At 46.1% G+C, this 71186-nt stretch overlaps 4 protein-coding genes across 4 annotated transcripts; 1 reads left to right on the forward strand and 3 right to left on the reverse strand.

The window, feature by feature from the left end:
* Positions 1-26717: 26717 nt before the first annotated feature.
* LOC147992853 (phospholipase A1-II 7-like) lies at positions 26718-30555 on the reverse strand. Its single transcript, XM_087532052.1, has 2 exons — positions 29811-30555; positions 26718-28182 (listed from the first exon to the last, which is right to left on the reverse strand). The coding sequence occupies exons 1-2, from the start codon at positions 30444-30446 to the stop codon at positions 27574-27576; spliced, it is 1245 nt and encodes a 414-aa protein (XP_087388178.1). The 5' UTR covers positions 30447-30555; the 3' UTR covers positions 26718-27573.
* A 6909-nt stretch (positions 30556-37464) lies between these two features.
* LOC147992854 (uncharacterized) lies at positions 37465-38576 on the forward strand. Its single transcript, XM_087539157.1, has 4 exons — positions 37465-37602; positions 37691-37985; positions 38064-38278; positions 38382-38576. The coding sequence occupies exons 1-4, from the start codon at positions 37465-37467 to the stop codon at positions 38574-38576; spliced, it is 843 nt and encodes a 280-aa protein (XP_087395283.1).
* Positions 38577-48984: 10408 nt separating this feature from the next.
* LOC125530156 (malate dehydrogenase 1, mitochondrial) lies at positions 48985-53520 on the reverse strand. The gene is made up of 7 exons (XM_048694563.2): positions 53138-53520; positions 52887-53060; positions 51502-51670; positions 51335-51396; positions 50883-51007; positions 49854-49971; positions 48985-49387 (listed from the first exon to the last, which is right to left on the reverse strand). The coding sequence occupies exons 1-7, from the start codon at positions 53372-53374 to the stop codon at positions 49247-49249; spliced, it is 1026 nt and encodes a 341-aa protein (XP_048550520.2). The 5' UTR covers positions 53375-53520; the 3' UTR covers positions 48985-49246.
* A 3835-nt stretch (positions 53521-57355) lies between these two features.
* On the reverse strand, positions 57356-59939 carry LOC125530162 (GTP-binding nuclear protein Ran-2). The gene is made up of 8 exons (XM_048694573.1): positions 59783-59939; positions 59624-59693; positions 58684-58740; positions 58487-58604; positions 58221-58310; positions 57951-58130; positions 57788-57865; positions 57356-57690 (listed from the first exon to the last, which is right to left on the reverse strand). The coding sequence occupies exons 1-8, from the start codon at positions 59783-59785 to the stop codon at positions 57621-57623; spliced, it is 666 nt and encodes a 221-aa protein (XP_048550530.1). The 5' UTR covers positions 59786-59939; the 3' UTR covers positions 57356-57620.
* Between the last annotated feature and the right edge of the window lie 11247 nt (positions 59940-71186).

Consider the following 71186-nt stretch of genomic DNA (forward strand, 5'->3'; position numbering starts at 1 on the left):
GCAATAACAACAAACTAAACGATCATCGTGCTAAGCTAACGGATGGGTTAAGTCAATCTCATCATTCTCTAATGATGTGATCCCGTTAATCAAACGACAACTCATGTCTATGGTTAAGAAACATAACAATCATTGATTCAACGAGCTAGTCAAGTAGAGGCAAACTAGTGACACTCTATTTGTCTATGTATTCACACATGTACTAAGTTTCCGGTTAATACAATTCTAGCATAAATAATAAACATTTATCATGATATAAGGAAATAAATAATAACTTTATTATTGCCTCTAGGACATATTTCCTTCAGTCTCCCACTTGCACTAGAGTCAATAATCTAGTTCACATCTTTATGTGATTAGTTCACATCTCCATGTGACTAATACCCAAAGGGTTTACTAGAGTCAATAATTTAGTTCACGTCGCTATGTGATTAAAACCCAAAGAGTGATCATGTTTTTCTTGTGAGAGAAGTTTAGTCTACGGGTCTGTAACATTCAGAACCGTATGTATTTCGCAAATTTCTATGTGTACAATGCTCTACACAGAGCTACTCTAGCTAATTGCTCCGACTTTCAATATGTATCCAGATCGAGACTTAGAGTCATCTAGATCGATGTAAAAAGCTTGCATCAACGTAACTCTTTACGGTGAACTCTTTTATCACCTCCATAACCGAGAAATATTTCATTAGTCCTCTAAGGATAATTTTGACCGCTGTTCAGTGATCTAATCCTAGATCACTATTGTACTCCCTTGCCAGAATCATGCTAAGGTATACAATAAGACTGGTAAACAGCATAGCATACTTTATAGAACCTATGATTGAGGCATAGGGAATGACTTTTCATTCTTTTTCTATTTTCTGTTGTGGTCGGGTTTTGAGTCTTTACTCAACTTCACACCTTGCAACACAGGCAAGAACTCCTTCTTTGACTGTTCCATTATGAACTACTTCAAAATCTTGTCAAGGTATGTACTCATTGAAAAAACTTATCAAGCGTCTTGATCTATCTCTACAGATTTTGATGCTCAATGTGTAAGCAGCTTCATCGAGGTCTTTCTTTGAAAAACACTTTTCAAACACTCCTTTATGCTTTCCAAAAAATTCTACAATGCTTCCGATCAACAATATGTCATTCACATATACTTATCAGAAATGTTGTAGTGCTCCCACTCACTTTCTTGTAAATACAGGCTTCACCGCAAGTCTGTGTAAAACCATATGCTTTGATCACTTTATCAAAGCATATATTCCAACTCTGAGATGCTTGCACCAGTCCATAGATGGATTGCTGGAGCTTGCTCACTTTGTTAGCACCTTTAGGATTGACAAAACCTTCTGGTTGCATCATATACAACTCTTCTTTAAGAAATCCATTAAGGAATGCAGTTTTGACATCCATTTGCCAGATTTCATAAAATGCAGCAACTGCTAACATGATTCGGATAGACTTTTAAGCATCGATACGAGTGAGAAAATCTTATCGTAGTCAACACCTTGAACTTGTCGAAAAGATTTTGCAACAATTCGAGCTTTGTAGATAGTAACACTACTATCAGCGTCCATCTTCCTCCTAAAGATCCATTTATTCTTAATGACTCACCGATCATCGGGCAAGTCAATCAAAGTCCATACTTTGTTCTCATATATGGATCCTATCTCAGATTTCATGGCCTCAAGCCATTTCACGGAATCTGGGCTCATCATCGCTTCCTCATAGTTCATAGGTTCGTCATGGTCTAGTAACATGACTTCTAGAAAGGATTATCGTACCACTCTAGTGCGGACCATACTTTGGTGGTCCTACGAGGTTTGGTAGTAACTTGATCTGAAGTTTCATGATCATCATCATTAGCTTCCTCACTAATTGGTGTAGAGATCACTAAAACTAATTTCTGTGATGAACTACTTTCCAATTCGGGAGAAGGTACAATTACCTCATCAAGTTCTACATTCCTCCCACTCACTTCTTTTGAGAGAAACTTCTTCTCTAGAAAGGATCCACTCTTAGCAACAAAGATATTGTTTTTGGATCTGTGATAGAAGGTGTACCCAACAGTTTCTTTTGGGTATCCTATGAAGGCGCACTTTTCCGATTTAGGTTTGTGCTTATCAGGCTGAAACTTTTTCACATAAGCATCACAACCCCAAACTTTAAGAAACGAAATCTTAGGTTTATAGCCAAACCATAGTTCATACTGTGTCATCTCAATGGATTAGACGGTGCCCTACTTAACGTGAATGCAGCTGTCTCTAATGCATAACCCCAAAACGATAGTGGTAAATCGGTAAGAGACATCATAGATCGCACCATATCCAATAAAGTACGATTATAATGTTCGGACACACCATTATGTTGTGGTGTTCCAGGTGGCGTGAGTTGCAAAAATATTCCGCATTGTTTCAAATGAAGACCAAACTCATAACTCAAATATTCTCCTCCACGATTAGATCGCAGAAACTTTGTTTTCTTGTTATGATGATTTTCCACTTCACTCTGAAATTCTTTGAACTTTTCAAATGTTTCAGACTTATGTTTCATCAAGTAGATATACCCATATCTGCTCAAATCATCTGTGAAGATCAGAAAATAACGATACCCGCCGCGAGCCTCAACACTCATCGGATTGCATACATCAGTATGTATTATTTCCAATAAGTCAGTTGCTTGCTCCATTGTTCCGGAGAACGGAGTTTTAGTCATCTTGCCCACGAGGCATGGTTCGCAAGCATCAAATGATTCATAATCAAGTGATTCCAAAAGCCCATCAACATGGAGTTTCTTCATGCGCTTTATACCAATATGACCTAAACGGCAGTGCCACATATAAGTTGCACTATCATTATTAACTTTGCATATTTTGGCATCAATATTATGAATATGTGTATCACGACAATCGAGATTGAATAAACCATTCACCTTGGGTGTATGACCACAGAAGGTTTTACTCATGTAAACAGAATAACAATTATTCTTTGACTTAAATGAATAACCGTATTGCAATAAACATGATCCAATCATATTATGCTCAACGCAAACACCAAATAACATTTATTTTAGGTTCAACACTAATCCCGAAGGTAAAGGGAGTGTGCGATGGTGATCTTATCAACCTTGGAATCACTTCCAACACACATCATCACATCGCCCTTAACTAGTCTCTGTTTATTATGCAACTCTCGTTTCGAGTTACTACTTGCTACGTCTTGAGCTTGCGTTGGTTTTCCCCGAAGAGGAAGGGATGATGCAGCAGAGTAGTGTAAGTATTTCCCTCAGTTTTTGAGAACCAAGGTATCAATCCAGTAGGAGCCCACGCTCAAGTCCCTCGTACCTGCACAAAGCGATAGCTACTCGCAACCAACGCGATTAGGGGTTGTCAAGCCCTTCACGGTCACTTACGAGAGTGAGATCTGATAGATAGAATATTTTTGGTATTTTTGATATAAGGATGCAAAGTAAAAAGTAAAAGCAAAGTAAATGGCAAAACAATATAAAAGTGTGGAGATTGATATGATGAGAATAGACCTGGGGGCCATAGGTTTCACTAGTGGCTTCTCTCAAGAGCATAAGTATTCTACAGTGGGTGAACAAATTACTGTTGAGAAATTGATAGAATTGTGCATAATTATGAGAATATCTAGGCATGATCATGTATATAGGAATCACGTCCGTGACAAGTAGATCGAACGATTCTGCATTTACTACTATTACTCCACTCATCGACCGCTATCCAGCATGCATCTAGAGTATTAAGTTAAAAACAGAGTAACGCCTTAAGCAAGATGACATGATGTAGAGAGATAAATTCATGCAATATGAAATAAACCCCATCTTGTTATCCTCGATGGCAACGATACAATACATGCCTTGCTGCCCCTTCTGTCACTGGGTAAGGACACCGCAAGATCGAACCCAAAGCTGAACACTTCTCCCATGGCAAGAACTACCAATCTAGTTGGCCAAACCAAACGGATAATTCGAAGAGACTTGCAAAGATAACCAATCATGCATAAAAGAATTCAGAGAAGATTTAAATATTATTCATAGATAGGCTTGATCATAAACCCACAATTCATCGGTCTCAACAAACACACCGCAAAAAGAAGATTACATCGAATAGATCTCCACAAGAGAGGGGGAGAACTTTGTATTGAGACTCAAAGAGAGAGAAGAAGCCATCTAGCTACTAACTATGGACCCGAAGGTCTGACGTAAACTACTCACACTTCATCGGAGGGGCTAGGATGATGTAGAAGCCCTCCGTGATGACGGCCCTCTTCCGGCGGAGCTCCGGAACAGGCCCCAAGATGGGATCTCGTGGATATAGAAAGTTGCGGCGGTGGAATTAGGGTTTTGGCTCTTGTTCTGATCGTTTGGGGGTACGTGTGTATATATAGGAGGAAGGAGTACGTCGGTGGAGCACCGAGGGGCCCACGAGGAAGGGGGCGTGCCCTAGGGGAGGGGGGCACCCCCCCCCCACCCTCGTGACCACCTCTTTGATCCCTTGTAGTAGGGTCGAAGTCTCCTGGATCACGTTCGGTGAGAAAATCACGTTTCCGAAGATTTTATTCCGTTTGGACTCCGTTTGATATTCGGTTTATCCGAAACACTGAAATAGGCAAAAAAAAACAGCAATTCTGGGTTGGGCCTCCGGTTAATAGGTTAGTCCCAAAAATAATATAAAAGTGGAAAATAAAGCCCAATATAGTCCAAAACAGTAGATAATATAGCATGGAGCAATCAAAAATTATAGATACGTTGGAGACGTATCAGGCATCCCCAAGCTTAATTCCTGCTCGTCCTCGAGTAGGTAAATAATAAAAAGAGAATTTTTGATGCGGAGTGCTACTTGGCATAATTTCAATGCAAATCTTCTTAATTATGGTATGAATATTCAGATTAGAAAGATTCAAGCCAAAAGTTTATATTGACATAGAAAATAATAATACTTCAAGCATACTAACAAAGTCATTATGTCTTCTCAAAATAACATGGCCAAAGAAAGTTATCCCTACAAAATCATATAGTCTGGCTATGCTCCATCTTCCCCACACAAAGTATTTAAATCATGCACAACCCCGATGACAAGCCAAGCAATTGTTTCATACTCTAACTTTTTCAAAACTTTTTCAATCTTCATGCAATACATGAGCGTGAGCCATGGATATAGCACTATAGGTGGAATAGAATGGTGGTTGTGGAGAAGACAAAAAGGAGAAGATAGTCTCACATCAACTAGGCGTATCAATGGGCTATGGAGATGCCCATCAATAGATATCAATGTGAGTGAGTAGGGATTGCCATGCAACGGATGCACTAGAGCTATAAATGTATGAAAGCTCAACAAAAGAAACTAGTGGGTGTGGATCCAACTTGCTTGCTCACGAAGACCTAGGGCAATTTGAGGAAGCCCATCATTGGAATATGCAAGCCAAGTTATATAACGTAAAATTCCCACTAGTATATGAAAGTGACAACATATGAGACTCTCTATATGAAGAACATAGTGCTACTTTGAAGCACAATATATGAGACTTGCTATATCATGGTGCTACTTTGAAGCACAAGTGTGGAAAAAAGGATAGTAGCATTGCCAGTTTTTTTGGGGCCTTCTTTTTTTTCTTTGGCCTTTCTTTTTTTGGGGGGACAATGCTCTATTGAATGATGATCATCACACTTCTATTTATTTACAACTCAATGGTTACAACTTGATACTAAAACAAAGTATGGCTCTATATGAATGCCTCCGGCGGTGTACCGGGATATGCAATGAATCAAGAGTGACAAGTATGAAAGAATTATGAACGGTGGCTTGCCACAAATACTATGTCAACTACATGATCATGCTAAGCAATATGACAATGATGGATGTGTCATGATGAACTAGATGGCGGAAAGTTGCATGGCAATATATCTCGGAATGGCTATGGAAATGCCATAATAGGTAGGTATGGTGGCTGTTTTGAGGAAGGTATATGGTAGGTGTATGATACCGGCGAAAGGTGCGTGGTATTAGAGAGGCTAGCAAGGGTGGAAGGGTGAGAGTGCGTATAATCCATGGACTCAACATTAATCATAAAGAACTCATATACTTATTGCAAAAATTTAGAAGTTATCAAAGCAAAGTATTACGCGCATGCTCCTAGGGGATAGATTGGTAGGAAAAGACCATCGCTCGTCCCCGACCGCCACTCATAAGGAAGACAATCAATAAATAAATCATGTTCCGACTTCATCACATAACGGTTCACCATACGTGCATGCTACGGGAATCACAAACTTCAACACAAGTATTCTTTAAATTCACAACTACTCAACTAGCATGACTTTAATATTATCACCTACATATCTCAAAACAATTATCATGCTTCAATCTTTTCTTAGTATTCAACACACTCAAAAGAAAGTTTCACAAATCTTGAATACCAAGCATATTATTATTAGGCAAATTACCATGCTATTAAAAGACTCTCAAATTAATTTAAGTGAAGTATGAGAGATCAATAGTTTCTTTAAAACGAATCCACCACTGTGCTCTAAAAGATCTAAGTGAAGCACATAGAGCAAAATGATAACGCTCAAAAGATATAAGTGAAGCACATAGAGCAAAATTATCTAGCTCAAAGGATATAAGTGAAGCACATAGAGCAAAATTATCTAGCTCAAAGGATATAAGTGAAGCGCATAGAGTATTCTATCAAATTTTAATTCATGTATGGCTCTCTCAAAAGGTGTGTACAGCAAGGATGATTGTGTCATACTAACAAACAAAGACACAAATAATACAATATGCTCCAAGCAAAACACATATCATGTTGGTGAATAAAAATATAGCTCCAAGTAAATTACCGATGGAAGTGGACGAAAAGAGGGGATGCCTTCCGGGGCATCCCCAAGATTTGACTTTTTGGTGTCCTTGGATTATCTGGGGGGTTCCATGGGCATCCCCAAGCTTAGGCTCTTGCCACTCCTTGTTCCATGATCCATCAAAAGAATTCACCCAAAACTTGAAAACTTCACAACACAAAACTCAAGATAGAAAACTCGTGAGCTCCGTTAGCGAAAGAAAACAAAAGACCACTTCAAGGTACTGTAATGAACTCATTTTTTATTTATATTGGTGTTAAACCTACTTTATTCCAACTTCTCTATGGATTATAAACTATTTTACTAGCCATAGATTCATCAAAATAAGCAAACAACACACGAAAAACAGAATCTGTCAAAAACAGAACAGTCTGTAGTAATCTGTAGCTAGCGCAAGATCTGGAACCCCAAAAATTCTAAAATAAATTTCTGGACGTGAGGAATTTATCTATTAAACATCTGCAAAAGGAATTAACTAAATATCACTCTTCAAATAAAAATGACAGCAGTTCTCGTGAGCGCTAAAGTTTCTGTTTTTTACAGCAAGTTCAACAAGACTTTCCCCAAGTCTTCCCAACGGTTCTACTTGGCACAAACACTAATTAAACACACACAAAAAAACACAACCAAAACAGAGGCTAAATAATTTATTTATTAAATAACAGCAAGGATAAATATTGGGTTGACTCCCAACAAGCGCTTTTCTTTTAAGCCTTATAGCTAGGCATAATATTTCAATGATGCTCACATGAAAGACAAGAATTGAAGCACAAAGAGAGCATCATAAAACACGTGACAAACACATCTAAGTCTAACATACTTCCTATGCATAGGCATCTTATAGGCAAACAAATTAGCAAGGCAAGCAAAAACTAGCATATGCAAGGAAGCGGAAAGAAACAATAGCAATCTCAACATAACGAGAGGTAATTTAGTAACATGAAAATTTCTACCACCATATTTTCCTCTCTCATAATAATTACATGTAGGATCATAATAAAATTCAAAAAAATAGCTATCACATAAAATATTTTCAACACGATCCACATACATGCAAAGTTGACACTCTTCCAAAATAGTGGGATTAACATTAACTAAAGTCGTGACTTCTCCAAACCCACTTTTATCAAAAAATTCATAAGATTGAACGTTCTCCAAATATGTGGGATCTAAAGATGACATTCTTCCAAACCCACTTTCAATAATATTGCAAACACTATTATCAATCCCATATTCATCATGGGGCTTAAATAAATTTCCAAGATCATAAGAAGAATCACCCCAATCATGATCAATGCAACAAGTAGAGGACATAGTAAAACTAGCATCCCCAAGCTTAGGGTTTTGCATATTATTAGCACAATTTACATAAATAGATTTTATAATAGAATCATTGCAATCATGCTTTTTATTCAAAGATCTATCATGAATCTCTTCATATAGTAATTCATCACACTTTTCAGATTCACGAATTTCAAGCAAAACCTCATAAAGATAATCTAGTGCACAAAACTCACTAGCAATTGGTTCATCATAATTGGATCTCTTAAAAAGATTAGCAAGAGGATGAGGATCCATAGATCTTAGGTTCTATGTTTAGTAATAAATAAATGACTATTCCAACCATACGAGCAAACAAGAAGCAAGCAGGCAAAAGGAGGCAAACAGAGAGGGAGGATAGAGAGAGAGGGCGAATAAAACGGCAAGGGTGAAGTGGGGGAGAGAAAAACGAGAGGCAAATGGCAAATAATGTAATGCGAGAGATAGGGATTGTGATGGGTACTTGGTATGTTGACTTTTTGCGTAGACTCCCCGGCAACGGCTCCAGAAATCCTTCTTGCTACATTTGAGCTTGCGTTGGTTTTTCCCTGAAGAGGAAGGGATGATGCAGCAGAGTAGCGTAAGTATTTCGCTCAGTTTTTGAGAACCAAGGTATCGATCCAGTAGGAGCCCACGCTCAAGTCCCTCGTACCTGCACAAAGCGATAGCTACTCGTAACCAACGCGATTAGGGGTTGACAAGCCCTTCACGGTCACTTACGAGAGTGAGATCTGATAGATAGAATATTTTTGGTATTTTTGATATAAGGATGCAAAGTAAAAAGTAAAAGCAAAGTAAATGGCAAAACAATATAAAAGTGATGGAGATTGTGTCGGTGTACTAGAGTGGGGGTACCCTAGTATCCCGAACTTGTGCACGGGCAGTCGCAGCATCCCGCGGCAAGGCTTGCCGGGTGACCGCCAAGGTCCTCCGTGGTTCCTTTGGAGCCATTCAAGAACAAAGTATCCAAGCCAAGAAGACAAGACCTCGGCAAGAAGAGCTCGCCGGGAAGACTAACAAAAGCATCCCAAGACCCCGGCAAGAGGAGCTTGCCGGGAAGGCCACCCAAGGCATTTCAAGGAACTTGCCACGGCGCACCACGCGCCCCGGCAAGTCCCAGTGAGCGACAAGCTCCCGGACGCGACAAGATAACGACAGCGGCAAGACGCTTGCCGCGGCAAGATACCACTGTGCCCGCGCTCCAGCACATCCACCAACGTGTCGCTCTGGGACCCCTCCAGGCATACGTGGCGGAAGGCTGTGCAGCTTGCGGTGCGCGGTGGCAAGCGGCGCTGACAAGATCACCATCGTGGCGAACGGTGGCGTCCCTGGCGGTCCTTTTTTGCACTGTTTAAGCGACACAGACAGGCATTTAAGGCCCTTGTCCCCTGCCGTCAGGGTTAGGTATGATACACTGTAGCAGGTAGCTGTGCCTACCACAACACCTTTCCATTTTTTCCCTTTACCTCCGTTGCCACCTGTCGGTGACCCCTTGCGCATATAAAAGGAGGCCCAAGTGCAATGTAGAGGGAGGTTGGAACACTCACGCTCGGTCTCGCTAGCTGCTGGTGTGTACTGTAGCACTCCGCACTCCCGAGCAAGAAACCAATACAAACCACAAAGCAGGAGTAGGGTTTTACGCATCTGTGCGGCCCGAACCTGGGTAAATCGCTCGCGTGCATCGCCTCGATTTGCTCTTTGCGCGACCTCCGCCCCCGCCGAACCGAAAGGGACCTGGTCCGCCGGTCCCATAGGTGCCCGTGGGTCAGTACCCCGGCATCTTTGGCGTGCCAGGTAGGGGGCGTCGAAGTTGTGTGAACCAGATCCGGCGTTCTCGCGAGCTAGATCTTCATCATCTTCATCAACATGCCGCCGAAGAAGAAGGTTTCGGAGGCAGCTGCTCCATCCGCGCCGAGCCAACCACCGCCGGAGCAAACGGTTGGTGGGGCAGACGCCGGCGGAAGAACGGGCGTCGACAAGAGAGCTCGCGGTGCTGCCAGGTCCAAGGACAGGGCTGCGCTGCCCATCGGCGGCGTAGCCGTTTCCCATAACGACCGGGCGCACTCCAAGACCTCAGCGTCCGTGCATGCACCGCGCCCATCTCAGGAGGTGCGGGACTGGCAGCGCCATGGTACTCACGGTATCATGCGTTCGCTAGATCAAGATCGAGCTGGTGGATCTCGAAGCGCTCAAGACCACCATGCACGTCAACCTGCTGGCGTGAGCAAGACACGGTCGCCTGGACGGGGTACTGATCCTTCTAACGTGGTTAGAAGTCCGAGCATATCCCGCTCCTCGCACCATTCGCCACCGCCACCTGCCACTGCAGCCGAAGCTTTAGCGCGAGCTCAGCTGCTCCTAGACTACCCTCCAACGGCGGACAAGATCGATGATTGGAGGGCCACCATCCAGAGTCTCATCGGCTTCGCCAACGGCGACACTCCGCAGCAGCCGAGCACGTCGCAGCCGCGGCAAGCCAGCCAGGCGCGAGCTGGAGACGACAAGGCTGGTGGGGGTGCAACTACTGTGCACTCTCCGCCCCGAAGGCCAAGATCGCCGACTCGCCGGATCCACCTCGACAGCGACTCCACCGCGTCGTCAGATCTGCGAGCTCGTCGCGATCAGCGCCAAGTTCTTCAAGAACGACAACAAGAAGACGCTCGTACCCGCATCGAGCGCCGAAGAGAAGCGCGACGTCAATCAGACCAGCGCGCTGGGCCCTCTGTTGACATGCATGCGCCAGGGGAACCAGGCGACTTGCCGTACGCGGTAGGTTGCCCTGCGTTCACTCATGAGCTGCGGCAAGTCCAGTGGCCCAGCACGAAGAATTTCAAACCAGATGTACCGGAGAAGTACGACGGCAAGACGCATCCGTCGGAGTTCCTCAGCATCTACACCATCGCGGTGCAGGCTGCCGGGGGGCGAGACGACAAGATCCTTGCCAACTACTTCCCGTTGGTGCTCAAGCCCAACGTCAGGTCCTGGCTCATGCACTTGCCGGATAACTCCATATCCTCCTGGGCGGACTTGTGCCATCAGTTTGTTGGCGCCTTTACAGGCGGCCACAAACCTCATGGCCAAGAGAGTGACCTTCACCTGCTCGCCCAGAAGGAAGGAGAGCCCCTGCGCAAGTACATTCAGAGGTTCAGCCGTGTACAGTATAACATCCCAGACGTCCACCCTGCCGCGGTCATCAGCGCGTTCCATCAAAACGTGCGTAACCGCAGGATGCGGGAGGAGATGGCGATGTGCAGGATCAGAGACGTCAGTGAGCTATATGCCCTGGCTGACAAGTGTGCACGTGCTGAGGAAGGGAGGAGACTCCCCGGAGAGAAAACCGGAGCAGAAGGATCTGACAGTGAGGATGCTGCCCCGGCAAAGAAGAACCGGCGGCGAAACAGGAAGAAGAAAGGCAAAGAAGTGCTAGTCGTTGAGCAGTCCGGCAACGAAGGTGGCGCCAAGAAGGCTACTGTTGGTAGCTCCGGCAAGGAGGTTGCCGCGTGCACCAACTGTCAGGCTGTGGCAGTCGCCGACAAGCGGGACGGCTCCGACAAGCAATATTGCAAGATTCACCGCACCAAGGGCCATGACCTCCAAAGCTGCAAGAAGGTCGAGCAGCTTGTCCAGCAGCAAAAGGCTGAGTACGAGCAGCGAGACAAGGAGAGGGCCCAAGGTGGCGCTGCAGAATCTGGCAAGAAGCGCGCCGGCCGGGAGGACGCCGCGGCAAGGCCAAGCAGCGGCAAGGAGACAGACCTCCCCGCGGCCGCGACAACGATGAAGACGACGACGATGACGAAGATATGGATGATGTTGAGACCAGTGAGCAGGAGTTTCAGAAAGCCACAGAGGTTTTGTGCATAGACGGCGGTGCTTTCCTGCATACTTCACACCGCCAACTCAAGCAGTGGGTGCGGGAAGTCAATGCAGCGGAACCACCTGTCGAATCGCGCAAACTTCTGAAGTGGTCCAGCACGCCTATCATCTTTGACATTGAGGACCACCCTGATCGCACAACTGCGTTCGGGTGTTTGCCAATGTTGGTTTCACCAACTATCCGCAACCTCAAGGTCACCAAGATGCTAGTTGACGGCGGGGCCGGCTTGAACCTGATCTCCTCCACTGTACTCCAAAAACTCCAGATCCCTGACAGCGAGCTCGAAGAGACCGGCACATTCCAAGGAATCAACCCGGGAAGGAGCAAGCCGAAAGGGAAAGTCACGCTGCCAGTGACATTTGGCAGCGAGCTCAACTTCAGGACTGAGAGGGTCACATTTGACATTGCTGATATTCCGTTGCCTTACAATGGGATACTTGGCCGTCCAGCACTCGCCAAGTTCATGGCAGCCTCTCATTACGCATATAACATTCTGAAGATGCCAGGCCCGATAAGTGTCATCTCTGTCCCTGGCGACAAGAAGGATGCACTTATCTGAGCCGACAAGATCTACCGGGAAGCAGCAGCCGCAGCAGATCGCAAGCCACTTGCCGCTGAAGCTCCCGGGGGGAAGAAGACCAAGTCCGGCAAGAGTTCTGGTGCCTACCCCGGCAAGCGCACCTCTTCGGAGTGCTGCGCTGCCGCCGAGGACGCACCATCGAGCTCCACCAGCAAGTGTAAGAAGACGATGGCGGCTCCGCCAGAGACGAAGAAGGTGTCCGCCAAGGAGGACGGCACTGGTGGTACCTTCACCATCAGTGCCAATCTCGACCCCAAATAGGAAAGCGCGCTCGTTGCTTTCCTGCGGGCGAATGTCGACGTGTTTGCATGGCAACCGTCTGACATCCCCGGCGTTCCCAGGAAAGTGATTGAGACCACCTTGCCGTTTGTCCTCATGCGTGGCCCGTCAAGCAAAAGGTCAGGAAGCAAGCAGTGGAGCGCCAAGAGTTCATTGCAGAAGAGATCAAGAAATTGGAAGCAGCAGGCCTTGTCAGAGGAGTGCTCCATCCCACGTGGTTGGCCAATCCTGTAGTCGTGCGCAAGGCGAATGGGAAATGGAGACTTTGTATCGATTTTACCGATGTTAACAAAGCCTGTCCCAAAGACCCATTTCCTTTGCCGCGCATTGACCAGATTGTTGACTCCACAACCGGATGTGATTTGCTTTCATTTCTTGACGCATACTTAGGATATCATCAGATCTTCATGGCAGAAGAGGATGGGGAAAAGACTGCATTTATTACTCCATGTGGCACGTATTGCTTCATACGGATGCCTTTTGGATTAAAAAATGCTGGTTCAACATTTGCAAGAGTAGTCCATGTCGCTCTTGAGCCGCAAATACACAGAAATGTGGAAGCCTACATGGATGATATAGTGGTCAAGAGCAAGGACAGAGCAACTTTGATCCAAGATTTAGACGAGACCTTTGCAAATCTGCGCAAGATCAGCCTCAAGCTCAACCCAGAGAAGTGTGTGTTTGGAGTTCCCTCCGGCAAGCTTCTCAGGTTCTTTGTGTCTCAGCGGGGAATTGAAGCCAATCCCGACAAGATCAAGGCCATTGAGCAGATTGAAGCACCAAGGCGCGTCAAGGATGTACAAAGACTTGCCGGTTGCGCGGCTGCTCTCAGCAGGTTTATCTCTAGGTCTGCTGAACGCGCCCTGCCCTTTTTCAAATTATTGAAAAAGGCAGGTCCGATGAGATGGACTCCAGAAGCGGAGGCTGCGCTGCAAGACTTGAAGAGGTACCTGTCCTCCCCTCCAATACTTGTCGCACCTAAGCCACAAGAGAAGTTGCTGCTCTATATAGCGGCAACCAATCAAGTGGTTAGTGCTGCGTTAGTAGCGGAGAGGGAGGCAGATGATGAGCCTGCGACCACGGCAAGCGCATCCAGTGACAAGCAGGGGGCTTCCCCGACAAGCTCTGGTCCCGACAAAGATGGATCTGCGCAAATGCATGAAGAGATACAGAAGAAAATGGTGCAGCGCCCGGTTTACTTTGTCAGTTCCCTTCTGCAGGGGGCTAGGTCAAGGTATTCTGGCATGCAGAAATTGCTTTTCGGCCTTCTCATGGCCTCGAGAAAGCTGCGCCATTACTTCCAAGCACATGAGATCACAGTTGTTACTCGCTTTCCGCTGAAAAGGATACTGCAGAATCCAGAAGCGATAGGCAGGATTGTTGAGTGGGCACTGGAACTGTCAAGCTTTGGCCTCAAGTTTGAAAGTACTTCAACTATACAGAGCAGAGCATTGGCAGAATTTATAGCAGAATGGACGCCAACACCAGATGAAGAAATTCCAGAAACGAGCATCCCCGACAAGGAAATAAGCAAAGAGTGGCTGATGTACTTTGATGGTGCCTTTTCGCTGCAAGGCGCCGGCGCTGGTGTGCTGCTTGTCGCACCCACCGGAGAGCACCTCAAGTACGTAGTCCAAATGCACTTTTCCAAGGAGCAAGCAACAAACAATACTGCAGAGTATGAAGGCTTGCTTGCCGGTCTCCGGATCGCGGCAGACCTTGGGATCAAGAAGCTCATTATCAGGGGTGACTCACAGCTTGTCGTCCGCCAAGTAAACAAGAATTATCAGAGTCCGTTGATGGAAGCTTACGTCGACGAAGTGAGAAAGCTAGAAGAGCACTTTGACGGCCTGCAGATGGAGCATGTTCCAAGAGCTCAAAACGCCATTGCAGATGGCCTGTCAAAGTGCGCCGCACTTAAGTTACCTGAGGAACCAGGGATCTTTGTGCTCAAGCTGACTCAACCGTCCGTAACGCCATCAACTAGACAGAGCAAGAAGAGGAAGTTGGTTTCTGGTGACTATTTGCCGGCAGAGCTTCCCGAAGCCACCGCCAAGAAGGTCCCCAAGATCAACACCAAGAGCGCTGCGGAGCAGTCTGCTCCGGCAAGCCCTAGGGTTTGTTCTGTTGAAGCAGAAGCTCCCGGCAAGTTTTGTTCCGGCAAGCTTGCCGGGGAACGTCACGCTCCAGCAGAGCCGCAGGTTATTGCCGTAGAAGCGGATGTTCCCGCAGCAGTCCCCAAGATCAACACCAAGAGCGCTGAGGAGCAGTCTGCTCCGGCAAGCCCTAGGGTTTGCTCCGTTGTAGCAGAAGCTCCCGACAAGTTTTGCTCTGGCAAGCTTGCCGGGGAACATCAAGCTCCGGCAGACCCGTAGGTTCTCGCCGTAGAAGCGAATGTCCCCGCAGCAGCAGATTTGCCTTTAGTCCTTGTTGTCGAGCCACAAGCTCCAGCATGGGCGCAGCAGATTGTCCACTTCCTTCAAATAGGAGAGCTTCCCGAAGAGCAAGAAGAAGCGGAAAAAGTATCCCGGCAGTCAAGTATGTACCAGTTTGTCGACAAGACACTGTACAGAAGAAGACTGAACGGTGTGAAATTGAAGTGCATTCACCGGGAAGATGGACAAAAGCTGTTGGCAGAGATACATGGAGGCGTATGTGGTCACCACATTGGCGCAAGAGCGCTTGTCGGCAAAGCATTCCGGCAAGGTTTCTTCTGGCCAACAGCCCTCCAGGATGCAACTGCACAAGTAACCAAGTGTGAAGCGTGCCAGTTTCATTCCAAGCAGATACACCAACCAGCTCAAGCTCTCCAGACGATCCCTTTATCCTGGCCATTTTCGGTCTGGGGGCTCGACATCCTCAGCCCCTTTCCCCGAGCTGTCGGGGGCTTTGAGTACTTGTACGTTGCAATCGACAAGTTCACAAAGTGGCCGGAAGTGGAACCAGTGAGGAAGGTGACCGCACAGTCAGCAGTCAAGTTCTTCAGGTCGATTGTTTGCCGCTTCGGGATCCCTAACAGGATAATCACCGACAACGGTACACAATTTACGAGACGCACCTTCACGCAGTACGTCCAAGATCTTGGCGCCAAGGTCTGCTTCGCTTTTGTTGCTCACCCAAGAAGCAACGGTCAAGCGGAGAGGGCAAATGCTGAAGTGTTGCGTGGGCTCAAGACCAGAACTTTCGACAGGCTGCGCAAGTGCGGAAGAAACTGGATCGAGGAGCTGCCGGTGGTTCTTTGGTCGATCAGGACGACGCCAAGTCGAGCCACTGGTCAGACACCTTTCGCTCTAGTCTATGGAGCAGAGGCAGTTATCCCCACGGAACTCGTATACGGGTCACCTTGAGTGCTCGCTTATGATGAGCTTGAGCAAGAGCAGCTGCGACAAGATAACGCGCTGCTCCTTGAGGAAGATCGTCTTCAGGCTGCTGTGCGAGTTGCTCGCTACCAGCAAGCTTTGCGCCGCTACCATAGCCGCAAAGTTAACGCCAGAAGTCTCGAGGAAGGCGACCTTGTTCTTCGGCGAGTTCAGTCCGCCAAGAATTCCAGCAAGTTGATGCCAAAGTGGGAAGGCCCTTACCGGGTGAAACGAGTCACTAGGCCTGGCGCTGTCCGCCTTGAGACCGAAGATGGCATTCCGGTGAGCAACTCCTGGAACATTGAGCATCTTCGTAAGTTTTACCCGTAAGGCGCGGTTGTCGGAACCTGTTCCGGCAACCACCTTTTGTACAAGTCTTGCCGCTGTTGCATGTAATCCTTTGTACAAAGCCGGGCGCAGACCCCGTGCATAAGTAAAGCTCATGTGCTCCGCACATTTTGTCGATTTTATGCTTTCTATTTTTTGGCATATATGATCTGACACTTTGTGCAGCACCTACCCCACGGTGAGCAATAACGAGCCGTAGGGCTCCATATCTCTATTTTCTCTCCTTTATTTTTTCTCAAGGAAAAGAAGGTTCCCTCGCCCACAAGTTTGCCGGGGGGAAAGGAGAAGATAGTGGTATGGACCAGGCGTCGCTCAAGGAAGTTTCGCCTTGCCGGGAAGCAAACAACAGAAAAGCTAAGTTGCCAAAGTTTGAGCAATCAAATTTTTTAAAATTTTAAGTTATCTCCCTTGAACGACCACACTTTGTATGGAAAACCTGTGCGCGGAGGAACCAACTCATAGCTAGTTGCGCCTTTACTTTGTTTCGAGTCCGCTCAACAACTTAAGCGAGCTGCTAGCGCCCTTACTTTGCTTCGAGTCCGCTCAGCAACTTAAGTGAGCCGCCAGCGCCCTTACTTTGTTTCGAGTTTGCTCGGCAACTTAAGTGAGCTGCAACTAGTTGCGACAAGGTTTCTTGCTGGTAGCGGCACCGCCAGCAGGCTGCTGACGTCCCGCACTCAGCGCTCGCGGCCCAGGTGCCTGCACCGGCAAGTTCCCTAAAAGCGTAGGGTAAAAAGACATACAAAGGGGGGAGTCAAGTAAAGGAAATAACGTTGCAATCATTGCCGAGAATAAAAGTTATATTACAAGGATAGCTTGTCGCGGCTCTAATAGTTTGTTTTCATAACATGCCAAACAGCGACAATGAAAGAAGAAATGGGCGGCCTAATCCACGCGATCGCCTTCGACCCTCTTGATCCCGCTCACCTTGTCCACAATGGGTGCGACAAGGGCCTTGAGCTCCTCAAGATCAGCCTCCGGCGGCAAGGTCCTGAGGATGTTGGTGAGGCGGAGGCCCGGATTGCGGAAGGCCACCTTCATCAACACTTTCTCGAGGGCTCCTGCGCAGATCTTGCGTGATTCGTCGGCCAGCTACTTGGGGATCCTCTCCCAGAGTCGCTGGAGGGCTGTCGCCACGCCCTTGAAGAACAGGACGAGCTTGGCGCTGGGCTGGAGGTTGTCGTCGGAGGGATACCCAAGATCCTCCATTCCCAGTTGCACCAGCTCCTTGTCGATATCTGTGGCGGCGTTCACCAGACTCTCCGTCCAGAGCGTCACAGTCTCCCTGAAGGCCTTCTGGGCGGCGGCAGCGCTCTCCAACAGCGCCTTGTCGGCCTTGATTTCCTCCTTCAAGGCCGCCTCCCGCTTCTTGGCGCTGTCCAGAGTCTTGGTCAAAGTGGTTAGCTTCAACTCAAGATCCACGTTGGAGACCTTGGCGGCGCTGAGCTCTCTGCCCTTCTCGGCGAGATCGGCTTCTAGCTGCGCCACCTTCGTCTTCAACTCCTCCTTGGCGGCTTCGGCGGCGGCGGCGGCGTCCTCTGCTTGTTTGAGGGCTTCGCCGAGCTTTCCCTCGCGCGCGGCAAGCTCCTCCTCGTGGGCGTCAAGATTGACCTTCCGCTGCGCTAGCTCGCCCTCTTCCGCGGCTAGCTTCACAGCGGCAAGTCGTTGCCGCTCTTCGACTTCGGCCTTCTCGAGGAGAAAGGCCTTCCGCGCTTCACCGAGCTGCTCCCGCTCTTCCGCCAGGGATCGGAGGGCTTCCCGGTGGAAACCCCCAAGCTCCTCCGCGCGCTTCTCGATATCAGCTCCCGCCTTCGCGACAAGCGCTTCACGGGACTCCAGCTTGGCCTGCCGCGCGCGGTAGAGCGACATCAACCTGCGCAGCAGTCGCTCTTCTTCGGGCTCGTTGCTGCTGCTGCTTGGCGTGTCAACCACCGTCAAGCCAGCGGAGGCAAGCACTTCTCCGTCGAAGATCTCCCCCTCGACCGGCGCTTTGGAACTCGATGCCCAGGGAAGATTGATGAAGACGTCGTCGCCGGCCTTCAAATAGACGCCCGGCTGGGGCTCCTTGGAGCTTGGCGCTGCAGCTTCGGCGGACGGGTCGGCGGTCGGCGCAGCGCCTGGCGCTCCTGCGGCCTCTGGGCCGTCAGTACGATCGCCGGACTCCTCACCAGTTGCTGTGGCATCAGCCTTGGCGGCCTCTGCGCCGGCGGCATCTCCATCACCGGCTGGTTCGTCGGCGGCGACCTCGGTCTCCATCTGCTCCGCAGCGGATGGATCTGACGGCCGGAAAAGGGGAGAAGAGTCAAACAAAATCCGGCAAAAACCCAGAAAGATCAAGAAAAGAAGAACCCGAGGGAAGTTTGGAAGCAAGAGGAGTACCTGCACCAGGCTCTGCAGTCGTGGTCTCCGTCGTCGGGGGGCCGCTGGTGTTGCCCCTCGCCGGAGAACCCTCCCTTGCCGGAGACTTCTCCCTCACCGGGAAGCCTTCCCTTGCCGGAGAATTCTCCCTTGTCGGGGGATTCTCCCTTGGCTCCTGGTGGGGTTGCTCGGCTCCTACACAAGTCAACAAGCAGATATCAGCAAAGACAAGTACCCATGCGCGCCTCGCCGCGGAAAGTAATTCACACACTTACGCTGGGGGCTGCCCTGGAGGAAAGTCGCCGGCTCCGGCAAGGTTGTCTCGGGCGCACCACCTGCTGTCGCAGTGGGCTCGTCCTCGATGATGATCACCGGAGCCTTAGCCCTCTTTGCCGCTCTCTGAGCCAGAGTCCTAAAGAGGAACAGGTTCAGGGAAAAGCAAGTGAGAAACAAGACTAACAACAAGAATTGAAGAACTACAAGTACAGCAAGAGGAGCTTACTCTTCTTCTTCTTCCTCGTCGGAGCTTAACGCGGAGAAGTCGAAGCCCGGCATGCGCCCGTCGGGAGGAGGCGGAGGAGAAGCTTCCCTTGACCGCTTGGCGGGAGCGGTGGCGGCAGTCTGAGACGACCCCGCTCCGCCTGTCGGCGCGGCGTGAGTAGCGGCAGGGACTGAAGCGGTGATCCGGCTAGACTCCGCTCCAGTTGCCCTGACGGCAGGGGACAAGGGCCTTAAATGCCCGTCTGTGTCACTTAAATAGTGCAAAAAAGGACCGCCAGGGACGCCACCATTCGCCACGATGGCGATCTTGTCAGCGCCGCTTGCCACCGCGCACCGCAAGCTGCACAGCCTTCCGCCACGTACGCCTGGAGGGGTCCCAGAGCGACACGTTGGTGGATGTGCTGGAGCGCGGGCACAGTGGTATCTTGCCGCGGCAAGCGTCTTGCCGCTGTCGTTATCTTGTCGCGTCCGGGAGCTTGTCGCTCACCGGGCCTTGCCGGGGCGCGTGGTGCGCCGCGGCAAGTTCCTTGAAATGCCTTGGGTGGCCTTCCCGGCAAGCTCCTCTTGCCGGGGTCTTGGGATGCTTTTGTTAGTCTTCCCGGCGAGCTCTTCTTGCCGAGGTCTTGTCTTCTTGGCTTGGATACTTTGTTCTTGAATGGCTCCAAAGGAACCACGGAGGACCTTGGCGGTCACCCGGCAAGCCTTGCCGCGGGATGCTGCGACTGCCCGTGCACAAGTTCGGGATACTAGGGTACCCCCACTATAGTACACCGACAGGAGCCCCTGGGCCTGGGCCACACACGGTGCCGAGCGCTGTTGGGCCAGGCCCAAAACAGGGCACGGGCACGCGCGGCCTAGGTTACGCCGTATCTTACTCCGTACCCACCGCGCCCTCCCCGAACGGCACGCGTTGAATGCGGCGTCGTGGGAGAGGTCGTGGGGGTTACTTTATTTGGAAATGCGGAACGTCCGCCCCCTCCCTCTTTATAAGCAGGGGAAATAGGGGCAGTTCGCCCACTTGCCCGTTGCCGTTCCCAATCTCAGAAATCTCCGCCGCTCCCTCGCCTTCCCAGAGCAGAGAGAGAGAGCAGCGCTCCGCCCCCACATCGCCACCAGCACCACCGACGCCGTCGACCTCCTCCACTGCTTCCGCCATGGCTCCAAAAGCCGACAAGGGGAAGGCCGTGAAGTCGACCGAGGCGCAGCGGCTCGCGGCGCTGCGGAAGGAGCGGTCCGTCTTCCCCCCCCCCCCCCCAAGCTTGGCGCGAAGGAGCTGAGGGAGAACTACTACCTGTTCTGGTCGGCGGAGACGCGCGCGCATCCGCACACCAAGGTACTCCCCGCCGCCGCTTGGAAGAAGGCTCCGAATGGATACCCCTTTTTTGCTCTGTTCTTCTACTGTGGGCTCTGCCCGCCTTTCTCTGATTTCTTCTACGACATCATGAATACCTATGGATTCCACCTCCTTGACTTCACCCCCAATGCCGTCCTGACAATGGCAGTTTTCGCACATCTCTGCGAAAACTTTGTCGGAGTCCTTCCCAACGTAGCCCTCTTCCGCCATTTCTTCATACCCCGAGTAGAGAGAGGAGAGCCCCTATCCGGCGGAATCGCCTGGGTCTCAAGGTCCGGCAAGAAGGAATTGTATCTGGAGGGAGAATTCCGCGGCAAGTGGGAGGAGTGGAGAGCTGATTGGTGCTGGATTGACGAGGAGAGCCCGCAGCCATTCACTATCCGGCGCCGAACCCCAGTAGCCCGCGGCAGCGATTGGAGCGACGTGGCCCCGGAGGACGACAGGCTGAAGATTGCTGTCACCAGGATCCTGCGCCTGAGGCTTGCCGGGCTTACTGTTGGCGCTGTTGGCGTAGACTTCCTTCGCCGCCGCATCGCCCCCCTGCAGGAACGGGGGAGGCCCACTTGGGAGTTCAAGAACGCGGCAGACATCATGAGGCTGCGGCCAGGCCTCAATTACAACTTCACAGTCCTGGAGCTCAATGCGATGCTGCAGGAGCTGTTCAAATATGACCCCCAGCATCCCGAGGTGTTCAGGTTGCCGGGGGGCGTCGTGCCGTTGTGCAACAATTCCGCGCTCGACCGCATCCGTGCAATGATGCCGGAGTGCGACTCGCATGGGATTGTGCCAACTTGGCAGGAGCCTGCAGACGAGGTCGTGCAGCAGTTCTTCGACGACTTGGTGGAAGTGCCAATCCGCCTTGACGAGAAGGACGGCCTCACTCGCGACACCACGGATGCGGAGATGGCGCTCATCGCCACTAGTCTGGAGGAGGCAGCGGCAGCCGTAGCCGCGGGCGAGTTTGGATTCACTTTGGAGGAGGCTGATGCAGCGGAAGCGGCAAGCCGTGCCGAGCGAGGGGAGCCTGCCGGCAAGAAGGAGCTTGCCGGTCATGACGCCGAGCCGAGCGAGCCCGCCAAGGACACGAGCGGTTCGTTGGAAATCAACTCCTCTTCCACCTCGTCTTCAAGCAGCTTGCCGCAAGCAGAGCCTCCATCTCCACCCAGAAGGCGCCTCCGCAAGGTCGGTGACGTGGCGGAGCGGCAAGCGGGTCAACAGTCGCCACGCCGCGTGACACGCTCCACCGCGGCAGATTGATATGATGAGAATAGACCCGGGGGCCATAGGTTTCACTAGTGGCTTCTCTCAAGAGCATAAGTATTCTACGGTGGGTGAACAAATTACTGTTGAGCAATTGATAGAATTATGCATAATTATGAGAATATCTAGGCATGATCATGTATATAGGCATCACGTCCGTGACAAGTAGATCGAAACGATTCTGCATCTACTACTATTACTCCACTTATCGACCGCTATCCAGCATGCATCTAGAGTATTAAGTTAAAAACAGAGTAACGCCTTAAGCAAGATGACATGATGTAGAGAGATAAATTCATGCAATATGAAATAAACCCCATCTTGTTATCCTCGATGGCAATGATACAATACGTGCCTTGTTGCCCCTTCTGTCACTGGGTAAGGACACCGCAAGATCGAACCCAAAGCTAAACACTTCTCCCATGGCAAGAACTACCAATCTAGTTGGCCAAACCAAACGGATAATTCGAAGAGACTTGCAAAGATAACTAATCATGCATAAAAGAATTCAGAGAATATTCAAATATTATTCATAGATAGACTTGATCATAAACCCACAATTCATCGATCTCAACAAACACACCGCAAAAAGAAGATTACATCGAATAGATCTCCACAAGAGAGGGGGAGAACTTTGTATTGAGATTCAAAGAGAGAGAAGAAGCCATCTAGCTACTAACTATGGACCCGAAGGTCTGAGGTAAACTACCCACACTTCATCGGAGGGGCTAGGATGATGTAGAAGCCCTCCGTGATGACGGACCTCTTCCGGCGGAGCTCCAGAACAGGCCCCAAGATGGGATCTCGTGGATACAGAAAGTTGCGGCGGTGGAATTAGGGTTTTGGCTCCTGTTCTGATCGTTTGGGGGTACGTGTGTATATATAGGAGGAAGGAGTACGTCGGTGGAGCACCGAGGGGCCCACGAGGCAGGGGGCGCGCCCTAGGGGGGGCCCCCACCCTCGTGACCGCCTCTCCGATGCCTTGGCGTAGTGTCCAAGTCTCCTGGATCACGTTCGGTAAGAAAATCACATTCCCGAAGGTTTCATTCCGTTTGGACTCCGTTTGATATTCTGTTTCTTTGAAACACTGAAAATAGGCAAAAAAACAGCAATTCTGGGCTGGGCCTCCGGTTAATAGGTTAGTCCCAAAAATAATATAAAAGTGGAAAATAAAGCCCAATATAGTCCAAAACAGTAGATAATATAGCATGGAGCAATCAAAAATTATAGGATCACATCATTAGAGAATGATGTGATGGACAAGACCCATCCGTTAGCTTAGCACTATGATCGTTCAGTTTATTGCTATTGCTTTCTTCATGACTTATACATGTTCCTATGACTATGAGATTATGCAACTCCCAAATACCAGAGGAACACTTAGTGTGCTATCAAACGTCACAACGTAACTGGGTGATTATAAATATGCTCTACAGGTGTCTCCGATGGTGTTTGTTGAGTTGGCATAGATCGAGATTAGGATTTGTCACTCTGATTGTCGGAGAGGTATCTCTAGGCCCTCTCGGCAATGCAGATCACTATAAGCCTTGCAAGCAATGTGACTAATGAGTTAGTTGCGGGATGACGCATTACGGAACTAGGAAAGAGACTTGCCGGTAACGAGATTGAACTAGGTATGGTGATACCGATGATCGAATCTCGGGCAAGTAACATACCGATGACAAAGGGAACAACGTATGTTGTTGTGCGGTTTGACCGATAAAGATCTTCGTAGAATATGTAGGAGCCAATATGAGCATCAAGGTTCTGCTATTGGTTATTGACTAGAGATGTGTCTCGGTCATGTCTACATAGTTCTCGTACCCGTAGGGTCCGCACGCTTAACGTTCGATGACGATTTATATTATGAGTTATGTGATTTGATGACCGAAGTTTGTTCGGAATCCCGGATGAGATCACGGACATGACGAGGAGTCTCAAAATGATCGATACATAAAGATCGATATATTGGAAGGTTATATTCGGACATCGAAAAGGTTCTGAGTGGTTCGGGTATTTTTCGGAGTACCGGAGAGTTACGGGAATTCGCCGAGGGAAGTATTGGGCCTTCATGTGCCTAGTAGTGGAAGAGAGGAGGCAGGCCAAGGTGGGGCACCCCCCCTAGCCCAAACCGAATTGGACTAGGGGACCGGCCCCCCTTTCCTTCTCTTCTTCCTCTCCTTCCTTTCTCTCCTACTTGGACTAGGAAAGGGGGAAACCTAGTCCTACTAGGAGTAGGAATACCCCCTTAGGGCGTGCCCCTTGTGACCGGACCTCCTCCTCCTCCCCTCTTTTATGTACGGGGGAGGGGGGCACCCCATAGACACACAAGTTGATCTTTAACCGTGTGCGGTGGCCCCCTCCACAATTTTCCACCTCGGTCATATTATCGTAGTGCTTAGGCGAAGCCCTGCGTCGGTAACTTCATCATCACCATCACCACGATGTCGTGCTGACGAAACTCTCCCTCGGCCTCAGCTGGATCTAGAGTTCGAGGGACGTCACCGAGCTGAACGTGTGCAGATCGCGGAGGTGCCGTGCGTTCGGTACTTGATCGGTTGGATCGCGAAGACGTTCGACTACATGAACCGCGTTACTAAACGCTTCCGCTTTCGGTCTACGAGGGTACGTGGACACACTCTCCCCGCTCGTTGCTATGCTTCTCCTACATAGATCTTGCGTGATCGTAGGCATTTTTTTTTGAAATACTACGTTCCCCAACAGCTAGCCCTCCCCCTTTTCCTTTCCTAGGGCCAGCGGCTAGGGAGAGGGTGCGCCAGCCCCTTGTGGGCTAGTGTGTTCCTCCCCTTGGCCCATTAGGCCGATAAACTCCCCGTGGCCTTCCCGGAACCCCTTCCGGTGATCCGATAAATACTTGGTGCATTCCGAAACCTTTCCGGTGACCAAATAGTGTCGTCCTGTATATCGATCTTTACCTCCGGACCATTCCGGAGCTCCTCGTCATGTCTGTGATCTCATCCGGCACTCTGAACAACATTCGGTCACTGTTTCCCATAACTCATATAATATTATATCATCAACAAACGTTAAAGCGTGCGGACCCTATGGGTTCGAGAATGATGTAGACATGACCAAGACGCCTCTCCTGTCAATAACCAATAGCGGGACCTGGATGCCCATATTGGTTCCAACATATTCTACGAAGATCGTTATCAGTCGAACCTTAATGACAACATACGTAGTTCCCTTTGTCTGTCGGTATGTTACTTGCCCGAGATTCGATCGTCGGTATCTCCATACCAAGTTCAATCTCGTTTCTGAAAAGTCTCTTTACTCGTTTCATAATACATCATCTCATAACTAACTCCTTAGTTACTTTTCTTGCAAGCTTCTTGTGATGCTGTATTACCGAGAGGGCCCAGAAATACCTCTCCGATACATGGAGTGACAAATCCCAATCTCGATCCATGCGAACTCAACAGACACCTTCAGAGACGTTTGATAGCAGACAAGGTATTCCTCCGGTATCCGGGAGTTGCATGGTCTCATGGTCGAAGGAATATGTATTTGACATTAAGAAAGCAGTAGCAATAAACTGAATGATCATATGCTATGCTAATGGATGGGTCTTGTACATCACATCATTCTCCTAATGATGTGGTCCCGTTAAAGTGACAACACATGTCTATGGTTAGGAAACCTTAACCATCTCTTGATCAACGAGCTAGTCTAGTAGAGGCTTACTAGGGACACGGTATTTGTTTATGTATCCACACATATATTTAAGTTTTCGGTCGATACAATTCTAGCATGAATAATAAACCTTTATCATGATTAAGAAAATATAATAATAACCACTTTATTATTGCCTCTAGGGCATATTTCCAATAGTATTAATCCTATGAGACAATTTAATATGATTACAATGGTGCCATGAACTAGGAAATGGCCCCTCATAGGCATCGGCCCGAAATTGAATCGAAGATTTTAGATATTTAGTGGTGGGAGATATACAAGAACGAACAGTGTAGGAAGGGATCAAAACTTACTGGAGCTCGATGACGAATTGATGCTCTCTTTGTCAAAGACCTCCCCGACCAACAACCAGACATGACTGCCAACCGAGGTGGTCCCTAATCCTCACCAGCAGCACAAGCGAGGGCCTTGATCCATGTAGAACGGCTAAGAAAAATGGGGTGAGGGACCGGCACGGTAGGTGTTGCATGGGTTACCCTCCGGCTCGGCACCACCATCTCGTCATCATCCAGCATGATGGGCATCGCCTGGCTGCCATGGGCCAAAATCACCAGCACCACTGCCTCTGCATCCTCCTTCGGGGGCGAGCTGAACCAGAGCATGTGACCGGTAGGTGGCCCAGCACGTCTATTGCACCAGATTTGCGCATTCTTCCTCCAGCATTGCCTAGTAGCATTCTCAATTTACACTTTCCCGTCTTCTTCCAGCATATGGGTTCTTTCCTCCTTCATCACCTCCAACACCACCTAAAGCGATTCATTGTAGAGCTTGTTTGAATTCGGGGACCACAAGCATATCTTCTGAAGTCTTTCCATCCTCAATGCATCGCCCCTCACGACCACCACCAGATACTCCGCCCCCACCCCATTCCCCTCCATCTCCAATATCTAAGGTGGGAGGAGAAGCGAAGGGGTCGCATGAATAGCCGCAGTCACTAAGGAAGGTGATGCAACTTGCACGGGAGAGGAAAGCAGAGGAAGGAGAGGAGCGGTGGGTGATGAGAAGCAAATCCAAGAGGGAGGCGAGGGGATATCGATGGGATTGAAGATTGTACCTTCCCCGGGTCACCCATGGCACTTCGGTGTACCACTTCTCCCCGCATGTCGCTCTCTTGTACCACAACCCTTGTTGTGGACCGCTTCCCGCATACCTACCCGCACGATGTGGCATGCAAACTGAATCCAACCGCCCTCATCGATGATCACCCCCTCCCGAAGGAGACTTACATCCCACTCGGCTTCATTACCATCATAGAGGATAATGCGGAACGTCTCTTGCCGGACAACGAGTGCGCCGTCACAGGACGGGAGGCTCTCCGCCACACGGAGATCGGCTGCATAGGAGATGCCCACGTCATCTTTTGCCCCGACGACTGCTGGATCACGTCTTGGATTTGTAGGCACGTGCCCTACGAAATTTGAGTTGGATTCAGTTTCAGCAAACATTTTAGTAAAATTAAGGTACTAGCGGTATTGGTACCAAACTAAACTTGGAACACCTTATGCTCACAAGTGATCACAAGCTTTCTGATACATCTTATTCTCTGGGTATCTATGTACTGTAACGTGACATACAACTACAGATCTTATTATTATTATTATTATTATCATTCAACTAAAAATCATTATTATTGTATGTCAGCATATTGTATATCTTGTAAATAAATAAATTGATTTTATTTGACGTAAAACTAAGCATGTCGGCATTAGTTGTACGTGGCATTGGCATGTGGCAGCACATACACGCATCTCAATCAGGTCTCCTCGAAGTCTCTGAGCTTCCAGTGACCATCGGGGCCTCTCACCATGGACTTGTTGTTGATGACATGCCAGTTGGGCGGCACGGGGTACTTATTCTTGAGCGCGTCAGCACCCTTGTTCACCAGGGCCACGTCGCGGTCCACCTCAAGCTTGAACCCGCCGCCGGCACCCTGAAACCCGGCGACGCCGTGCAGGTAGCACTCGAGGTTGTGGCGCGTCTGCATGGTGCCTGGCTGCTTTAGGTACGGCGACCGGCCAGTGTCCACGGGCAGCACCGCCGTCGCCGAATCCACGTACCCGATCGGTGGGTATAGGGGCACCACGTCACCGGCGTTCCTCACATGAAGCGCACGAAGGTTCGTGAATGAAGCGAAGGCCGACTTGAAGCTGTCGTCCCCTACGTGCGGGCTCGCGAAGATGATCGCCGTCACCGGGCACGGCGGCTGCTGCTGTGGTGAGGAGGGCGGCACGTTGATGCCGTGGGAGACCATGTCGACTGCGTTGAGGGTCGCCAGCGACGCGCCGAGGCTGTGCCCCGTGACGGTGATGCTGGTCGCCTCCTCCTTGTGCGCTTCCATGAGCCTCCGCACCTCCTCCGTGACCTGCATGTGGCATCCATGCGTGCACGCTTGATCAACAAGCATTGATTCAAGTGTTTAATCGAGCTCTAGATAGCTGAATTAAATTGAACAATTAATGCAACAACACACGCAGCTTTCGTGTGTGTGTCGATCGGCACAACAAGCTTTGAACGTTGGGAGATCCAACTCTTCAAGAAATCTACATACGACACGCTGCCGGAGCTTGTTGATGGTGGGCCGTCTCAGATCGAGCTTGGCATCTTACTATATTGTCGATCACTTCTAAATGTGCTGACATTTCATCAAAAAATCCATCTCTTCTATAGCAAACCTACCTTTCAACTTTCAAGTGTTAAATGCAGCTGCCTGCCAATATATCTGACGCTCATCAATACTAAACCACTTTGGTTTCTCAAAAAAGAAAAAGGAAATACATAAACACTTAACAAATGTGTTACTCCAATCCTTTAATAGTATCTGCATCCCTATGTGTTATAAGTGGATGATGCATGCAAGAGGTGAGAAAAGTTGTATAGCACCGATGCTAATTGATATGGGGATAGAGAAATATCAGAATCCTTACGGAGTGGTGTAAGCTTAATTAGCCCTAACGCCAAACTAAACAAACTAATTTCTAATTATACAATTTATCAATTTTAAGGTAAAAGTTTCTAGTCCATAGGACTGTAGGTGGTGCTAAGAATATGGTGAAGGAAGCTTACTAGGGTGTCTCCAACGTCGTCCCTTAAAACGCCCGCATCCGTCCGGACCGGATTTGTCTGGATGTAGTTTTTCATTCAGTGCGGATCCGTATTTGCTTGTAGACAAGTCGGTTTGTCCGAATTCCCGTAAATCAGAAGCAAACCTTGAAGAGGTTTGCGAGAGATTGGACATCCATCTGACCAATCAAAAAAGCCACCGCATACCCATTTGGCAGAAGGTTGATTTGGCCATGTTAGGTATTGGTGGAAAGTTAATTTCATTTGGCGGAAAAATGATTTGGCCATGTTATATATTGGTGGAAAGTTGGTTTTATTTGGTGGAAGGTTGATTTGGCCATTTAAATGTTAATTTTATTTGGCGGAAGGTTTATTTTGCCATGTCAGATATTTGCCGGAAGGTCTATTTTGCCATGTTAGATATTTGCCGGAAGGTCATTGTTGTGTATTTTTTAAAGTTATTTCCTTCAAGTTAATATATAGACGGACGTTTAAGGGGATGGCCCGGCTCCTATATAGTGTTCGCGTACGCGTACAAACATGGTCTGCGGACAGATAGTGTAGAGAGATGCCCTAATGTAAGTAGAGATATAAAACTTATGTGTCTATCTTAGGGCCTAAATTGTGAGTGCTAGGGTTGTGAATGCTCTAATAACTGCTCAAAAATGGCCTCTATGCATAAATAGTCATAATTTAGTACAAATTTTTTGCGAGTTATCATTTCAGAGTATTCTTTACAAAATATGAGCTTTTCTCTTTCAGATTCTTTTTTCGAAGGTTCTAGCATACAAAACCACCGGTAAAACCTGATCCTATGAATGATTTGTAGATCAAAGAATGTTTTAATGCATGCACAGTTGCAGATGCATGCTTGACTCGTGGTCGTTGTCTCTTCCGGCAATCAAGCGTAGAAAAGCAAGTAACGCTCACCTGATCCCTGGCGCTCTGCTGGTTGAACTTGGAGTCCTCGTCGCTGGACGTGTACACCGACAGGAACCCGTGGTGCACCACGGCGGAGTCGAAATCACCCGCCGCAGGGCCGAGCACTGGCGCGGCGGACGCCGGCGTGAAGTCCAGGTCATTGACCCACTCGAGGCTCTCCACGGTACCGCGCCAGGCGACGACGATGTCGCGCCGGCCAAGCGCCGCCACGCCCTCGTCGGTGGCCACGGCCACATACCCCATCCAGTTGGACTCCCGGCACCAGGGCTCCTCCAGTAGCGACGGCAGCGGCAGCACGAAGAAGGCATCGGGCACGGACGTCCCCGTCGTGGGCGCCAGGAAGAACCCGCTGGTGGCGTAGATGAACTTGGTGACGGAGTAGTAGCCCGCGCGGGACACCCCGGCGGCGGCGAGCAGGTCGGCATGGCCGTAGAAGCACGCGCCGGCGTGCGGCGAGCGGCGCTGCGAGTTGAACCCATCGTAGGTGGCCTCCGCCAGCTCGCCGTAGGCGATGATGGAGGCGCGCAGGTCCTGGTCCAGCGGGTCCAGCAGGCCCTCCCACGACCCCGCGCCCTGCAGCTCGCGCCACCGGCTGGCGATGCTTCCAGGCTCCGGCGACGACATGGCGCGCGTGGGTCTGCTACTCTGCTGTCGATCGATCGGCAGTGGCGCGCGCGGTAATAGGCGTCTTAACCTTTTGATTCGCGGTGGCGCCGTATGGCAATCAGTTGGTTGCTAGAGCTAGTGTTTGGCTCGTTTCTAGCATCATCTTGGGTGTGTATTTATATCCTTGCTAGCACTTCGATTTTGTGATGTCCTTGGACTACCACGTTGTGAAGAATCCAGCTTTGCAACGGTACGTCCGACCATGCCGCCGGCAGCGACACACACCCGCCAGCTGCTGGTCTTCATCTGCGTGCGAGCGCTCTTTGGTTCCTTGCGTGCAAGCTTCAGTTGCTTGCACCCACCAACATCTGAACACGACCTTGAGTACGTACGTGCTATTTATCGTGTTCTTCATGTGCCGTACCAGTGCGTGGAGGAAAATTAAATGTAAGGCTTCGCCTCGGAGGAAGCGGGTTTGATCCGGCTGAGAAACTAGCTTGGTCATCCATCAATTTCAAGAACGACAGTGCCGTCGTGTAGCGCGCGTGGCTCGTGTGGAGCAAGCGAAGGAAAATGCAGTCTGTGGAGCAGGGCCTTGTGGTGGGTAAAATCGCGATGAGTTGTGCCGCCGTTGTCATCCGTGCGGTCTATCAAGTTATCGTATCAGTCGGTGGTAGGTTTAAGGCGGCATTGGTGTTTTTCATGTGCCGTGTGGTACAATTTATCGTGTTCTTCATGCGCCGTGGAGTGGATAGGCACGGAGGACAATTTAAATAAACGTATGGAGGAAACGAGTGACTGGATGATCAGCCTGGGCATGCAACAATTTCAAGGGGCATCTCTAACGCGGATTTTTTTTCGAGGGTACATCTGACATATCATAGCTTTGTAGAAGATAGAAAATATACACAAGAAAGTACAAATCTGCTAGTTAGGCATCACAGATCAATTCTAACCCAGCCACACATCCACTCTCATAGATACCCTGTGGAGCGGCTATTGCTAAAAGATGAGGGGGAAAGGCATCTCCAACGTGGATTATGAATGCCCTCAAATATTTGTGGACATGTCTAGACGTTTCCGCGGATATTCCGTCGGGAGCCGGCCATACAATGATATTCCTCATAAACAAGGTGAATACTAATCCATGCAATTTTGATACATACTAGTTCATAGATTTTTACAAAGCTAACAAGCTCTAATAAACTAGAGAAAACTACTTCTAATCCTACTCGACCATGAGGGCGCTTTGCACAGACGCGTAGAGTGCATAGTTCTTGAAGGCAAGTTTCGGGTCCGCGAGGAGTGCCGCCACGTCTGCAGCATCTGCATGATCCGCCTCCACCTCCAGCATGGAGAAGAGAATGCCTGCCCTGCAGACCGCGGCGTCAAAGGCCATAGCTTCCTCCTCGTCAGCTAGTGCCTCATTATCATCCTGGACCTCCACCAACACCATCCGTCTGTCTCCGTCATATCTATATTTTTTGATTGTTTCATGCCAATATTCTACAACTTGTATATACTTTTGGTAACTTTTTATATTATTTTTGGGACTAACATATTGATCCAGTGCCCAGTGCCAGTTCCTATTTGTTGCATGTTTTTTGTTTCGCGGAATATCCATATCAAATGAAGTCCAAACGCGATAAAAACTTACAGAGATTTTTTTTAGAATATATGTGATTTTAGGGAAAAGGAATCAACGCAAGACGATGCCCGAGGGGCCCACAAGCCCTAGGGGCGCGCGCCCTACCCTGGGCGCGCCTGGGAGGCTCGTGGCCACCCCGTAAGGCGGTTGGTGCCCTTCTTTCACCGCAAGAAAGATAATATCCGGATAAAAATCATGTTAAAATTTCAGCCCAATCGGACTTATGGATCTCGGGGATTTAAGAAACGGCGAAAGGCCAGATTCTGGGGACGCAGAAACAGAAGGAAACAGAGAGAGAGAGAGAGAGAGAGAGAGAGAGAGAGAGATCCAATCTTGGAGGGGCTCCCGCTCCTCCGCCGCCATGGAGGACAAGAACTAGAGGGGAAACCCTCCTCCCATCTAGGGGGAGGCCAAGGAAGAAGAAGGAGGAGGGGGTTCTCTCCCCCTCACTCCCGGTGGCGCCGGAACGCCACCGGGGCAATCATCGTGTGACGGCGATCTACACCAACACCTCTGTCATCTTCCCCAACATCTTCATCACCTTCCCCCATCTATATTCAGTGGTCCACTCTCCCGCAACCCGTTGTACCCTCTACTTGAACATGGCGCTTTATACTCCATATTATTATTCAATTATGTGTTGCCATCCTATGATGCTTGAGTAGATTTTTGTTGTCCTATCGGTGATTGGTGAATTGCTATGATTGGTTTAATTTGCTTGTGGTTATGTTGATGTCCTTTGGTGCCCATCATATGAGCGCGCGTGTGGATCACACCATAGGGTTAGTTGTATGTTGATAGGACTATGTATTGGAGGACAAGGGTGACAGCGGCTTTAGCCTAGCATAGAAATTGATGCATACGGGATCGAAGGGGGGCCAATATATCTTAATGCTATGGTTGGGTTTTACCTTAATGAACGTTAGTAGTTGCGGATGCTTGCTAATAGTTCCAATCATAAGTGCATAGAATTCGATGTAAGGGATGACATGCTAGCAGTGGCTTCTCCCACATAAAACTTGCTATCGGTCTAGTAACATAGTCAATTGCTTAGGGACAATTCCGCAACTCCTATCACCACGTTTCCACACTCTCTATACTAACTTAATTGTTTATTTATCTAAACAGCCCCTAGTTTTTATTTCAGTGCTCTTTAGTATCTTGCAAACCTATCCTACAACACCTACAAAGTACTTCTAGTTTCATACTTGTTCTAGGTAAAGTGAACGTTAAGTGTGCATAGAGTTGTATCGGTGGTCGATAGAACTTGAGGGAATATTTGTTCTACCATTAGCTCCTCGTTGGGTTCGACACTCTTACTTATCGAAAGTGGCTACAATTGATCCCCTATACTTGTGGGTTATGAATGTCCACCCCACCCCCCTTCTCCGAGCTCGGCCCCGAAAAGCTCGGAGGTTGACCCACTGCAATGCGGGCCTCGCGCAGGTTGAAAACCTTTGCCACGATGGCACTCTAGCATCAACATATTGTACCATGTGAGCTTCGAGTAGATCATGGCAATGGAAGACCTCATGAAGGTGGATGGGGGTGGGGGGCTTTGCTCAAGGCAACAACAGCTCGAATTGATGGAAATGAAATAAATGGTTGCGGCTAGGTTGGGGATCACGGGCTGGCTTCTAATTGTCGGGTAGGTTCCTCGGGTGGCACACTGACCCGGCATGCGTGAATGTGTGTAGGCCGGAGGCCATTGAGCCTCAATTTGTGTGAAAATGTGGGCGAGTACTAGGATTTCAGTGGATCTAGGATGTCGGAGTCCAAGTAAAGGACACCGTCTGGTCCAATAATCATAAGGATCCTACTTATACATCACTGGACAGAGTGTTGATCTCATCCACCTAGGAAGAAAATTTCCTTTAGTGCACATTGAGGATTTGGCTAGGGACCTTTCTGTTCACACTCCCCTACTCATTAAATCTGAAGAGTTGCTTGTGAAACCATATACTTCGTGGTTCTTGCCTGCTGGACAGATCTATCTTTCATGCTTCAGATCTGGACATGCCTGCTTTTGGTCTATAGGCCTGGATAGGGCTCTCTTTGCCCAGGTGGCACTCAACGGCGATGTGCTCCGCCGACGGTGTTGGTTCGTGTGATGATCACTCCGGTCAGCGGCGGTCTCATTGCGGATTGTGATGGCCACCGAAAGATATTCGCAGGATTACTCTCTTCAAATCCGGTGGTTTCGTTCGGCGGTGAGATGCAACCTATGGACAACGACTTGACGCAGAGGATATGGTTGTACTGCGGCGACATGCAGCTGGTAGGATCATGGAAAAGCGGTGGCGATAATATATGATTGACTTTGGTGGTGATGCATCTCGAGTACCCGGTCTCGAGCTCCGAGATGAAAACCTATGTCTAACATGAGTGGTCATTCCCTTGTTGAAGGTGTTGCTCGTATATGCTTAGACTAATTCTTCATGGTGAAAACCTAGAGTCTGACCAATGGTGGTTGGATCCAGTGACGGCGTCGCTCCTTTCATGAAGGCGTTGCTGTTGAAGAACCCCGATGTCCTTATGCTATCATGAGATGGTTGGTGTGAATATGGTCATTGTTGTAGTTTGTCGATCGCGGATTTATTCGCTTCTGGTTTTTCTCTCGATTAGGCTAGCTTTGGTCTTATATGACTTTGTTATTTGCTAGCGGGTTTTCACTACTAGGGAAAACCTTATACACAACATCTTAGCAATAGCGTTGGACAAAATGAGGCGCTACTGCTACTTAGTAGTAGCGCATGTAGGAAAACGGCGCTACTGCTATCACTTTAGCCGTAGCGCGTACTAGCAAAACACGTTGTTGCTAAACTTGAATTGGGCGCACATGACTAGCCCCACTTAGCAGCAGCGTGTATCGGTACCTAGCGCTACTGCTATGCTCCGTAGCAGTAGCGCTTTTCTCGAACCCGTGCTACTACTAACCCTATCTTATCGCCCCCACGTGGCCGACCCCCTCACTCTCCCTCTCAGTCACTCTCCCCCCGCACGCCCCGTCGTCCGCCGCCGCCGCCGCGCTGCTCCTCCTCCACCGAGGTACTCCCTCCATCCCTCCTCCTCCCTCCTTCCTCCTCCCCTCCCTCCTCCCTCCTCCTCCAGCCGCCCCCTCCTCTCTCCTCCTCCGGCCGCCCCTCCTCCCTCCTCCCTCCTCCGCCGGCAGCCCTCCTCCCACTGCCCCCCTCCCCCTCCTCTCTCCTCCCTCCTCCCACCCCCTACTCCCTCCCTCCTCCTCTCTCCTCCGATCCCACCGCCCTCTTCCCCCTCCTCTGTCCTCCCTCCTCCTCCCTCCTCCCTCCATCTCTATTTTTCTGTTTTTTACTGTAGTTTTTTACTATTGTATAATGTAGTTTTTTACTGTTTTTAGTAAGTGTTTAATAGAATTAGTAAGAAAATTAATAAAACTAGTTGAACTAGTTTATTTTTAGTAAGAACTAGTTTATTTTTATTTATAGTAAGTGCTTAGTTGAACTAGTTGAATTAATAGAACTAGTCTAATTAAAATTTTACTATAGAACTAGTTTATTTTTAGTAAGAAAATTAATAGAACTAGTTTATTTTTAGGTGTATTTAACAGAATTCTAGATTGATTCGTTTTGAAGTGGACATGTCATATTTTGAACATGTCACATTTGTTGTTATTTTTTTAGTTAAAGCAATTATTCCCGCATCAACGTCGACGATGCCTATCCCGCATCCTCGTCGTCGACTCGATGGAGGAGGCATGCTTGATCAGAGGGGACATGTCCGGGACTGGGCTCCGCCGGGCTGGTACTGGGAGGTGCTACCTGCCAGGGGGCGTAGCTTGGTGAGGAGCCAGCCTGTCGTTGACCTGAACCTTCTTTGGTGGCGGTCGTGTGGGCCAGTGACGGTGCGAAGGCTTGAGGACCCCGCGGAGGTGGTACGTCACCGTGCCAACGAGGAAGACGAGCACGTCTGTCGCTACATGGTTGTGTTGGAGGGCAGGTTCTCCAATACCTGGCAGGTTCTTCAGGGATCTCATTGGAGCTATGATCCTGTGATGGTTCCTTCTCTTTGGGTGTCCACCGTCCGCGCCGATACCCATTATTCTCTAGGGTATTAGTTGTATTAGTGATGTTATATGTATGATACTATTCGAGATGTATTAGTGATGTTATATGTATGATACTATTCGAGATGTATTAGTGATAATATTCGACGATGTATGGATCCCAAAGATGATTTAGTTTTGCTTATTGAATGCATGCTAATTTGAATATTAATTTATTTTACGATTTGGTTTTGCTTATTGAATGCTGAAATTGGAGAACTAGTCCTATTTTGAATGCTCAAATTGGAGAGCACTATGCAAGGCGTATGCATTTGATTAGTTGATAGCTTATAGGGTTTTTGTTTTTGCAGAAATCAAGGAGCCCTCCATCATCCCCGCCGTCGTCCCCGTCACCGACCCCCTCCAACCTCGAGGTGAGACCAGGCAAATCTCCATGTCAATATGAGTCCCATAAGATATTTTGAAATGTTTTTGTTCATATTTTCAACCATTGAAATGCAATGACCATCAAGTTTGAATGCTCATATGATGTAGATATAAACATGTATGTCTTGTGTTGCTCAAATAGGATACGTGCTTGCCCAAGTGGTCGGCCATGTTTGCAGGTTACACCTCCGAGTGGCCTATGATTTGCCGGAGTGTTGATTAATTTCTGTTCCGGCAAATGTCAGGCGCTCGATATGTCCTTTTTTAGCAAAGGTCATGCCAGATTTTTCCGTGAATTTTGGCATGACTTGTGCTAGAATATGTAGGAAATATCGAGTGGCCTGTATTTTCTAGAAACGTAATTAAACGACATTTTGGGTTGACTTTAAGTCTGTCGAGGCTCCATACATGACAGTCAACAAATGAGTGAGGGAGAAAGTCTGCACCATATATGAGAGAAGAAGAATCCCGACTGTTGTCGTGGGGGTCTTTTTTCCTTCTTCTCCTTGCGCTAGACCTTTGTTATTCACTAGGGGAAGGAGGAATAACGATCATCACCGACGGTCGAAAAATCAGTGAGGGAGTGTATCCACCATATATGAGAGAGGACGAAGAATCCCGACTATTGTCGTGGGGGTCGTTTCTCCTTCTTCTCCTTGTGTTAGACCTTTGTTTTGCACTAGGGGAAGGAGGAGTAATGACCATCACCGACGGTCGCAAATGTCAGAGAGGAATCAGTGAGGGAGAGTCTCCACCATATATGAGAGGTCGAATGTATACACCACATGAGCTGAGAGTTTTCAAGAAAATACTCGGCAAACCGATAGTCAACCCGTGATGAATAATAATGATCTAATTTAGTTTTTCTAGTACATATATTTAATTTTACAAATTTAATCTTTGAATTATGAACCTAAGAAATGTCGTCATCGGACGACGAAAGTCTCCCAGGGGAGTGCGACTGGTGCAACGACGACCGGGGTCTGTGTGATAGGTCTCACCTGGAGGAAGGTCGGCGCTTCAGCATGAAGCTCCAGGAGACCTTAGATGTTGAAACGGTATGCAACGACAACAAGTGTCTTTTCGTAATCAAGCACGACTTCTACTACTTCAACGTGTAATTTTCGTCCTTTACAATTCGACTAGCTTATCCCATGTCATGCAAGACGCTATGTCTTGGAGAGGATGGATTTTGAAGATCGTGAAAGTATGGGAACAAAGAAAATTCACCTAAGGACCCATCATGGTATGGATTTTGATGTAAATCTACACAATTCTGAGAGCGTAACCCATTTTGGTTGCCCGAATTGGGAAGCGGTTTGCAAGATGTATGATTTTCATGAGGGTATGCTTGTCACCATGGATCTTGGTGATCCTGACATCGCCCAAGACAATATGGACATTTGGGTCCTTGCTGATACGCTTCCAATTCTACTGCTATGTGAGTTTCTCAAACATAGTTATTAAGTAATTTATATTGTTTATTTCAAAATAGTTGAAAGCTTATTTCCATTGATAGCTTATTTTCATTCTTCAAAGAATGTGCGGAAGATGGTAGACACAACCTACTACACTGATGGCTCAGAATTAACTTATCGGGAGAAAAATCATCTGATCCCATTTATTACTGATCTTGAGAATTACAATATCTATTATCAAACTCCTTCAGGTTATGGTCAATACGTGCCACTAGTGCACGTGTTGAACTATGGTAACATCCATGGAGATGCCATGGTAAGATTCTTTACTATTATGACATCCGTGCATCTTTTGCATAAATTCTTCTAAAACTCAACTACATTGCTAACTACAAAGTTATTACTATGTTTTTCAACAGAAAATCCCAAAGGATTGTGTGCCTCATCTGATGTTTCCGAAAGGTCACCTTGATGTTTTGAACTTATGTCCAGGTCATCCTACGAATCACTCATGTTCATACCGGATTTCTAAAACCGATGGAGACATGACAATCAAAGATTGGAAAAAATGTATGGTCAGTCATAGGGAGCTACTTGGAAGCAACATTGTGTGAAGTGCAAGAATTGGAGATAGGATAATCTCCATTCTCCATAATGGAGAGTCAGGGCCTATCTTGTTTTATGCTATTTTATCTAAGAGAAGGTAGTAAGTCCTATGAGAGAGGAGTAGGTCCTAGGTACAATGTGTTATTATGTGCTACAATGTGTTAGAGTTGATGAGGAGGAGGAGGAGTTGTGATTATGACTAGTGACCAACTTGCTATATGATGTCTCATTGATGAAAATGATGATCATGAGGAGGTGTTATATGACAATGATGTATTATGATGATAAGTTGTTAATGATGTGATGATGATGATGATTTATATCATTGGGTGAAAGAAACGTGGATTAGTTTCAAGTGGATGGATCCATCCACTTGAAACTAGTCCACAGTTCTTTCACCCAGTGATGTAATAACTCATTATGATGTAAAAGTAATATATAAATTGCTACTGTATGAAAACTTGTATAATGGTGTATGAATACAACATAAAATGAAAAATAAATAGAATACGCAATAATAGTAGTAGCGCGGGTGCAGAGGCGCGCTGCTAGTACTTACCAATAGCGCGTTACGAAAAACTCGCTACTACTAAGTACTTATAGTAGCAGCGTGTGTTGACCAACGCTACTGCTAACCTTTAGTTGTAGCGCCTTATCAGTAGTGCGGCACCCCGCGCTACTGCTAGGCTTTTCCCTAGTAGTGTTTGTGTGTGTTGGTGTTGATTGTGTGCATCTTATTTATGCATAGGTTGGGTGTGTTCTCATCGTGTTTGTATCAACTTGACGCTTCATTTTGAGTCAATAAAATCCATCCTTCGTCAAAAAATATACTTTCAACTTTGAAAATAGTTGGTTCCAGAGACAAGACCAAGATGGGGTGGTTGAAAAGGTGTCGAAGATTATCCTAGGAATTCTCTTTTGGATAAGATGCAAAATAAAATGAGAAATATTAGGAAATTTTTAAAGGGTGGAATTTTCATATTGAAGCATTGTCTAGAAGGCAGAAAAAATCTGATTAAAGAGATAGATAGACTGGATAAACTAGGGGAAAGTGTGGAAGATTATCCTGGGAATTCTCTGTTGGATAAGATGCAAAATAAAATGAGAAATCTTAGGAAAGTTTTAAAAGGGTGGAATTTGAATATTGAAGCATTGTTTAGAAAGCAAAAAAATCTGATTGAAGAGATAGATAGACTGGATAAACTGGGGGGAAAGAAAAGTTTGAAGGAGGAAGATAGAAAGTATAAAAAAGACTGTCAGGATAGTTTGAAGATAATCCTGAAGGAAGAGGAAGCAAAATGGCTCCAAAGATCTCATAATAAAGAGTTGTTTGAACGAGATTCAAACACTAAATATTATCATGCTAAGGAAAATGTGAGGCTTAGGGAAAATAAAATTGTTAAGTTGATACAGGATGAAGGTGGTGATTGAGGGACAGGATAATCTAAAATAATACATTACCAATTTCTACAAAAAAATTATTTAGTGAGCCAGAGATCAAAATTTTAGGGATAAATTATAGTGGTGTGGAAACACTTAATGAGGAAGAACAAAATTCTCCACTAAGAAATTCACACTTGAGGAGTTGAAGGGAGCTATTTTGGTATGGAGAAAAATAAAGCTGTTGGACCAGATGGTTTTAAAATTGAATTTTACTAGCATTTCTAGGAGCTTGTTAAAATAGATCTATTTGCATTACTAGAGGAGTTTTATGGTCATAGATTAAACCTGGACAGGCTAAACTATGGGGTAATTTCACTCTTGACTAAGGGGAGTGATGCAGAAAGGATTCAAAAATATAGACCAATATGTCTTTTGAATGTTATTTTCAAGATTTTCACAAAGATCTTGGTTAATAGACTGATTTTAATAATTACTGGTGTGATCAGGACCTACCAAACTGCGTTTATAAAAGGTAGATATATTTTGGAGGGGTGTTGGTTTTGCATGAAACTCTGAATTCCATGCATAAAAAAAGAAAGTCACGTATGCTTTTTAAGATTGATTTTGAAAAAAGCGTTTGACAAAGTCAAATGGAGTTTTCTCTTTAAAACACTTAAAATGGAAAAAATCCCTGATAAATGGATTGATTGGGTGATGACAAATATTTCTGGAGGTAAGGTAGTTGTTAAGGTGAATGGTGAGATTGGGACCTATTTCAAAACCCATCAAGGTTTAAGACAAGGGGGCTCTATGTATCCCTGCTCTTTGATCTTGTTGTGGACAATTTGGCAGTTTGATTTTACAGAGTTGTGGAACAAGGTCTGATTAGTGGGCTTGCTAAAAATCATAAGGATAATGATGTGTCCATTCTGCAATATGCAGATGACACCATCATTTTATTCCAAGTGATTTAGCTCAAGCTAGAAATGTGAAAAGAATTATGAGCATGTTTGAAATTATGTCTGGTTTGAAAAAATAATTTTCAAAAAAGTGAAGTAATCTGTCTTGGAATGGAAGAGGATAGAATTAAACAATTTGAAGAGATACTATCTTGCAAAAAAGGATCTCTACCTTTAAAATATTTAGGCATCCAGTCGATCGAAAAAAGGCTGAAGAAAAGTGATTGGAACCCTTGTAAAATGGAAAAGAGAATGGGTGGCTGGTTGGGTAGACTTCTTAATATTGCTGGCAAAACAGCGATTATTAACTCTTCTTTGACTTGCTTGGATCTTTTCATGCTTTCCTTTTATGGACTTCCCAGGGGGTCAAGAAAAATCTAGATAGGCCCAGAGCTAGTTTCTTTGGAGTGATGAAAAAGATAAACAGAAATATCATTTAGTGGCTTGGGATAAAGTATGTAGACCTAAAGATTTAGGTGATTTAGGAGTTTTAAATCTAGACATCATGAATATTGCTCTGGCTGTGGAAACTTTTCAATGAAAATGGTTATGACAGAGAGTTTTGTGGGACAAATATATTGGAAAATCTACTCTTGGACAAGTGCAAAGAATATAAGGTGACTCACATGTTTAGCAAGCTCTGCTGAAATGTAAAGACCTATTTTTATCTTGTTGCAAGTTATGTGTTGGAAATGGAAAGAAAACTAGATTTTGGGAAGATAAATGGCTGAGCAAAGAGAGCTTCTCTACTACTTTCCCTAGTTGATATAACATCTCGCAGAATCTAAATATGACAGTCAATGATGTTTTTGCCTCTGGCCTTGTAAGTCTCCGTTTTCGTAGAGCTCTGGTTGGAGATAAAGCAATTCAATAGCAGAATCCGTTGAGTCTTTGTGGACAAGTTACTTTGAATGATGAGGAAGATAAGCTATCTTGGATGTTGGTTGTGTCGGGAATCTTCAATGTCAAATCCTTTTATTTTGCATTGCAGATTGTGGAGGACTGTCCCAGAGTTAGAACATTCCTGTGGCTGGTTTTGAAAAAAATCATACTAACTAGGGGTGTTCTCTTGCATGGTGGGGGGATGTGAAGAACAATGTTTATTTTATGGGAAAAAGAATCAATTAATCATCTTTTCTTCCAATGCCCCCTTGCTAGATACGTGTGGAATGTGGTGAGTTGCAGTGTGGGAATCCCATGTAACTTCTATGACATGGACACATGTTTTAATGATTGGCTTGGAGGGGTAGGTTTGGAGAAAAGGAAACTATTTTCTGTGGGGTAACTGATTTAGTTTGAAGTATCTGGAAAACCAGGAATTTGGCTTGCTTTCAACATGTTTAGCCATCTGATCCTAGTGTTGTTATTTTCAAAATGTCATATTGGATTAATGAGTGAAGCTCTTTGCAGGTGAGGGAGGACGCAAACCTGGGGCTACAATGGTCCGCAAAACTGCTGGATCGAGTCACCAGTGAAATCTTCCAAGCACGAAGAGAATGCGCATCATGGGTTCCAAGACTGGAAAATGGTTGATATGTTGTTACTCTGAGGCTTTGGAGTAGGGCGCGCTAGAGAGAGTTTGATCTAGTTTCAAAGGTTGTTTTGCTTGCCTATCCCTCCTTACATGTATCTCGGGGTGAGGGGATGTGGCGTGTTGGGGCTTTGTTGCTTCCCCAGTCTTATCTTAAACTTTGGTGGTGTTTGCGTTTTGGATGTATGATACGACTGTTTGGTTCCATTAATGAAATCGTGGAAAAGACCCCTTTCAATCAAAAAAAAGTAAAGGACATCATACTTTCCTAGGCTGTCTCCCTGTTCTGAGTGACCTGAGGAATTTCAAACATAAGAAACGGTCTGACCTAAAATGAATGACCACATTGAAAGCCTAAGAGTGTTTGGATAGTCCGGTCCAAACATATAGAAAAGGTTCAGCCGATGGTGTTGGAGATGCCCTAATCGTGGATGTAGAACGACAGCTCCTTTTTTTTTACTTGTCGACGTGTCGTGCGGGTCGAGCAGAGCAAGGGTGTTCCTCATACCTCCTTGAAAATATGTGGAGCCGGGCGTCATGTCGGGGCGTAGTAGGTTAATTCGGGAAAAATTGTGATGCGTGGTCGTGGATGTATTTTTATTATTTTTTTAATAAAAGAAGAGCTCGCCCCTTCTGATTTCCACTAAAGAAACCAGCATCAAGTTCGTCGTGGATGTATGTGTGATCCATCCAGTTATCACATCAGCCAGCGGCGGGTTGGAGACGGCACTGGTTGGTTATTTTTGTCCGCGACATCAACGTATTATGGCAGCGTGTTTTGTCTTCGGCGAGTCCATTCGCAACATGTGTGCTCCTGAATGTTTCCCCTTACACGCCGCCTCCACAAGAATAAGACTCCATCACTCCTTTTCAAACTGGACATCCGAAAAGCTTTTGACTCGGTCCGGTGGGAATATGTCCTTGATATTCTTCAGCGGCGCGGCTTCCCTAGCAGATTTCGTGACTGGATTGCTGCCCTTCTTAGCACCTCATCATCACGGGTGCTCCTCAATGGGGTTCCCGGTTCTCCGATTAGCCACGGGAAGGGCCTACGGCAAGGAGACTCGATGTCACCGCTTCTTTTTGTTATTGCGATTGACCCGCTACAACAACTGCTCAACTCAGCCACTCGGATTGGGCTTCTGCACAAGATTAGAGGGCGTGGCACCATTATTCGGACATCACTCTATGCTGACGACGCGGCTGTCTTTGTGGCGCCAATTCGGGAGGATATTAGAAACCTGGCCGACATCCTGGAGGGGTTTGGTGAGGTCACAGGGATGCACACAAACTTTCACAAGAGCTCCGTGGTGCCTATTCGGTGTCGACACTTGGATTTGGACGCCATACTTGAGGACATGCCAGCCACTCGAGCTTCTTTCCCCATGAGATATCTCGGATTGCCGCTTTCTATTTGGCAACTTAAGCGAGTGGACTACCAACACCTGGAGGACAAAATTGCGAACAAGCTTGTGCCTTGGGAGGGCATGCATATCACCTCCATTGGACGTGGGGCTCTTGTGAAGTCGGTCCTCACCTCCCAGGCCATCCACCACCTCACCCCACTCATTGTGCCACCATCCGTTCTCCAGAGCATCAACAAGATTGAGCGTGCTTACCTTTGGGCGGGCACGAAAAAGGTCTCCGGAGGGAAGTGCAAGGTTAATTGGGAAACGGTCTGTAGGCCTACTCACCTAGGAGGATTAGGTGTCTTATATCTTGACAAATTTGCCAGAGCTCTCCGGTTGCGTTGGCCATGGTATGAGTGGCATGACCCAACAAAGATTTGGGTTGGTTCGGGAAACCCATGCGACAAAGAGGACATGGATCTTTTTTATGCTCTCACCACCATCACAATTGGCAATGGGGAAAGGACGCCATTTTGGGACGCACCGTGGCTCAGCGGCAAGAAGCCAATTGATGTTGCACCCCTCATATACAAGATCTCGAAGCGCAAAAGTTGGAAGGTTAGTAGGGCCTTGCACGATGATGCATGGATCAAGGCCATCGACATGCATTGTGAGCTGACTTGGAATCATGTGACTCAATTCGTTGAACTGTGGTCTCTGCTCTCTCATATAAACATCTCCCAAGACGTCCATGACACCATCATTTGGAAGCTCTCCCCTAATGGGGAATACTCGGCCAAATCAGCATATAAGGCGCAATTCATGGGAGCTATCCTCACGCCCATGAACAAGGTCATTTGGAAAGTCTGGGCACCCCCAAGGTCAAATTCTTCGCATGGCTAGCCATCCAAAATAGGGTGTGGACGGCTGACCGCCTAGAGCGGCGCGGGATGCAAAATTGTGGTCTCTGCCCGTTATGCAAGAGGGAGTTCGAGTCCGCCGCTCACCTTTTCTACAGATGTCGGTACACTATGCGGTTGTGAAGGCTGATTAGAGATTGGTTGCAAATTGGCGATATCAACACCAACCAGTGGGCGGCTCATCACTCTCTCAGTAGTTGGTGGACTCATATGGCCAGGCGCAGCAAGGCTATGGCGACCCTCACCTTGCTCACCACCTGGACTATTTGGAATGAGAGAAATGCAAGGGTCTTCCAGAAGAAATCGACGCCCCCCAAATTATCTTGCGAAACTTGAAGGAGGAAGCTAGGCTCTGGGTGCTAGCGGGTGCGAAACGCCTGAGTAATTTGATACCGCGAGAGTAATGACTTTGTATTCAGTGGGCCTCATGTGGCTCCGACTTAAACCTTGTCTCCCCCCTTAATTAATGAATGAGGCAAATCTTTTGCCTTTGCGTTCCAAAAAAAAAAGAATGTTTCCCAAGATAGGAATGTATGAATGAAAGTCTTACAGAGACAGCATCAACAGCTTCTCCTCTTTTTTGGGTCGAAATCCAACAGCGTGCGTAGCTAGCTTTTCTACTTACGTCGAGCGGGCAGAGTTCACGGATTGACGTGCAACCTCACAAAGCCACACTGCCACTTCCAAGCATTACTTTGCATTACCACCTGCTTACACCCTTCACAATGTGAAACGTCCCGTCCATTGTACACTAAACATGATTGGCAAACGATTATTTACTGCTCGGCTTCATCATCCATTGGCTAAAGGGAGCATCTAGTTAACAGATGCCTGAAAAAACATTAGATCTAATGTCTAAAAAAAGTCAGTCGATTTTCTAGATCAGCATCCAATGGTCCTCGTAGGTGTGACACCGTTCTTCTTCCTCGGCTTTCTTCTTCCGCTTGTGCGCTCATGAGGGGACCCCGCCTATCCCTCCCTCCGGCCTCCAGGAATGGCAATGATCTCCCCGCCCTGACCTGCACCGGTCCCGCTGCCTTGCCTCCGCCTAAGCGATGCTGTAAGCGGGTGGCTCGGCCTTGCTTCTCCCCAAAATCGACTGAATCTAGAAAGAAAATCATGTACTCCTTTCGATCCATATTAATTATCTCTGAAACTAAGTCAGCGATAAAGGGACTACCTGATGACTAGAAAACACGCTGGGTTTTTTTTTTTGAGAAAACACACCGGCTAAAACATGTGGCAAAAGTTAATGCTCCATTTTTTTTAGAAAAGGAGGATGCCTCCCGGCTGCTGCATCTGAGAGATGCATGCAGTCATTTTATTAATTATTTATAAATACCTTATTACAAAATAATACATCAATATGCCTGAAGTCGCTATCTTAACAACATATGTCGCTACTTCTAAGCCTAACATCTAAAGCCAGAGACCCTGACCAAGGCAAATACCAGGTCTGGGCTCGGCGGCCGCTAGGGTAGCGGCCTGCCGAGTCGCCAGGAGCGACGCAGACGAGAGCTGGGACGTGGGTGTATCAGTACTTCCAAGAATAAGGTGCATGAATTCTTCTAATGCTCCATCTTTAGTTTCAATTAATTAACGCCCTTCGACGGAGTAGTTAGGATGTTCGCATAGATAGAGACCCAACCGTATAGGCATATCTATCAATCTGCTTCGGTCATGCTGTGCTAAACTAAAAGCTTTGGTCGTCTCCGGTCATCCATGTGCTAAATTGGTGGTGCACTCAACACGCCAATGTCCACAGTTTCATGCTCCAGGATCCAACTGACCAGAAAAGGCAGACTTAATCCATTAGCATACTGTCAGTGTCTCTTGCTTCCACACTTGGGGTTGGCAGCTCGCGCTGATCCCACGCGTCACGCATCATTCAATAACCGATATATCTCAATAGTGCCTAACCAGTAACCACTGCTCTGAATCTCTGGAGAAGCACACATCGATAGCACAGGTTAACAGTGGCACCGGCGTTTGCTGTTTCTGGTACTTCAAATCAGTTCACGTTGGCGACATCAATTTATTCTCGCAGCACAACGACACCTCGATGGCCCGCGCCACAAGCAATTGTATAAGCACCCAGCGTCTGCATCAAGCCATGCACGCAATCATTTCAATAAGGCATAAGTATATTTTCCATCCCTTAATTTTTTCCAAAGTGTAAAAATGGCCGCTTCACTCCAAAACTAGCAAAACTCAGTTCCTCAACTTTTAAAACCGGATAAGTTTAGTCCCTCACGCGGGTTTCATCCGGTATGAATGCTACATCTATAAACAATAAATTCACAAAAATAGCCAAAAAAATCTGAAATTTTATGACATCGAAGATACTCAGGTGTGCAAGGTGCATGCAAATTTTCATCGTGCTTTGACGTTCGAGGAGCTCGCGGCAAAAGAAAAAACATACATACATCTGCTCTAGAATGAATTGTAAATTCAAAAAATAGCAAACAGAATAAATAAAATCTGAAATTTGTTGGAATCCAAGATGCTCGGGTGAGCAAGGTGTGTGCCAACGTTTGTGGTCAAATGATATGCGAGGAGCTCGTGGCAAAATAACCAAAATAGCATATGTGTGTGTGCCGTTTGGGGTGGTATCCAAACACCATGAGCTCATCGACACACCCATACGGTTGAACAGACCCGGTGCAGCAATTTTCCGATGGCTGCACTCAAAAGCCATTAACACACACTCATACACACATTGTCACGATGACCACCTGTAAAAAGTTAGGAATGCATGATCTGTTAAAAACGCACGCATTTCGATAATTCCAAATTGTCCAAAGAACGGCACAAACTCCCACATGAATTTGATCTTCCGGAGTATGATACATGCCACCAAACCAGTTTCCTAGAAGATTCGGTACACTTGTCGGTGGTGGTAAATTGTATATGCAACATGAGTTGTGCGTCCCGTCAAATCAAAGGCAATGAACAGCATGACAAAAATAAATGATGATCGTTTCCCCTCGATTTAGAAACATCAAGTTTTTTTAACACCCCTTAAAATAAAATGTGACAAGGACGTTCAGTGGATAGGCACGGAGTGGGAGAACTTAGGGAGTTGTAGGCTAAAATATTGGAGTTGAAAATTAGGTGCTCCGCAACTCCTCTAATTCCACGGATTCGGTGAATATCCGAAGAGGGCCTTAATCTGCCATGTCGTGTCGTGCCGTGTGGCTCATGTGGAGCGAGGTTGTTCCTCGTACCGTCCTGAAAATCAAGTCTGTGGAGCGGGGATTTGTGCCGGGGTCGGGGCGTGACGGTGTCCGTGCGGTCCATCGAGTTACCGTGTCAGCGGTGGTAGGCTTGAGACGGCGTCTGTTGATCATCTTCTTGGGCGACGGCAGCGTCACCTTTCGTTTTTGGCGGGTCTACTGGGGAGGGGACATGGTGCCGTCCCCTCTCGGCTCACGTCTTCCTCTGCTGCGTGTGTAGTTAGTATCAACAGCTTCTCTTCTTTTTGTGGGGGATAAATCCAGCAGCATACGTAGCTGCCCAAAGAGTTCACAAATTGACGTCCGACCTGCCACAGCCAGAGCCAGAGCCATTGGGTTTTCTTCCATTAGCAGCTGCTTACGCCATCGCAATTCGCAAGGTTAAACGTCGCGTCCTTGGCACACTCAGCCTGATGGGATTGGCACGGCGAATTCACTCCATGATTGGCTTAAACGTGTACGTGCGACACAAGCTTATGCTCCATACGAGGAATTCACTCCATGATTGGCTGGTCGTTGGGTTATTCGGCTGAGATAGAGACCCAGCCGTGTAGGCATATCTATCTACTGGCAGCTGCTGTCTGCTTCGCTCATGCTGTGTTGTGTTGACCCAGGAATGTTTTTGGTCATCCATGCCCAGAATTGGCTGTGCCTTCATCACTCTCGCCGCGCTCCCTGATGTTCATGGACTACTACTAGACATTGGTCAGTTGCCTTCTCCAAGCTCCAACTGAACAGAAAAGGCAGAAACCCAGTTCATCACCATCATCGGTGTCTGTTGCTTCCACACTTGGATTGACAGTTTAGTTGGCACTGCTCTCCTCCTACGCGCCACGCATCATTCGATAACCCAGAACGTACGAGCTGAGCTCTCAACACTTCGTAACAAACCCACCTCGACTGCTACTTAATCTCCAAACAAGCACGCATCGACAGATTCAGTTCAATTCAACAGATAACAAACGGTGTCGACAATTCAACAGAGGAATGGCAAACCCACCCCTGTATGTAGAACACAAGGGGCCGATCGGCACAATATAATGCCAACAGAATCTTCAGTTTCGCTTCGTGATCTCGGGTACAAATGCTGTAAACACATAGGCACCGGTGTCTGCTGTTTCTGATACTACAGGTTCAGTTCAGTCTGGCGACATCAAAGCCAGTACATTTTATTGTGGAGCACGACGACGCCACGATGCCCCGCAGCACAACCGGGTTTGGAGGCAACAAAAAAGCGGCCGAACAAAAATTGCATGAGTTCAAGTGTGAACCGTTCGATATAGGCTGAGAAGGTCGCCGCCTAGCTCTCCTGCGCGAACTTGACACCCTTCTCGATGGAAGACAGCAGCTCGCCCTTGAGGCTCTCCAGCCCCTCCTTCTCCAAGGCCGACAGCTCGCCCAGCCCCATCACTTCCTCCACTCCGCTCTTCCCCAGCCTCACCTGTGCAATGCCAACAGAAAGTAGTGTTCAGCACACCAAGTCTCGATCTTCTCACGGAAATTAACAGGTTGTGGAATAGCATTCAGCACAGGCATGTTTCTCAGGCTTCAAAAATGGGCTTAGATGATGTGAAACAAAGCACAATCTGTGAATTGTGGTATGCCAGTTCGATTATTATAACAAATGGGACATGTCTGACCCTCTACGACAATGATAACTCCATAAACATAATAATCAACCAAAAAATTACGAATCAACGAGAGTGTCTTGCCAGGCCTGTGACAGGCCACACGATTTAACAGAAACCTACACTTTGGATACCTGCTTACAAAGTCAAAAACATAGCAACACCTTCTAGGAATAAGCATGCAAGCAAATTTCATGCAGGCAAATGATTGTGTACTATATAGAAACAACAAAAAACCTTTCTTTCTTTCTTTTTTACATGGGGGCAACAGGAAATCACCTTGGAGGCAAAGAATGGCAGCTCTGTTACGGTTGATTGGACAAAAGAGCACTCTACGATGTCAGGAACACCGTTGAGCCCCTTCAAGCATGCATCTCCAAAAACTGCACCAGCATATCTGGAAAAACAGAAGATAAAATATTGTCAGCGAAAACCAAATAATGAAGTCCAGTCTAAGATCAGCAATGTGATACTATAAAACAAGAGATTGCTACGGAATTCATCTACATAGATCAAAATGGCCATGTCTCATTTCAGATGGTAATTTCCAGCTAAAATGAGCAGAAGAGTACAATATGTTGGACATAACTGAATTAAGTATGCATTTCACGTGAAAGCAAAAGCAGAAGATTAATAGTGGGATCAAAAAACTATTTAGTAAAGAATATTCTCTACAATAGTACATAGGTCAGTAATCCAAAAAAAAAATCAGAAATCCAGGGTGCAACATAATTTACGCAACCAAATGTTTAAGTATCACACTGAAAAAAAACATTAAACTGAAGGCCCAAACAAAATGAACACGCAAGAAAAAGAAGGCCACTTATACAATGAATGAACATGTAACTACTGATAAACAGAATGGAAAACACATTCGCATATGTACATACTCCCTCCATTCCTAAATATTTGTATTTTTAGAGATTTCAAATGGACTACCACATACGGATGTATATAGACATATTTTAGAGTGTAGATTCACTCATTTTGCTCCGTATGTAATCACTTGTTGAAATCTCTATAAAGACAAATATTTAGGAACGCAGGGAGTATTTGGCAGTAAAGCACAGCTATGAAGATACAATCAAATGGATACAAGAACTACAATACAGTAGTTAGTCAGTGCAAGTAGGTTATGCATACTGAAGTTGGTCATATGCTGATTGCAGAGTATAAACACTAATATGCTACTTTGATATTCTATAAAAACCATGGACACACAGGGATAATAGCATGTTATTTTCAAGAGCATAAAACTAGCAGAAAGAGGACATGCTCAGGAAAGTCTGTGCGTGTTCATAGACTTACGCCATCGACAATGTTGCTGAGCCCTTTCCAGCCTTCGCTTCAACAACTTCCGTCCCACCATCTTGTGTCCTCTTCGTGAGGGCGAGAAGGTCCTCATGGGACAATGCATTACTTGCAGGAGTAGCCTATATCAAATATAAAGAATTGAGTTGTTAACTTGAGGCGTTGGCGTTAAAACATATGGAAGATATAGCATAAAATTAAAACAGCATTAGTTGCATAGTGTTTCAGTGATTGACAGATGAAAGATAAGCATCACTAGAGAGGCATACTGTTGATTCTTATCCAAAACATAGATTTTATTAGCTAAAACGACTTGCCAACAGCATTCAGAATAATTTTATACAACTATGCTATGAAGTTTTGTTATCAGTATGTGCTTACAATTTTGCTAGATTTGCACATATTGAATGAAATAAAACAAAACAAGTTAAGCCACTAAGATGCCAGACCTGTGAGAACAGTGGCAGGATAGTGATTCCAGCATGGCCACCAACAACAGGAACATTCACCCCTGCAAAAGATCACAGCAACAACTCAGATTGAAATGACAGAGGTATAAAATCTAACAACATAATCTCAAATTTCCCTATAATTAAGTGAAAGGTCATCTTAATACCAGTAACTGGCACGTTTGCCTTTCCAGCATAGAATGTTTTAGCACGAACAACATCAAGAGTGGTCACACCAAACAGCTTCTTCTCATCATAGGTACCAGCCTTCTTGAACACCTCAGCTGCAATTGGGACAGTCGAGTTGACAGGGTTGCTGATCATATTGACGAGAGCCTGAACAAGCATAATTGACAATTCCACAATCAGATTTTTACATAAATAATGTATAATTTAAAATATTACTTCATAAACGACAGTTGACATCTTGACATACAGTAGCGCACACATGAGCATGCTTAAACTACACAATGATGTCATGCCAGGCCTCCGGAGCCAATGGCTGGATAGTGTTAGTGTTAGAGCAGCTTTCTTTGCTTCTTTTGCTTTTTTCGTTTATCTAATTTCAGTTAGCAGTTTTACGTCGAGTAGCATAGAGTTTGTTTGCATTGCAGTTGTGCAAGTTCTGCAGTTTCTTGGATTTCTTCTAATACAAAAAGACATGCATTTTGATGTGAATGCGCATTTGAGTGGGAAAATAGAACTACCCATGGATGCCACACCTTGGCCATCGCAGTAATGCAAAACAATGTCTGAATCAAATTTGCCTCCTAGCAAACAGCCTACAGCATTTGGGCAGCAAAGCTGATAGAGTTTTACTACCTACAACAATCATATGCAGCAATGTGATTGCACGGCCCCAGAACATAAATCGTAAAACAAGGCCTGAAGCAAGCATGCTGTCTACAAACAGCCTAAAACACTGAGGCAGAAAAGAAACACCTGACTTGGTAGTGGCAGTTGGGTTCATTCTGGGCAAACAGAGTGGCAGTCATCCTATGATGCAACTACGTGACTGCTCTCCCCCAGATCATCGCTGAATGCAAAGCATACAACCGACTGGCAGTGGCAATTATGCTTGGCAACAGCAATTCAATTCTTTGGAGCAAATCATTGTTTTAGGTGTTTTACTACCTACAACAATCATATGCAACAATGTGACTGCGCTGCCCGAGAACAAAAATGAAGAGGGCCAAGCTCAAACTGTAAAGCAAGGCCTGAACCAAGTGTGCCCCCTATATAGAAGCAGCCTACAGATTCCGGGCAGGAAAGTACTAACGCCTGATTTTGCTGTGGCAGTTGGGTTCATTTTGGGCAGACAACTCTTGTAGACTACTAGTACAGAGCAATCCTATGCAACAATTTGACTGCTCTGTCCCTACGCCCCAGATCAGAAATGAACGCAAAACATACTACAACCGCCGGCAAGTAGAAGCAATTCCAGGCAGCAAAACGTATGGTTACCGCATTTAGCAACCAAATCTAACTATGTCGCCTCCACCGAACTGCAGATCTATCTACAGTGGTAGCAGAGTGAGTGGTGAGGGCTTACGTTGGGGCAGTGCCTGGCGATGGCGGTGCAGAGGCCCTTGACGATCCCGGCGTTGATCTTGAAGAGGTCGTCCCTGGTCATGCCGGGCTTGCGGGGCACCCCGGCGGGGATGATGACGAGGTCGGCGCCCTCCAGCGCCTCCCCGAGCTGGTCGTCCCCGACGAAGCCCTTCACCTGCAGCGCCACCATCAGACGGACCATTCACGCACAGATCTAGCGAAGGGAGGGAGGGAGAGGGAGTAGGGACGCACCAGGGCGCGGGTGTTGATGTGGGATACGTCGGCGGCGACGCCGGGCGTGGCGGCGATGTCGTAGAGGGAGAGGGAGGAGACGAGCGGGTTGAGCTTCATGAGCAGCGCCAGCGGCTGGCCGATGCCGCCCGCCGCGCCGAGGATGGCCACCTTGCGCTCGGGCGAGGCGGAGGCGGAGGAGTAGTCGCGGCGGCGGCGCAGGTGCTGCGACGCGGATCTCAGCAGCGACATCCTCATCTCGTCCTTCTCTAAGCTCGAACGAACGAACGAACGGACTGAGCTCTGGTGTGTGTCGCAGCAGCTGAAGTGCGGTCGATGGAGAGGGGGGGCGGCGGCTTTAAAGAGGGGAGGAGAAGGCCAGAAGGGGGTGGATGGGATCCAAAGTGTTGACGCCTCCGCCGATGCGATGAGATGCTTTTGTTTCATTTCACCCGTGTGGGTGTGTGTGGTGGTGGGTTTTGGTTGCTTTGCTTCACCAACGCTGGCCGAGGTACCACCTGCGCACCACATACGCTTGTTCACAGCGACCTCCACCTCCACGATGGCATCCAGCGCGGGCCACTCACCTCGCCACTACTGGTAGGTATCCATCCGGCGCACAAGTGCAAATAATGGCAAAAAGTTTGCCTCGTCCATTAAATAAATTAACAAGGAAAATAGAGCTTGTTTGTTTGTTTTTAGTTTCTACCCACGGTTACGAATTACACCGCGGTATTGTTTTCCCGGACCCTTAGCACCCGCTGTGCGCATAGAAACGATGACGCGAAGCAGAATCAAAGGCGGCGCCGACGTATGCCGGAAGACGCACACATTGCTTTCATTTCAAATAATCCTGCCGATGAGCATGGTAAAAGAGGTCGTGGCTTTTTCTGTTGGGGATATTGTTCCCTGATAAGTTGACCCGCCACTTCTTCATTGAGCACTCCAGGTGACAAGTTCACGTGTCAATGCACACAAGTTGGGGCCACTATACCAAATTCAACAGCCCCAAGGTGAATCTGCACTTAGAGAAGAGGTGGGCAACGGATTCTTCCTCTCTTTGACAAGGAGGACAAAGGCCATAGTTTGTCCATCCTCTCTTAGGTAATCTACCGTTGGCCAAATCCCATCTTGCATAGCTAGCCAAGCAAAGACTTTGACTTCAGGCGGTGCACAAACCTTCCAAACCTTGAGCTCCATGGGTGAGCGAGTGGCCCCTAAAGATTGTGTCTTATAAGCGAAGGCCGCCGAATAGTGTCCACTCTCCGTGTGCTTCCAAGTAATCTCATCTTTGGCATTGTCTTCAAGGTGGAAATCATGAAGTAGAGTCCAAGGAGCAATAAATTCAGCATCGTGGACCATCGAGAAGTTAATGTTGATCTTGGAAAGCCAAGCACCGTTCCTTAGAGTTTCTCACATTGTCTAATTCCTTCTTGTCGAGACTTCAAAGGTTGGAGGTGTGATATCCTCGGGCTTCCTTATTACTTGCACGCACCATTTGCCAATGGTGATAGTAGTAGAAGCATAGAATAGATCGAGGTCCATTTCATCACAAGGGTTGCCCCTTTCGACCCACGTCTTGGTTGGATCCTTCCACTCATATCAAGGCACCACAATCATAGAGCCCTAGCAAACTTCTCAAGACTGGGCACGCCGAGGCCGCCGAGTTCATGGGAGCGGGGCACGGTGTCCCAATTGACTTTGCATTTGGTGTCAATAGTCTTATCTTACACCGACCAAAGAAAAGCTCTCATTAGCTTATTGGCTTCTGTGAAGTGTGTTTCCGAGGTGATAACCGACTTGACAAGGGCGTTGCGACTAACGGAGCAAAATCCGGCAGATCTTGGGTAGGGGGTCCCGAGCTGGTGATCTTGGCACGATGGTAACAAGACAGAAAGGAGACACGGTATTTACCTAGGTTCGGGCCCTCTCAAAGAGGTAAAACTCTACGCCTGCTTGTATTGTACTGATTGTGGATGGGGTACAAAGTATAGATTGATCTACTTCCAGATCGTATGTGTGAATGAATCTATAGAATATCTAGAATATGTTCTACCGACTAGCCTAGCCTCGGTTTATATAATGTACCAGAGGCCTAGGATTTAGAAGAGTCCTCATGTTACGTGCAAGCCTTGTGGAATCTTTCTTGTATATGTCATGGGCTGCCCGAAGAGGCCTAGTAATTAACCGCCAAGGGGGTCCTTGGCCCGACCAGGATGGTCGGGAGATGGTAAGGTAAGCACCCTCTAGTCCAGGATACCACCAGCGGCCAATGTTAGTAATATTTTTAATTCACAAGGGACAAGACTTAGTGCAATTTTGTCCTCGAGCTATTGGAAGTCCACCTTCTTGAGTTGCCAAACCAAAAGCGTAAGGCCCAAGTATGTTATCAGTAAGGAAGCACGAGTAGCCGACAAACTTTGGAGGATTGGTTCAAGGTTTAAAATGACCACATTCGATTGGGACCATGGGTCTCTTGTGGAAGTTGGTGGATAGATATCACACTCGATTGGGGCCATGAACATCCCGCATCATCTACATGAAGAGAGGTTCTAACCATGGTGCCCCGACCATGATCTTGTGGAGAAGACCATGCCTTGTTGCCAAGTCAAGCACGCGCTGGAGGGGAATGATTGCGATGATGAAAAGGAGTGCGGGGGTCACCTTGTCGAAACCCGCGACCATGCTAGATTGGAGGTCCGATCACCCCGTTTAAAAGCATCCTCAAGGAGGATGTGCAAATTAGGGCGGTGATCCAATCCCTAAACTTGCTTGGGAACCCTTTTTTTGGAGTAGGGCAGTGATGTACTCCTACTTCATGTAGTCAAAGGCCTTGCGAATATTAAGCAAGCTTGAAGATAAGAGTGAGGGTCGTCCAGTGTGCAACGGGCGGACAAGATTCCTCACGTACATTAAATTCTTATGAATGCCCTTCTCTTGATAAACACACTTCAGGCATTAGAAACAAGAGAGTTCATGTGCATACTAAGCCGGATGGCTAGTATCTTAGCAATGATTTTTGCAAGGGCATAAATGAGGCTAATAGGCACATAGTCGATGATCTCTTCCACACCCTCTTTCTAGGGTAAAAGCACAATGTTTACAGAGTTTAACCATTGGAGATTTGCACCATGGAGGTTACCAAAATTATGGTTGGCTCTCATGACTTCAACCTTAACAATGTCCCAAACACTTCCAAAAAAATGCCCGATGAACCCATCCACCGCGGGTGCCTTGTCATTTGGCATTTGATTGATGGCCTCTCACACCTCCTCCTTGGTGAAAGGGGCCTCAAGGTCATGCAAGTCCCGTGTGTCAAGGTTGAGCTCCTCCCTGTTGAAATCTTTTGGTCTAGAGCCCTCTTTTCCCATGGCATCGGAGAAGTATCTTTTTGTTCATGCTCGATGACCCAATCAAGATTGTGCTTACCCTATGGATGTGATTTTTATTCTTGTCCTCGCGTTGATCCGGTTGTAGAACTTGGTGTAAGCATCACCCTCTTTTAAGTTGGTCATTCTTGTGTGTTGCTTCTTGTTCTCTCAAGCACCACCATGCTAATTACACATCTCTTAGCTTTGCACTAGTGTCATGCTTGTCGACGGAACGTGCTTCAATTGGGCTGCATAGAGGTGTATCTTCGCTTACCCTCTATTCCACTCGAAGAGGTTGTCTTAACTCTGTAGGGCTATGTGATGGGAATGCTCATTCCGGCCAAGATGCACAATTTCATTGAATCCTAGAATATGGGAACTCCCTCTGTTTTGCTTGGAGGTGTCCTTGGCCCCTAGCATCAGTATAAGCAAAAGAGGGCAACGGCCGGATAGCAAGACGAGTAGGACTATGTCAATGGCCAGGTAGGCACATGGGTGTTGAATTGGCTGCATGAAGCAAAATTTTAGATGTCAGCCGTAAGAGCAATTCAAGCTTCAGCAGAACTACTAGCCAAATGGCAGGGGCCTTGGCCGCAGAACTACTTCCTTCTTTTGGGCTTCAATTTACCCAGTCAATAAATTGAATTGTCTTAATGATTTAAATATTAAGAAGTTCAACATCATCGGAAATGCTGATTAGACCGAGCTCTTCAACAGAGGGCTGTGCTACCGCAAATTGTGTTTATCTGAGATAAACAAAATCACCAGCTCTAAAAAAAAAGTGTAGCGAGTGCCTACCTGGCCATTGACATAGTCCGGCAGCGAACCTATAATAACAAAACCAAGCGCATAGCAAGCACACAGATGCTCAAGATAAATATATGATCCACACATTGAGCCAACAGGCATAATAATACTGATGAACCATCAAGGTGGCCAACAACAAATCCATGGCAAGCAACATGATGTAGATCAATGTCACACAAACAGTTTGCAGCCCACCAGACAAGGCAAGGCAGACAGGAAAAACATCCGGCTTGACTACTCCAAATCAAGCCTTCAACCTAAAACCGACTCGCATAGTCTCTGGCTCTCAAAGTATTGATTGATAAGACAGACTCATGATCCTCTCTCTACTCGATCAGATCGTCATCGTCATCAGGCAGTGGCTGTGCCGCTGCAGCCGCAAGCTCAGCCTCGTGCCTACAGAAGTCGCAAAAAAGCAAATGAGCAATCCACTACTTCATTCATTTGAACATACAAACTGAACATGAACAATCCCAGTGAACAAGTCACTTACTGTTGCTGCATGGCCAAGTCGAAGGTCACTTCCGGAGGCTTAAGGGCCACTGCTTCGACGAAGTGGATGTTGGGATCACTGACATCAGCAAAAAAGCCTTAGTACAAGAACAATGATGCAATATTACAGGCAAAGGAAAGCAATGGGGATGAAAGAAAATTACCCAGCCAGCTTCCTAGCAAGGTAAAGGAAGGGCTTCTCAAAGTTGTAGTTGCTCTTGGCAGAGATTTCATAGTACTGGAGGTTCTTCTTCCTGTGGAATGTCACCTGCTTGGCCTTAACCTGCCTGTTCTTCACATCAACCTTGTTGCCACACAGCACAATGGGGATGTTCTCACAAACCCTGCAACAGGTTAATATACAGACATCAGAACTCTAATGATAGCACAATATCAGATTCGGTGAAGTAGAGATGATTGCTTCAGAAGCAAACCTGCACAAGTCCCTGTGCCACGTAGGAACATTCTTGTAGGTCAGCCTTGAAGTGACATCAAACATGATAATCGCACACTGACCATGGATACTGCACAAATAATTAAGAAAGAAATATCAGTCAAACAAATAGAAACAATAAGGTAAGCATTATACTGATAAATCGAAGGAAATAAATACACCCTAACAAATACATCTACTATTTAGACAGCTACACAACAGTCATGTGCAGAAAAAAATAGCTAAAATCCACCACAAAACACTTACTAGTATCCATCCCTAAGGCCACCAAACTTCTCTTGCCCAGCAGTGTCCCAGCAGTAGAAACGGATCTTTCCACAGTTAGTGGTGAAATCCAACGGGTGAACTTCAACACCAATGGTGGCTGCAAAAGGGAAAAAATGATGAATTTCTTAGACATGATGCATGCCAAGCGGCATAGGTGCAGAAGAGAATACACATACGTTCGTATTTCTTCTCAAACTCTCCAGTGAGATGCCTCTTCACAAATGTGGTTTTGCCTGCAAACAGATAACAGCATCAGAACCTCTGCTGTCAATGGTTGGAGAAGGATAACCAGGCAAAGCAGGATGCTAATGAAGAAAGGGCTGAGCAGTAAAAAAAATACTGACAATTGCAATTGAGCAATGCTATGGTAGGTTCATGTTTTGATTAGCATACATGATGCATGAGATACCAATCTAGCAGATGGCACTAAAGTGATTCAGAACTGAGACAAAACTATTTAGATATCAAGGGAATTTTCATTTGTAAGCACAACTATTACTTCAAATTAGGTCTTCCATTGCACCTAAACACAATTCTAATAGGCAGACCTTTTACACTGGTGCATGAAAAATGGAACATTTCATAAACAGTAATGTTACTCCATCTTTGCCTTTCAGTAATGTCCGATCTAATAATAATTCAAAGAACACACACTCCCCTGTTCAAATAATCCTTTTAATACATAGAATCTGCTGGTAATTTTTCACTCTATATTCAGTTGCTATAAACTATTGGAGCAACTGCTTATAAGAAGAGGTTCAATCTGACAGACATAGTCTATTGGTAAAATATATGATGCAAAAGCATCGAGACCTCCATGATCTAAATCCCTTTCGCAATTACTAACTCTGTTTTCCCTGCTTTCCAAAACGGAAAGCATCGAAAACTGATTCCCTACGGCAGGACCAACCACGAAACCCTTTCGTGGCACGGATTAGGGTCGCCCCCGCAATCCCCAACACCTAATAGGGCGTCAGATTCCATCCGGAGGCCAGGCAAACTGGTAACTGAGCCAGATCTCGCCGCAACGACGGCAACAAGCAGGCGCATCGGACAGATCACGGCCTAATCTACCACAACCACAACGAACGAGAGTAAGGGGAGAAGGAGGCTCACCAGTCCCGCCATCGCCGACGATGACGAGCTTGAAGCTGGGGTAATCGACGGTGTTCTGGTTCGGCAGCGCCTGCGACAAAGCCAAATCGAAACAGATCAGGCCCGGATCCAACGCCAGACGCAGCGGAATCAATCGGAAACCGTGAGCGCCGGACTCACCATGGTGGACGCGGGCGGCGACGGCGGCGGTGGGGGAGGGAGGCAGCAAAACCCTAGGTGGAGGAGGAGTATTTCGAATCGGAGTTGGGGGAGGCGGAGGATGGGGGGTTTTATATAGGGTTTTTTTTGTGGGGAATGGAATTTTATTTTTTTGTGTGCGGGGCGCGTGTGGGGGGGGGGTTGGTTAGCTTTGGATGGACGCAGGAATGGTGGCCGCAGGATCGGCGGTGGGCGGCGGATCGCAGCGGGGGCGGGGGTCGATTAGCTTTCGTCCCACGCGAGGTTCCCGGCCGTCCGATCCGGGTGCTGCCGTTGGGTCGGGGAGCGGGGCGGCGCGTCCTGGGCTGCCTTCTTTTCTGTGCTCCACAATTCCAGAAAGAACGGTCGGTCCACGTATCGTGAACCGGGCGGCTGAATTCGTCCCCCCACTTTCACACACACTTGGGCCCGAGGGAGTGGTACTGGTGAGGTTTTCTTTTCTTTTCAATACTGATGGGCGTCGACCCGTTGGCTGGACAGTTGAGATTGCTGTCAGCCCATTCAAGTTCGAGTCTCGACTCGAACACGCGGTGTTTGTGAAGTTTCTTCTATATAAAAAAATGCCAACGAAAATTACCCCTTGAGTTGGTCTCATTTTTTTTAAGTTTGTGTCTCAACTCAACAACCAACTAATTCTAAAAAAAATACTCAACAACCAATCGTTTTTGCAACGATGCCTAACAAATGTCTGCACGTACCCGGCGTAGTAGGTGTTTCATAGGCGATTAGGGGTTCTTTTAACACAATACAGACGCAAACGCTCGTGCTTTGCACATACACTCACCCATATGAATGTACACACGCACGTCCTACCCCTATGACCACCTTTGAGAGACTAAGCTGGCATATCATCTTAAGATTTAAGAAGTTACCGTAAGCGCCTCGTCGTCAACGAGGACGTCTCCTCCTACTGAAAGCGCATCGGCGAAATTAAATTCAGGAACCCCCAAAAGTTAACCTAGATGAGTTTTCTGTGTGTTCCAGAAAGAACGGTCGGTCCACGTACCGTGAAAGGGGACGCCGGTTTCAGTCGCCCGTTCACACTTGCGTTTGAGGGTACTACTACTTGGGCCATTTCCAGGGGAACACTGAAGAGCTATTTCGATCCGGACGTGCAAAGCCCTACTACCTATAGCCCGTTTAAATGTCTTTTTCATGTTCGTCCGGACGTGGACCACGGACATGATGCAGGAGGGAGTCATCTGGTCTATAACCACAATTACTCAAAGAAAAAAAATCTTTAATCAAAAAAACATCCTTATTCGTCCGGTTGAGATGTGAGAGAGGAGAGGCCAGAGGAGGGGCGGCATGCATGTGGTTGGTATGTGTGTGTGTGGTGCGCGATTGGGAGAAGAGAGAGAGAGAGAAGAGAGGAGGATCATGTGATTACTTTTTGATGGTCAAGTGGATGTCCGAACTCCCGCATTGCTCCCCACGAGTTGCTTCGATTTGTGGGAAAAACAGACTGCGGACTGCTCCACGGATCGATAAGGGTCCTGATACGTCTCCAACGTATCTAAATTTTTTGATTGTTTCATGCTATTATATTATCAATCTTGAATGCTTTATATGCATTTTTATGCTATTCTATATCAATTTTTGGGACTAGCCTATTAACCCAGTGCCCAGTGCCATTTTTTGTTTTTTTGCATGTTTTTGGTTTTCCAGAAATTCAATATCAAACTAAGTCCAAACACGATGAAACTTTACTGTGATCTTTTCTGGACCCGAAGGGGCCCTAGAAGCTTCGAAAGGAGGCCAGAGGAGGGGGGCATGCATGTGGTTGGTATGTGTGTGTGTGTGTGTGTGGTGCGCGATTGGGAGAAGAGAGAGGGAGGGAGAAAAGAGAGGAGGATCATGTGATTGCTTTTTGATGGTCAAGTGGATGTTCGAACTCCCGCATTGCTCCCCACAAGTTGCTTCGATTTGCGGGAAAAACAGACTCCGGACTGCTCCGCGGACCGACAGGGGTCCTGATATGTCTCCAACATATCTATTTTTTTATTGTTTCATGTTATTATATTATCAATCTTGAATGCTTTATATGCATTTTTATGCTATTCTATATCAATTTTTGGGACTAGCCTATTAACCAAGTGCCTAGTGCCAGTTCCTGTTTTTTTGCATGTTTTTGGTTTTTCAGAAAATCAATATCAAACTAAGTCCAAACACGATAAAACTTTACTGTGCTTTTTTTCTGGACCAGAAGGGACCCTAGAAGTTTCGGGAGGAGGCCAGAAGAGCCATGAGAGAGCCACAAGCTCACCAGGCGCGCCCCTAAGCTCGTGGGCCCCATGCAACTTCGTTTGACCTAATTCAACTTCTATAAATTCACAAATATTTCCAAACCAACAGAGAACCACCCAAAACACTTTTTTTTGTAGCAGCAAGTCTTCGTTCTTCTGTGATCTCATCTGGAGGCCTTTCCAGTACTCTGTCAAAGGGGGGGATCAATCACGGAGGGCTTCTACATCAACGTTACTGCCTTCCGATGATGTGTGAGTAGCTAGTAGCTAGATGGCTTCTTCTCTCTCTTTGATCTTCAATACAATGTTCTCACCGATCTTCTTGGAGTTCTATCCAATGTAATCTTCTTTTGCGGTGTGTTTGTTGGGATCCAATGATTTGTGAGTTTATGATTTCGCTGAAAGTAATTGAGTCTTTTCTGAACTTTATTATGCATGATTGTTATAGCTTTATATTATTTTCCGATATATCCGTTTGGTTTGGCCAACTAGATTGATTTATCTTCGGTGGGAGAGGCACTTTGTAATGGGTTCAATATTGTGATGCTCTACATCCAGTGACAGAAGGGGACAAGACACGTATTAGTGTTGTTCCCGTTAAGGGTAAAATGATGTGGTTTATTCATATTCATTGGGTTTACTTTGTCTACATCATGTCATCTTACTTAAGTCGTTACTCTATTTGTCATGGACTTAGTACCATAGATGCATGCTGGATAGCGGTCGATTGGTGGAGTAATAGTAGTAGATGTAGACAGGAGTAGGTCTACTTGTCACGGACGTGATGCCTATATACATGATCATTGCCATGAATAACATCATAACTATACATTTTTCTATCATTGCCCAACAGTACGTAATTTATTTACCCACCGTATGCTATGTGTTCAGGAGAGAGAAACCTCTAGTGAGAACTATGGCCCCTGGGTCTACATCATTTCATCTTGCTTAAGACATTACTCTGTTTTTCATGAACTTAATACCATAGATGCATGCTGGATAGCGGTCGATTGGTGGAGTAATAGTAGTAGACAGGAGTCGGTCTACTTGTCACGGACGTGATGCCTATATACATGATCATTGCCATGAATAACATCATAATTATGCGTTTTTATATCAATTGCCCAACAGTAATTTATTCACCCACTGCATTTTATTTCCTTTTATTTATTTTGAAATTTATTTATATTCCTATACAAGATTTAATCCTTGCAAATAACGAGGTCAAGGGGATTGACAATCATCTTGCTCGCGTTGGGTGCAAGTATTTTCTTTTGTGTATGTAGGTGTTGTTCACGAGGCTTGGCGTGATTCTCCTATTGGTTCTCACCGAGGGAAATACTTATCTCTACTGTAGTGCTCCGCCCTTCCTCTTCGGGAAAAATGCCAACGCAGCTCACAAGTAGCAGAAAGAATTTCTAGTGATGTTGTCGGGGAGACATCATCCAAACCTATCAAGTACCTTCACTCAAATTATCATCCACTTGCTCCACTTTTTATTTGCCTTTTTATTTACCTCATGTCGGTGTCAAAATCGGGAGACCTTGGGTAGGGGGGCTCGAGTTGTGAGATCAGATCGATGGGTAACAGGAGATAGAGGACATGGTGTTTACCCAGGTCCGGGCCCTCTTGAGGAGGTAAAACCCTACGTCATGCTCTTGCTTATATTGTGGATGTATCAAAGTACAAAGTTGATCTACCTCGAGATCGTACATTGTGGAATAAACCCTAAGGCTAATGGAGATGATAATCGATGTCCCTTTACGGGCTCAACCCTCTGGTTTAAATAGGCACCGGGGGGTATCTAGGGTTACACATGGTCGGTTGCCATCCAGGGATTACATGTCAAACTAGTAGATATCCTTGGAGTACACGACAAGTACTTGGTGAAGCCCAATATGCTTATGCCATAGGTTAGAGGCCTCCGAAGTCCATCATTAGCGGGCTATCAGTCCAGCATAGGGACTAGACCGGCTATGCAGGGACCCCCTTGTCCAGGACACCATCAGTAGCCCCAAACTTGTCTTCAAAGTCGAGGGTGGCAACCTTCTTCGGATAAACGTCTCCGGCTTGAGAATCTTCAGCTTAGCAGGTGATGACCCACAAGTATAGGGGATCAATTGTATCTCTTTTAGATAAGTAAGAGTGTCGAACCCAACGAGGAGCAGAAGGAAATGACAAGTGGTTTTCAGCAAGGTAATGTCTGCAAGTGCTGAAATTGTAAGTAGCAGAGTAGTTTGATAGCAAGATAATTTGTAACGAGCAAGTAACGATAATAGTAGCAAAAGTGCAGCAAGGTATCCCAATCCTTTTGAGGCAAAGGACAGGCCAAAACGGTCTCTTATAATAAGCAAAGCGTTCTTGAGGGTACACGGGAATTTCATCTAGTCACTTTCATCATGTTGGTTCGATTTGTGTTCACTACTTTGATAATTTGATATGTGGGTGGACCGTTTTTTAGGTGTTGTTATTACTTGAACAAACCTCCTACTTATGATTAACCCTCCCGCAAGCATCCGCAACTACGAGAAAAGTATTAAGAATAAATTCTAACCATAGCATTAAACTTTTGGATCCAATCGGTCCCTTACGGAATAGCACATATACTGGGGTTTAAGCTTCTGTCACTCTCGCAACCCATCATCTAATTGCTACTCCACAATGCATTCCCTTAGGCCCAAATTTGGTGAAGCACTACCGCAGGATGCTGCTAACGTGACACTACGATCAGAGACTGATACGACTCCAACGTATCTATAATTTTTGATTGTTCCATGCTGTTATATTATCAATCTTGGATGTTTTATAATCATTTTATAGTTATTTTATATCATTTTTTGGTACTAACCTATTGACATAGTGCCAAGTGCTGGTTGCTGTTTTCTGCATGTTTTTACATCGCAGGAAATCAATACCAAACGGAGTCCAAATGCCATGAAACTTCACAGAGATTTTTTTGGGACCAAAAGACACCTAATGGGCCAAGGCTGCGCCCGGGGGGGTGCTTCGAGGAGAGCACAACCCACCAGGGCGCGCTAGGAGGCCCAGGCGCGCCCTGGTGGGTTGTACCCACCTCAGGTGCCCCTCGGACTGCCTCTTTGCTCCATAAATACCCCAATATTCCAGAAACCCTAGGGTAGTCGACGAAAATCAATTCCAGCCGCCGCAGAGTCCAGAACCACCAGATCCAATCTAGACACCATCACAGAGGGGTTCACCACTTCCATTGGTGCCTCTTCGATGATGCGTAAGTAGTTCTTTGTAGACCTTCGGGTCCGTAGTTGGTAGCTAGATGGCTTCCTCTCTCTCATTTGATTCTCAATACAATGGTCTCTTGGAGATCCATATGATGTAACTCTTTTGCGGTGTGTTTGTTGGGATCAGATGAACTTTGAGTTTATGATCAGATCTATCTTTTTATACCCATGAAAGGTATTTGAGTTTCTTTGACCTCATATATGCATGATTGCTTATAGCCTCGTATTTCCTCTTCGATAATTGGGTTTTGTTTGGCCAACTCGATCTATTTATCTTGCAATGGGAAAAGGTGCTTTGTAGTGGGTTTGATCTTACGGTGCTTGATCCCAGTGACAGAAGGGGAACCGACACGTATGTATCGTTGCTACTAAGGATAAAACAATGGGGTCTATCTCCACATAGATAGATCTTGTCTACATCATGTCATCGTTCTTATTGCATTACTCCATGTCTCCATGAATTAATACACTAGATGCATGCTGGATAGCGGTCGATGTGTGGAGTAATAGTAGTAGATGCAGGCAGGAGTCGGTCTACTAATCTTGGACGTGATGCCTATATAATGATCATTGCCCAGATATCATCATGAGTATTTGAAGTTCTATAAATTGCTCAACAGTAATTTGTTTACCCACTGTTTGCTATTTTTCTCGAGAGAAACCACTAGTGAAACCTACAGGCCCCAGGTCTCTTTCTCATATTATTTGCCTTCGCGATCTACTTTTATTTGTCTTTTATTTTCAGATCTACTAAACCAAAAATACGAAAATACCTTGCTGCAATTTATTCTTGTTTACTTTATTTGGCGTTCGATCTATCAATATTTACAACTCTCTCACGTCAGTTTGCCAATCCCTGGCACCGTTACCCGAAAGGGATTGACAACCCCTTTAACATGTCGGGTTGCGAGTATTTGTTATTTGTGTGCAGGGGCTGTTTAAGTTGTGTTGCTTGCTTCTCTTACTGGTTCAATAACCTTGGTTTCATATCTGAGGGAAATACCTACCGCCGATGTGTTGCATCATCCCTTCCTCTTTGGGGAAATACTGACGTAGCTTCAAGCGGTATCAAAAGGAATTTCTGGCGCCGTTGCCGGGGAGTATCTTCAATATATACCAGGTTCCTAATCACAAATATCATCTCCTCTCTATTTACATTATTTGCCATTTGCCTCTCGTTTTCCTCTCCCCCACTTCACAAATATTTGCGTTTTTATCCGCCCTCTTTTTCTTTCGACGTTTTCTCATCATATCTCATGTTTGCTTGTGTTGCCATGTGTCTTCTATTTGCTTGCATCTTTGCTTGCTAAAAATCAATTGATATGGATCCTCATCCACTTGTTAATCTTTTTAAGAGATCCAATTATCATGAACCAATTGCTAGTGAGTTGAGTGCACTAGATTATCTTTATGAAGTTTTGCTTGAGATTCGTGAATCTGAAAATTGTGATGAAGAAATTTATGAAGTGATTCATGATAGCTCCTTGAATGAAAAGCATGATTGCAATGATTTTACTATAAATTCTATTAATGTCAATTGTGCTAATAATATGCAAAACCCCAAGCTTGGGGATGCTAATTTTGCTATGTCCATTACTTATTGCAATGATCATGATTGGGGTGATTTTTCTTATGATTCTGAAAATTTATTTAAGCCTCATGATGAATATGATATTGATAATAACGTTTGCAATAATATTGAAAGTGGGTTTGGAAGAGCGTCAACTTTAGGTAAAAGTAATCCCACATATTTGGAGAGTGTTCAGTCTTATGAAATTTTTGACATAAGTGGGTTTGGAGAGGTCTTGACTTTAGTTGATGTTAATCCCACTATCTTGGAAGATCATAAAACTTTTATGCATGTGGATCATGAAGAGAAAATTTTATATGATAGCTATATTATTGAATTTGATTACGATCCTACACACAATTATTATGAGAGAGGGAAACATGGTTTTAGAAATTTTTATGTTACTAAATTACCTCTCGTTATGTTGAGATCGTCAATGTTTTATTCTTCCACCTTGCATATGCTAGAATTTTCTTGTCTTGATAATTTGTTTGCTTATAAAATTCTTATGCATAGGAAGTATGTTAGACTTAAATGTGTTTTTCACATGTTACATGATGCTCTCTTCGTGTTTCAATTACTATCTTTCATGTGAGCATCATTGAAATCTTTTGCCTAGCTAGGGGCGTGAAACAATAGCACTTGTTGGGAGGCAACCCAATGAATAAAATTTATTTTTGCTTTTTGCTTCCTGTTTTTGAGTGTTAGCACAATTATGCTACTGTTATGATTGTGTTTTTTTTATGTTTTAATTAGTGTTTGTGCCAAGTAAAGCCTATAGGATCTTCTTGGGTCATAGTTGTTTGATCTTGTTGAAAAAATAGAATTTTTTGCGCTAGCAAAAATAATTTTCATTTCAACCAAAGAGCGATAAAATACCCATTCCTTTTGCAGTAGATCAATATAAAAATTTCTCAGGCCGTCCTAATTGCTCAGAATTTTTGGAGTTACAGAAGTATATGAAATAGTCTGATTGCTACAAACCATTCTATTTTTGACAGATTCTGTTTTCTTTGCATTGTGTGCTTGTTTTGATGTCTCTATGGTTTTATTTGATGAGTTTTTGCCATAGAAAAGTTGGAATACAGTAGATATAATGAAAAAACAAAATATGAATTGGTTTACAACACTTATAGTAGTGATTTGTTTTCTTATACTAACGGATCTCACGAAAGTTTTGTTGAGTTTTGTGTGATTGAAGTTTTCAAGTTTTGGGTTATCTCACGATGGATGAAGGAATAAGGAGTAAGAAGAGCCTAAGCTTGGGGATGCCTCGGCATCCCAAGCTATTATCCAAAAGGGAGCAAGAAACTAAGCTTGGGGATGCCCCGAGTGGCATCCCCTCTTTCTTCTAACGACATCGGTATTTTACTCAAAGCTATATTTTTATTCGTCACATACTATGTGTTTTGCTTGGAGCGTCTTGTATGATATGAGTCTTTGCTTGTTTTATTTTGTGTTTTAAGTCTTGATTCCTTGCTGGACAAACCTAGTTGAGAGAGCCAAAATTATGTCATGACTTGTTAGAATTGCTCTCTATGCTTCACTTAAATTTTTATGAGATATGGACTTGCTCTAGTGCGTCACTTATATGTTTTTGAGCATGGTGTGCTTTAGTATTTTTGAAGAAATGCTCTCTGGCTTCACTTAGATTTATTTGAGAGTTAGTAAAATTTTCAAGAAATTCTTTCTTGCTTCACTTAAATTAATTTGAGAGAAAGAAAAATTATGCTCATGATCTTTACTTATATTTGTTCGAGCTTATCAAAATCAACACATAAAAATTAGTCCCTAAGTGATAGATATCCAAGAAGGATATAATAAAAACTTTCATGAAGATCATTGGACAAAATAAAATTGATTCTTAGTATTAGTTTTGAGATATGATGATGTGATATGTGAGTCATCTTGATGAGTAATTATGCTTTAGTAAGAATATTGGTGTTAAGGTCTGTGATTCCCTTTGCAAGCACGAAAATCAATAATTATGCAATGAAATTATATCCTACTTGTGGTGCATTATTTGGTGTTAATTATGCTTAATGCTCGCTTATGAGATTATTCGTTTCTTGGTTGGTCACTTCTCAATCTTTTGCTAGCCTTCATTTTGCACTAAGTATGATCACTACTTGTGCATCCAAAAACCTTTAAACCAGTTTTGCCACATGAGTCCACTATATCTACCTATATGCGGTATTGTTTTGCCGTTCTAAGCAATTTTGTATGTTCCATCTCTAATTTTCAAAATAAACTTCTCTTTTGTGTGTTCGTTTCGCTCGCGGAGCGGTGAGGGGTGGCTAATATTTTCCATGCTAGATGTGTTATTCTCATGATGAGTGTTTATTCACTTGTCATTGCACGAAAAATGAATTTACTTTATGTTGTCAAATAATAAATTCCTTGGAAAGTGTTGGTATGGAGGGCAACCACGGATACGGCTAGCCATGGAAAGTGAAAGTATGGTCGAAAAAGGAAAACTTTATTTTCTATTTGGGAACCGCCTATGGTATATCTAGCATGGAAAGTGTTTGGAACTCTAAGTCATTTTCGTTGGTGGGAAGGATACACCTCCCAAAATGTTTTTATCTCTAAGTTTTTTGCTTTGAGCTCGACACCTCTATAAATCCCTACTTTCCTCTGCGAAGGGCCTTTCTTTTACTTTATGCAATTTTTATTTTGAATTTGAGTCTCCATCTTCTCTTATAAAAGCACAACTAGGAGGCACTATGGTTTGACTAATGTTTTGGCACATTAGACTAACCTAAGACAACTCCTGGCTACATTCAGTCCTATTGAGATACAAGCTCTTACCAACCTGATACAACGCAAGTCACAAGCTTGACACAGCGAGAATGGCTGGTACTTGAGCATTGGGTGTAGTTAATATGCGAGTGTGTTTCATGAATGGATCAATGATTGAGCATGATGGGCTAGGGATAGCTTATTTTAGCGTTGATATTTTGAAAGACATGGCTGCTTGTTGGTATGCTTGAGTATTTAAGTTATCATGTCAAAAGTAGACTATTGCTTTGAACAATATAAAAGTCCAAATGTCCATGCTATAAAGAAAAGAAATATGATATGACATGTTAGGCAGCATTCCACATCAATTTTTTTGTTTTTATCACTTCCCTACTCGAGGATGAGTAGGAGTTAAGCTTGGGGATGCTGATACGTCTCCAACGTATCTATAATTTTTGATTGTTCCATGCTGTTATATTATCAATCTTGGATGTTATATAATCATTTTATATCATTTTTGGTACTAACCTATTGACATAGTGCCAAGTGCCAGTTACCGTTTTCCGCATGTTTTTTACATTGCAGCAAATCAATACCAAACGGAGTCCAAATGCCACGAAACTTTACGGAGATTTTTTGGGACCAGAAGACACCTAATGGGCCAAGGCTGCGCCCGGGGGTGCTCCGAGGAGAGCACAACCCACCAGGGCGCGCCAGGAGGCCCAAACGCACCCTGGTGGGTTGTGCCCACCTCGGGGGCCCCCGGACTGCCTATTTGCTCTATAAATACCCCAATATTATAGAAACCCTAGGGGAGTCGACAAAAATCAATTCCAGCCGCCACAGAGTCCAGAACCACCGGATCCAATCTAAACACCATCACGGAGGGGTACACCACTTCCATTGGTGCCTCTTAGATGATGCATGAGTAGTTCTTTCTAGACCTTCGGGTCCGTAGTTAGTAGCTAGATGGCTTCCTCTCTCTCGTTTGATTCTCAATACAATGGTCTCTTGGAGATCCATATGATGTAACTCTTTTTGCGATGTGTTTGTTGGTATCGGATGAACTTTGAGTTTATGATCAGATCTATCTTTTTATATCCATGAAAGTTATTTGAGTTTATTTGATCTCTTATATGCATGATTGATTATAGCCTCGTATTTCTTCTCTGATGTTTGGGTTTTGTTTCGCCAACTTGTGATAGAAGGGGAACCGACACGTATGTATCGTTGCTACTAAGGATAAAACGATGGGGTCTATCTCTACATAGATAGATCTTGTCTACATCATGTCATCGTTCTTATTGCATTACTCCTTTCGTCCATGAACTTAATACACTAGATGCATGCTGGATAACAGTCGATGTGTGGAGTAATAGTAGTAGATGCAGGCAGGAGTCGGTCTACTAATCTTGGACGTGAAGCCTATATAATGATCATTGCCTTGATATTGTCATGAGTATTTGAAGTTCTATCAATTGCCCAACACTAATTTGTTTACCCACCATTTGCTATTTTTCTCAAGAGAAGCCACTAGTGAAACCTACGGC

This window comes from Triticum urartu, chromosome 1A, assembly GCF_056163025.1.
Source record: "Triticum urartu cultivar PI428250 chromosome 1A, HENAU_Tu73, whole genome shotgun sequence".
Lineage (NCBI taxonomy): Eukaryota > Viridiplantae > Streptophyta > Magnoliopsida > Poales > Poaceae > Triticum > Triticum urartu.

What these genes read in the sequence shown, in the direction of transcription:
- LOC147992853 (XM_087532052.1), bottom strand. Translation starts at nt 30,446, where the DNA reads ATGTCGTCGCCGGAGCCTGGAAGCATCGCCAGCCGGTGGCGCGAGCTG. An exon ending in AGCAGAGCGCCAGGGATCAG is followed by an intron (nt 28,183 to 29,810) that starts GTGAGCGTTACT and finishes TGCCACATGCAG; the next exon opens with GTCACGGAGGAGGTGCGGAG.
- LOC147992854 (XM_087539157.1), top strand. Translation starts at nt 37,465, where the DNA reads ATGTCGTCATCGGACGACGAAAGTCTCCCAGGGGAGTGCGACTGGTGC. An exon ending in GCTTCCAATTCTACTGCTAT is followed by an intron (nt 37,986 to 38,063) that starts GTGAGTTTCTCA and finishes TTCCATTGATAG; the next exon opens with CTTATTTTCATTCTTCAAAG. An exon ending in ACATCCATGGAGATGCCATG is followed by an intron (nt 38,279 to 38,381) that starts GTAAGATTCTTT and finishes GTTTTTCAACAG; the next exon opens with AAAATCCCAAAGGATTGTGT.
- LOC125530156 (XM_048694563.2), bottom strand. Translation starts at nt 53,374, where the DNA reads ATGAGGATGTCGCTGCTGAGATCCGCGTCGCAGCACCTGCGCCGCCGC. An exon ending in ACATCAACACCCGCGCCCTG is followed by an intron (nt 53,061 to 53,137) that starts GTGCGTCCCTAC and finishes GTGGCGCTGCAG; the next exon opens with GTGAAGGGCTTCGTCGGGGA. An exon ending in GGCAAACGTGCCAGTTACTG is followed by an intron (nt 51,397 to 51,501) that starts GTATTAAGATGA and finishes GATCTTTTGCAG; the next exon opens with GGGTGAATGTTCCTGTTGTT.
- LOC125530162 (XM_048694573.1), bottom strand. An exon ending in CGTCGGCGATGGCGGGACTG is followed by an intron (nt 58,741 to 59,623) that starts GTGAGCCTCCTT and finishes ATCTGTTTGCAG; the next exon opens with GCAAAACCACATTTGTGAAG. An exon ending in GACTTGGCCATGCAGCAACA is followed by an intron (nt 57,691 to 57,787) that starts GTAAGTGACTTG and finishes CGACTTCTGTAG; the next exon opens with GCACGAGGCTGAGCTTGCGG.